Genomic DNA, 72,089 nt, shown 5'->3' on the forward strand with positions numbered 1-72,089 from the left:
AATTTTGAGGGTAAACAAAACTATTTCAAGTCGACTCTCACGGAGTACTAATTATTGAAAACAACTATTACTATTTTCTTATATTTTAAATCACAGCCACACAATACCTCTAAATCCATAAATATTTGCTAGTACCGGAGAACCATTTGTCTGTAGCCTTTCACAGCTAATTTATAATTAAACAATTTTCAAGCAATATCCTAGGTAATTTATAATTTTTGGTCATTTGTATTACAATATTAGCGGAGTCGTGCTAATTAGTTTTTAAAGTGACAAATTTTGGTCGGTAGCAACCAATTCTGAGCGTGAACAATGGAACATGGAGGGAGTCATCAACATTTAATATTATCATTAAGGGTTGTTTGGTTGTGGTATTTGAACAGTTAATATCAACATTAAATCGTGCATAAGCTTATATAATACTCTCTCCGTTCCACTTTATTTGATTTTTTGGCTTTATTTTGTGGTTCATATTATGTGATTTTTTCAGATATCAAGAAAGAATTAACTTTTTTTTCCAAAGTTGCCCTTGAAATAAAGAGCCTAAGAATATTTATTATATTTTCAATAAACAAATTAAGGTTAATATGTTCAATTTTATTATTAATTCATGCTAAAAGTTGAATTCCTTAATATGTGTGAAAATAACTAAACAATCAATTAAAGTGGATCGAAGGGAGTATTTGATTTGTGATATAAAATCGCTTCATAATTAATGCAATGTTCGGTTGGCGGTTTTAAACAATTACCTATATTAAGTTATGGTGAAATTTATGTATTATGCTGGGATTAAACTATTTATTGAAAAAATATCCTTTTAAAATAAGTAGTAATTCATAATAATATTTTGATTATTAATTGCCGCATAATAATTTTATTATTATTAATTATCACATTGTATACCTTAATATGTATGAAAACAACTAAATAATCAATTAAAGTGGACCGAAAGAAGTATTTGATTTGTGATATAAAATCGCTTCATAATTAATGCAATGTTCGGTTGGCTATTTTAAACAATTGCCTTTATTAAGTTATGGTGAAATTTATGTATTACGCTGGGATTAAACTATTTATTGACAAAATATCCTTTTAAAATAAGTAGTAATTCATAATAATATTTTGATTATTAATTGCCGCATAATAATTTTATTATTATTAATTATCACATTGTATACCTTAATATGTGTGAAAACAACTAAAAAAATTAATTAAAGTAGACCGAAGGGAGTATTTGATTTGTGATATAAAATCGATTCATAATTAATGCAATGTTTGGTTGGTTGTTTTAAACAATTACCTATATTAAGTTATGGTGAAATTTATGTATTACGTAGGGATTAAACTATTTATTGACAAAATATCCTTTTAAAATAAGTAGTAATTCATAATAATATATTGATTATTAATTGCCGCATAATAATTTTATTATTATTAATTATCACATTGTATACAAATAAAATCGGGGATAACGCACACCCCGATTTCCCGGTGAATCAAATGAAGTAAGAGCATGAATATATGAGATCGAAATCGAACCTGGGAATTCTTTGTATCGAGGCTAGTGAAAAGTGAACGGAGTGCTCGCCATCAAACTTGATAAAACAACGCACCACGGACATGGGACGGGTTCTGAGACTTCGGAAGGCGCAATGAACGGTTATAGGTGACAAATAGAGGGTCGTGATATCTGCAACCAACCGGATATCACAACGCGGATCTTGCTCGATGACAGTTACAGATCAGTAAATAACGAGAGAGGAAGATGTTTACCTTTTTTAGACTTGTATTAGGAATGAAACTCTCCTACTATATAAAGGGGAAATTTTTCTTTGATAACACACATTGTAACACGCACACCAAGACAATACAAATTTATTTTTCTACTTTCTCGCAATTGAAAAGTTCTTACGTCATTGTTTTGTTCTTCATTCACGGTTGGCATCGAACTAAGGATCCGGTCAAGGGCAAACTACTGTTAAACCTAAGTTCGAGTTGGGCCGTTACATTACCATTGGTTTGATTATCCGTTTTGTCTTTAACTCGTTTATCCAATATTCTTGATTATTTATGTTAAATCAATCCACATATCCTTAAAACCGCATACAAATTCAATCGTTATCCATTTTAAGGGTAAACAGTTTGGCACTCACAGTGGGGCTAAGGATAATAGTGGTGATTTGATACAAATCTCCATAACACACTCTATTTTACGCTTGTTCTTTAAAGTCTTAATTTCAGGTCAGTTTAAAAATGTCAAATTCTCAGTCTGTCCACTTGAACGTTGATGCCGAGTCTGCTCAACTTTGTTGGTGGCGTGTCCGAAGGAATGAGTAGATCACCGAGAGACCGAGTGAAGCTGAGTCCGGGGTCAATCCCGAATTAATGAAAATGCTTGAAGCATTAATGAAGTGAGTGGAATCATGTGAAACAAAAATTGAGGCCAATGACAAGAAGGTAGAAACATACAATTACTGGGTCGATCAAATCCTGGTAGCACCCCCGATATTGAAGGGGCCGGATTCCAAGAAGTTTATCCAAAAACTTTTTCCTCCAAGAGCGGCACTAAAGCCAATCCCTAAGAGGTTTCGTATGCCTGGCATACCAAAATATAATGGAACCATGGATCCGAATGAGTGTGTGACCTCCTATACATGTGCAATAAAAGGGAAATACTTGAAAGATAATGAAATCGAGTTGGTGTTACTGAAGAAGTTTGGGAAACTTTGTCCAAAGAAACAATGATAGGGTATCACAACTTACCCCCAAATTCCATTGACTTTGTTTGGTTTGCTTGTAGATGCTTTCGTGAAGGCCCAAGTCGAGGCCATCAAGGTCGAGACCAGAAAGTCATACCGTTTCAAGGTTAAACAAAGAGTTAACGAGATGCTCAGGGAATTCGTGTCGAGAACTCAAGAACTTAGGCCGTTCAGGCATTTACTCAAGAACTTAATCCCTGAAGCTCCTTGGCTTCACAACATCTAAAACATAATTTGGTAGAGTACCCGACGGTAACTTGGGCCGACGTCCACAACAGGTACCAGTCAAAGATCAGAGTCGAGGATGACCAACTCGGAGCCCCTTCTGGGTCATTTTATCCCATAAGGGCCGACGACAGATCCAAGAGAGCCGTCGATCATGAGCCAAGGCCGGTTCAGGATCGCTACCAACCGTACAACACAGATCGAAATAGAAATGGGTCCGGGCATCAGCCCACAAGGAACAAAAGGAAAGGCGATCGAGGGCCCAGTAGCCGAGGTCTGATGAGCAAAAATGGTTTCGACAGACCACTCGGGGGTGGGGAAGCACCAAGATTATCAGAGTATAACTTCAACGTTGATGCTGCCAGCATCGTATCAGCTATCAGACGCATCAAGGAGACCAAGTGGCCTTGACCATTGCAATCCGACCTTACCCAAAGAGACCTTAATTTGATGTTCAAGTATCACTGCACTCATGGCCACATGATCGAGGATTGCTGACAATTGAGAGAAGAAGTTGCATGGTTGTTCAATAACGGGCACATCCGAGAATTTCTGAGTGATCGAGCCAAAACCCACTTCAAGAACGGGGACGCCAATAAACAGGCTGAACAAGAGGAGCCTCAATACATCATCAACATGATCATTGGAGGGGTCGATGTCCCTCAACGACAATTGATAAAGCACACGGAAGTATCTATCACAAGGCAAAAACACACTCGAGATTATGTCCCGGAGGGAATCATCTTGTTCAGCGACGAGGATGCCAAGGGCATCGTGCAACCATAGAATGATGCTCTGGTAATATACGTGACAATTAATAAATCTCAAGTTAAACATGTGTTGATTGATCCAGGTAGCTCGGCCAACATCATAAGATCGAGGGTCGTAGAACAGTTGGGGTTACAGGACCAAATAGTGCCGGCGGTCCGGGTGTTGAACGAATTTAATATGGAATGTGAAACCACTAAAGGGGAGATAACCCTGCCAGTGAACATCGTCGGGACGATCCAAGAGACAAAGTTCTACGTGATCGAAGGGGACATGAGGTACAACTCCTTATTCGAAAGGCCGTGGGTTCACAACATGAGGACGATACCCTCAACCTTACACCGGGTGTTGAAGTTCCCTATGTCGGGATGAGTCAAGATGGTCTACAGAGAGCAGCCGACCGCAAAGAAAATGTCCGCAATTGACGAGGTAATCCCGGTGCCGGCGATTTCGATAACAAGGAACAAGGAGCCGACCATAAAGGAAGAAATTAAATAGCAATCACTGATGTCGGTCTTGATCGAACCGGAGGAATGAGGAGTAGATGAGGAGGATGATTACGAAGTTCTAAGATCATTCATAGTTCCTAATAATACCGACGCTACTAAATCGACGGTCGAGGAGTTTGAGCAAGTCATATTGATCAAACACCTACCGGATCGAAAGGTATACCTGGGCACGGGGTTAACTCCTGAGCTCAAGGAAAACTTATTAATTTTCTTAAAGTTAACATAGACTATTTCGCTTGGTCCCATCCTGACATGACAGGGATCCCACCAAAAGTAACCACTCATAAGCGAGTTTGCACCTGAAGTTCCATCCGGTTAAGCAGAAGAGGAGACCACAGTCCAAGGTCAAGCATGCATTCATCAAGGACGAGGTATCCAAACTCCTTAAAATAGGGTCTATTCGGGAAGTTAAACACCCGGACTGGTTAGCTAATGTAGTGGTAGTGCCTAAAAAAGGAATAAGCTAATAATGTGTGTATATTACAAAGATTTAAACAACACATATCCCAAAGATTCTTTTCCTTTGCCTAACATCGATCGGATGATCGATGCGACGGTTGGGCACGAGATACTCAGCTTTCTCAATGCCTATTCTGGGTACAACCAAATTCGGATGGACCTGGACGATCAAGAAAAGACTTCTTTTATCACTAAATTCTGCACCTATTGTTATAATGTAATACCGTTCGGATTAATGAACGCTGGTGTCACCTATCAATGCCTAGTAAATCAGATGTTCGAAGAACAGATAGGAAAATCAATGGAAGTTTATATTGACGACATGTTAGTCAAGTCCCTACGAGTAGAGGACCTTTTGAAAAATTTGTAGGAAACCTTCAACATACTGCAAAAATATAATATGAAACTAAACCTGGAGAAGTGCTCAATCGATAGATCGAGATCAATCCCGACAAAATCAAAGCCATAGAGGGCATCACCGTGGTGGACAACGTCACGGCCGTTCAAAGGCTGACCGGGCATATATCTGCCCTGGGCCGGTTCATATCGAGTCCTCGGACAAAAGCCATTGGCTCTTCTCACTATTAAAGAAGAAAAATAATTTTCCTGGACCCCAGAATGCCTGCAAGCTTTGGAAGAACTCAAATGGTACCTTTACTTGGCAGTTCGGTAAGTGGAGTCTTAGGTCGGGAGGAATAAGGTACGCAGTTTCTTATTTACTATGTTAGTAGAACTCTAGGAGAGGCCGAAACAAGGTATCCTCACCTGGAAAAATTGGCGCTCGCTTTGCCAAGCGCCTCCAGGAAGCTAAAGCCATACTTTCAATGCCACCCCATATGTGTCGTAACTTTTTACCCGCTGAGGAACATCATGCACAAAGCCGATCTCTTGGGCTGGTTGGCCAAATAGGTCATCAAAATTAGCCGGTACGATATCGAGTATCGACCCTGAACTTCCATAAAATTCTAGATTAGCTGGTACGGACGATGCTTCAAACACGAAGGGGTTCGGGCTCAGCATCATATTAAAACCGCCTACGAAAAATGTAATTAGGCAATCTATTAGAACTGTAAAATTGATTAATAATGAGGCCGAGCATGAGGCCATGATTTCAGGTTTGGAATTGGCTAAAATCCTTGGTGCCGAGGTGATCGAAGCCAAGTGCGACTCTCTCCTCGTGGTAAACCAGGTTAACGGGATGTTCGAAGTAAAAGAAGAATGGATGCAAAGGTACTTGGATAAATTACACGTAACGCTACATCAATTTAGAGAATGGATCCTGCAGCATGTACCCCGAGATCAGAACAATGAGGCCAATGCTCTAGCTAGCTTGGGGTCGTCGGTCGATGCTGATGAATTCAGTTCGGGAACAGTAGTGCAACTCACGAAGTTGGTGATAGAAGAAGGCCACGCTAAAGTAAACTCAACAAGTCTAACTTGGGACCGGAGGAACAAGTATATGGACTACTTGAAGACCAAAAAATTGCCTTTGAATCCCAAAGAATCAAGAGCCCTGCGTACCAAGGCTGGCAGATTTAGCTTGGTCAAAGGGGCACTGTTCTGGAGAACCTTCGATGGCCCGCAGCTAAATGCTTGGGACCGGGAGAGACCGAATACGCCTTGAGAGAAGTTCACGAAGTCACTTGCGGGAACTATTCATGGGAAGAATCTTTGGTTCAGAGACTGATTAGGGTCGACTATTACTGGACCAAGATGGAGAAATAAGCGAAGGACTTCATACGGAAATGCGACGACTGCAAGAGACATGTCCCGATGATCCATCAACTGGGAGAAATGCTCCACTCGATTTTGTCCCCGTGGCCATTTATGAAGTGGGGAATGGACATTATCGGTCCCCTACCATGGGCACTCGGTGAAGCTCAATTCATATTATTCATGACCGATTATTTTTTCAAATGGGCCGAGGCTCAGGCATTCGAAAAGGTCCAAGAGAAAGAAGTCATTGACTTCATCTGGGATCACATAATATGTCGATTTGGGATACCGGATGAGGTCATTTGCAATAATGGAAAATAATTCATCGGCATGCAAAATCAACAAGACCATACTTCAAAACCTAAAAAAAAGGTTGACTGGTGTGAAAGGGAAATGGAATGAGATCTTTCCCGAAGTCCTATGGGCATACCTTACGACTTCAAAATATAGCATTGGTTTTCATTGGTCTACGGAGCCAAAACTTTAATACCAATCGAGGTGGGAGAACCAAGCCTCAGGTTCCAATATGCGATAGAAGAGCCAAATATCGAAGCCATGATCACGAGCCTGGAACTATTGGATGAAAGGCGGGAGGCCGCCCTGGTCCGACTGGCTGCCTAGAAACAACGAATAGAAAGGTATGACAACTGAAGAGCTAGCCTCCGACACTTTCAAGTCGGGGACTTGGTGCTGAGGAAAGTAATGTTACACACCAGGAACCAAAATGAGGGGAAGCTAAGACCGAACTGGGAAGGACCATATTGAGTTATCGTAATAACCGGCAAAGGCTCATACAAACTCGAAGCGGTAAACGACATACAAATACCGAACAACTGGAATGTGGCACACTTAAAGTGGTACTACTGCTAAGGTATTGTGATGATCCAAAATATCATCTTTAAATTTAATAATTAATTCTATATTCTAAGACCTCAAAAAGCACTATTTATCATTCCTCGACTTGTGTGCACAGTCAGTAAAATTTTCCGAAAAGTTTTTAGGTGAAAAATAGATTAAAATATGAATTAGAGTTTTAAAACTCAATTAAGTTGACTTTGGTCAACATTTTGAGCAAATGGACTCGAATCAGTATTTTGATAGTTCCGGCAGGTCCGTATCGTTATTTGGGACTAGGGCGTATGCCCGGAATTAAATTCCGAGGTCCCTAACCTGAGATATGGAATTTTGATGAAAAATTAAAAATTTAAGTTTAAATAGTGATCGGATGTCGAATTATATGCAAATGACCCCGGAATAGAATTTTGATGATTCCAACAGCTCCGTATGGTGATTTTGGACTTAGTGGCATGATCAGAATTTTATTTGGAAGTCCATAGTGAAATTAGGCTTGAAATGGCTAAAATAGGAATTTAAGTTTGGAAGTTTGACCAAGGAGTTGACTTTTTGATATCGGGGTCGGAAAAATGTTCACATCTCCTTTATGTCATTTATGACTTGTGTACAAAATTTGAGGTCAATCAGACTTAATTTGATAGGTTTCGGCATCGAATGTAGAAGTTGGAAATTCTTGAGTTTCATTAAGCTTGAATTGGGGTGTGATTTGTGATTTTAGCGTTGTTTGATTTGATTTGAGTTTTCAAATAAGTTTGTATGATATTTTAGGACTTATTGGTGTATTGGGTTGAGGTTCCGGGGGCCTCGGGTGAGTTTAGGATGGTTAACGGATCAAAAGTGAGACTTAGCTGCTGCAAAAGTTGCTGCAATGTTTCTGCTGGAAATGCTGTAAAAAAATCGGGCAGCTTGTCAAATCGGGCTCCCTATCAAAATCGGGCTCCCTGCCAAAATCGGGCCGCCTTTCAAAATCGGGTTGCATGTCAAAATCGGGCCGTCTTTCAAAATCGGGCTCCCTGTCAAAAATCGGGCTCCCTATCAAAATCGGGCTCCCTGTCAAAATCGGGCCCCCTGTCAAAATTGGACCCCCTGTCAAAATTGGCTCCCTGTCAAAATCGGACCCCCTGTCAAAATCGGGCTCTATGTCAAAATCGGACTCCCTGTCAAAATCGGGCTCCCTGACAAATCGGGCTCCCTAACAGATCTGTAAGTTATAAAAACAGGGGACTTCGTCCCATATGCCATTTTTGTAATTTCAGATTTTGTTGAAAAAATGTAGTATTTTCTTATTAAATTGATCCCTATAATTTTTGTTGACTGTATTGAATTAATTATGACTAGATACGAGTCGATCAGGTCGGAAAATGGAGGATAAAACATACTACTTGGTTAAATTGGAGCAAGTCGAGGTAAGTGACTTGTCTAACCTTGTGTGGGAGAAATTTTTCTTAGGATTGGTATTGAAGTGATAAATTGTAGTGTATTGAAAGTCGTGTACACGAGGTGATGAGTGTGTACACGGGCTAAATATGAAAGATTATATTTTTAAATTGTGTAAGATCATTGTTGCGCATTAATTAAACTATTTTATTCTGATATATTCTTCATCATTGATTTAATGTTTATATTTTAAAGTTGCTTGATTTTTTCCTGCTAATTGTTTTACCTGTTTAGTTGGAACTTGGTTTCTTTTATTATGTGCATTATTTGAAGGTTGATTTTCTTTAAAATAAATATTAATAATATGAAGTATTTGATATTTTAAATTTGGTATTGAAGCACCGTATTAAAGATTTTGAAATATTATTTTGCTGAATTATTTATTCCTGAATATTTTTGTAATATTTGCGTACTCATTGTGATGGAGCCGTGAGCTCTTATTTGTGAAAAAATATTATTGATGATTTATTTTGGCATGAGCCATGAACTTTTTATTGTAAAAAATATTGTTGTTGAATTATTTTGGCAGGTTAAATTATTTGAGCACTTAAGGTGCAAACTGTGATATATTATGATATTGATATGCATGTGGTGGTATAAGGTCTGGGTATTAAAACGCATGCGGTGAGATAAGGGTGGTTTGATACGCGTGGCTAGTAGGGGAAACTACTAGAAGTCATGCGGTGTGATAAGGATGGCTAAAACGCGGGATGTTATTTCTAAAAAAATATTTTCTTAAAAATAAATTGTTAAGGCTCCCGTGGTAAGATAAGGAAATGAGATATTGTGAATTTACTTATGATTTGGAACTACGAGGCGGTACCTCGGGAGTGCCCTTGTTGATGTTGATTTATGGCCGTAGTTGCCTTTGATTTGTTTGTGATTGTTTTTTCCTAAAGTTGAAAAAAAAATTTGTTTTGTTCCACGAGATATTATTTGCCATTATTTGTGTAATTAAATGGTGACCTACTACTTGATTCATTTCCATTGTCATTTTATTTTATTATATTGTGAAACATTTTACCATGCCATCTATTATTATTTTCCAGTAGGGCCTGACCTAACCTCGTCCCTACTCTACCGAGGTTAGGCTTGGCACTTACTGGGTACCGTTGTGGTGTACTCATACTATGCTTCTGTACATCTTTTTGTGCAGATCCAGGTACACCTTATCAGACCAGGCATTAGTAAACTAGCTGTACGAGGAGACTTCGAGGTATATCTGCCAGCGACCGCAGACTCCGGAGTCCCCTTCTATCTTACTATGTTGTCTTCCTTATTTGTTTTAGACTCTGATATATAGAGACATAGAGAATAAATTCTTAGAAGCTTGTGACTTATTTCTACCAAGTTTTGGGAGTTGAAATTATTTAAAGTTTTAGATTTCTATTTTTATTCCACATGATATGCTTACCTAGTCTTAGAGACTAGGTGCCATCACGACATCCTACGGAGGGAATTTGGGATCGTGACAGGTACGAACTCAATTACTCTTTAATCATGTTATAAATCGAAATAACATTTGAAGGTAAACGATCAAGGATGGATGTGATTATTAGGTCTGAAAGCACGCGTTGCACACTTTTTCCCTCGAACCGGTTTTGTCCCAAAATGGGTTTTTCGGCAAGGTTTTTAATGAGGCAACAGTAATACGTGCTAACTTAGATTCAAATACCGGTTTCAAACTGGAGTCAATGATCGTTCACTTCATATCAACAGTATCCAAGACCTCACGAGTTCGACCTCGAATACTGGGGGCCATTACCCTCAAATTAAGGATTTTAGCAAGGAAAAAAGAAAACTTTGTATGCTAAAAGCTAAGGCTTGGTGGTTAGGATTCATTGTAAGGGTCAAACAGTCGTATGAACCGTGCTCACATAGTCCACTCTCGCCATAATACAAGTTTTTATGCACTTTCAATCATGTACTTTTCACACTGAGAAATGAAAAAAGTCTCGCTATGCTATTATGCATTTTTTGCTTCTTCGATTCTGGATCCTAGAGCCCATGGGTTACCCCTACTCGGGAAATATCGAGCCCAAGGGCTACCCCTACTTAGGGACTATCGAGCCCAAGGGCTACCCCTACTCGGGGACTATTTCCCGAAGCAAATTCGGACGACCCGCACTACCGAATCCCGGAGGCACCGAACCTATTAGGAAGTGCCCGAATACAAAAGGCTATGACCACCTTAAAAATGGCTCGGAGGAGTCCGAAGCCTGTAATCAAAAAGTAAGGCTTTTACAAAAAAATTCAAAACCTACAAAAGGGTTACCCTCGGCAAAAACATCATTTGCAAACACTTAAGCATCTTGGGAACCTACGGTCTCATCGAGGGTCAAAAGTGACGAGCAAACAAAGTTGCATCAAAGTCGGGCTTCGTTCGAACTTTCAAAAAACGAATGCCCCGGAACTACATCTGATTCTACACTAAGGCACCAGAAACAATACACGAATAAAAGATGTTGGAAAAATAAAGTCACGATATTGCTAGAAACGGAAAATTTCATATATATATATATATATATATATATATATATATATATATATATATATATATATATATATATCAAAATATATTTACAAAGGCCCAATAAAACAGCCTCAAAATAAATAAAATAAAAGAAAAACAATATACATACGGAAGAACAAAAAATTTAAAAAGTACTAAGGCATTTACGCCTGGTCTTCACCGAGGCCCGACATGTTGCCAGAGCCCTCGGAGCCTTCGACACCCTCAAACTTGTAGAGATCCTTTGCCTCGGCCTCGAGCTTCTTAGCTTCTTCGATCTCGCCCGATAAGTCGAAACCTCGGGCGTAAATCTCTTCGAGGGTCTTTCTTCGAGACAACTGCTTCATGTATTCAGTCTTTGTCTTTATGCGGGTCTTGGCTGGATCCACACCGGCCTTGTACTGGGCCACCATTTCCTCGGAATCATCAGAGATTGTGTCCAATTTGGACCTCAATGCCGCATATTCTCTTCCGAGGGCATCCCGTTCTGCGATGGCCGAGCTTAGTTGTGCCCTGAGATTATCGTTCAGCTGAGACCGCTTATAAGCTTTGTCCTTCACCACCCAGAGTTGGTTCTCGACCGATGTCATCTGCGCCTTCGCAGTTTCCTTCTCCGAAGCCAACATGTCCATCCTGCCCTTCCTCTCTTCGGTCATGGCCTTGACCTCATCTATCTCGGTCCGGAGCTGGTCGACCATGTCAATCTTCTGTTGGACCTGCGAAGTTGTGTAGTTAGTCGCCATAACTAGCTCCTTATTTTTAGCTTCAAAGACCTTTAACCTTTTCAACCAGGTCGGCATGTTCCCACTTCAGGGTCGAGGCCTCCTTCTGAGCTTTTTCCAGCTCGGCCAGGAGAATGGGGAGGTCTTTAGGGGTCTCGTCCTATTGCTCACTGAGAAGCCTGTACATGTCCTTCTTTTGGACATGCTCTTTAAGCTCGAACTGGAGCTAGCTGATTTCCAAGTGGTACTGAAGGAAGCTTTCATGGTGAAGCACTGAGGCCTGTAAAACAACGAAAGTAGTAATTGACATCAAAACTTAAGTGGGATTCATAAACGGGTACAAAAGTGTTGACGCCTTACCCGTTCAGCGCCTGTTGTGCCTCGTTGAAAAGACTTGATGTGCCTCACCTCGTTCATATTTGCCTGGTCCTCCTTGGTCACCAGGCATCAGAGGTACCTGGTTGCGCCCACCGGAGCAAATAGGACCCGAGCATCCTCCGGGACTGTAAGAAAGACCTTTCTTTTTCTCTCGGGGTCCACGCTCAGCGCGAGAAATTGCTTCACCAGTTTTGGGCTTGAACTCGGCCCCCCATCTCCCGAGGGCATGCCCTTCTTCGAGATCTCCAGGTGACCCAGCCCGGAAAAATCCTCTAATGTGGACATGTCCATGCTGTCGAAAAAGGAGTTAAGAGGATCGTCTGAGCCCTGCACCCCCTCACTTGACTTTTCTTTGCCCGCTTGGGCCTCTTCAAGCATGGACTCAGTATATGAGGGCGTCTCTATGATGTCAATGACATCGGTCGCTTCTTTCGGAACGGGAGCGGCTTCTTGGGAGGTCACAACCTCCATCTCCCCCTCAGGTTCCCGAGCCTGAAGGGGATTGACCTCGTGGTCCCCTTTCTCGAGCGTCGTCTGCTCCTCAGTGTGGGTTGATCCATGGGCGACGAAGATGTCGTCTTCTTCAGGCTCTTCCCTGAGCCGGTAAAGATAGCCAAGGTCCGGTGCCCTGGACTTGGTATTCTTCTTGGGCTTCCGGGTCCGGGTGGCCGCCCTCTTCTTCCTCTCCCCCTCGGGGTCAGGGGATCCTGAGGACTTTCTCTTTTTCTTCTTCTCCTCCTTCGCGGCATCTCCGGTTGTCCCGAGATGGGGGATCGACAGGCAAAGGTGGATCCTCGTCCTCATCAAGAGACCTAAGTTTAGTGGTCTTAGGCAGACATGTAAGAAACAAGGTAAAGTTAGCACTATATAAGTTAAGAGCGTAATGGTAACTATTTCAGAGAAGAACCTTACCATGAGGACGGGCCTCCCATTTGCCCTTCGAAAGTTTGCATCGCTCAGAATAAGGCATCTGCTTACAAATCCCCTCGATCCACTCCTTGAATCGGGGGATTGCAACTGGAACTTGGGCAACAGCTGCACGACCACAAACACAAGCGATGAGAAAAAGAAATAAAAATGAAGAAATACCCAAGAAAGACAATACTTACGGGATGCATTCCACTCCTCAAATAATGGTAGAAACTCGGGGGGAATCAGGTCTTCGATTTTTACTCGAACAAACCTCACATGCCAACCTCGGTCCCGGTCTTCGTCAATGCTCGAGAAAGAAACCTTGCTTGCTCGGCGGGCGAGCTTGATTAGTACCCCTCGAAAGATTCGGGGAATGTACAGGCGGAGTTGGTGGTCGAGGGTGAATCAGGGAGACTCGATGTTGTTTACCCTCCCACTTACAATCCACTCGGACTACGGGTAGGGTTTCTTCGGTGACAGAGCATATGTATCTCGATGCTCCCTCACCTCAGTTTTGTTGGCTAGAGGCCTTCTTGACCTTGAAGTCATCACCGATAGAGCAGCCCCCGGGTATGAAGCTTTTCATGAAGGTCTTTGGAGCCACCTTGACATCTACGGTCGGGTGGGAAGATGAAGGGGCGGTCTGCTGAGGCACTAACTTGAAAGTTTTAGCCATCGTGATCTGGGGAAATATGAAGATTTAAAGGGAGGTATGAAGATTCGAAGGAAATATAAAGATTTAAAGAAAGAGTATGAAGGTTTGAAGGTGGGATACAGATATGGATTGGAAATCCAAGAACAAATATGAATGTTTGAAGATCAGAGATAAAGATATGAAGGCTCAAGAAGCAGGGTATGAGATTTGAAAAGTTAAAAGCAGTTAGAAAATTCGAAGGTAAAAGCTAGGATCAGAAAGTGGAAGAAATGCAAAGGCCGAAGCTTTTATAGGGAAAAACCAGTCGATGCGCGACGTTTCACATTCGAACGTTGCCGGCCGGTGACTGACATGTGTCAGAAGTCAGAACGACGCGATTGACGTGGCGTTTTAGCTTATCCGTCACCTCAGTTGTAACATACGAAGGAAGGAACCGGGTTCATCTATCGTTTCCCATCGTTTCGACAAACCTACTTTGGAAAACGAGAGGACTATCTATAAACGGGTGAAATCGGGGATAACGCACACCCCAATTTCTCGGTGAATCAAATAAAGTAAGAGCATTAATATATGAGATCGAAATCGAAGTTGAGAATTCTTTGTATCCAGGCCAGTGAAGAATGAACGGAGTGCTCATCATCGGACCTGATAAAACGACGCACCCCGAACTCGGGACGAGTTCTGAGACTTCAGAAAGCACAATGAACGGTTATAGGCGACCAAAAGAGGGTCGTGATATCTGCAACCAACTGGATATCACGGCGCAGATCTCACTCGATGACGGTTACAAATCAGTAATTAACAAGATAGGAAGATTTTTACCTTTTTTAGACTTGTACTAGGTATGAAACTCTCATACTATATAAAGGGAAAGTTTTTCTTTGATAACACACATTGTAACATGTATACCAAGGCAATACAAATTCAAAAGTTCTTACTTTATTGTTTTGTTCTTCATTCACGGTTGGCATCGAACAAGGGTCCGATCAAGGGCAAATTACTGTTCCACCTAAGTTCTAGTTGGGTCGTAACATTACAATTGGTTTGATTATTCATTTTGTCTATTACTCGTTTATCCAATATTCTTAATTATTTGTGTTGAATCAATCCATATATCTTTAAAAGTGCGTATAAATTCAATTGTTATCAATTTTAAGGGTAAACACACGTAAACAATCCTTGCATAATTAACAAGTAAACCCACGTAACTGTTAGCTTATATAGCTCTTGGTAAGTTAACTGAGGCAAATGGCAAACATTGTTCTAGAAAGCAATAATTCTTTAAAATAATAATGTGGACCAGATTTAAGTATTGAGCTGTATATTTCAGTGAAGTCTCATATTCGGATTCCATATTAAAGTAATAGTACTAGTGATGAATAACATAAATTTTAAAAATTATTTACTAATATATTAGTGGATATTAATATCTGGTACAACTAGTTATATAATATAATCCTTTATTCATGCTTCAAGATGGAACTCCCCTAGACAAATTATTTAGTATTCATCTTCTTTTCTTTTCTTCCTCTTCTTCATCTTCTCTAGACAAAACCATAAAGTTAAAGAACCTTGGCGCTAACTACTCTCATTAATCGGTGAGATTCCTTTTTAGCTTTTCCATTCTATTTCTCTTTTAATTACTGTCAAACATTCAACTTTTTATGGTTTTTATTACAATATAGTCTATACTGTGATCATAATTTTCTTTTTCTTTACAAAAATCATCGACCAGAGTAGAAGGCTCTCTTGAAATACTTTATATATTTCAGCTAATGAGTCCTTAAAATTATTGGTATATGTTGCTATATTTGAAAAGTTTCTCCGAACTAGTTTTTTTTATTTATTTCTCAACTAGAACTGCGTAATCCCATACAAATCAATTTCAATTGAAGAGGACCATCGAATTTTTAGCTAGATCTAGCAAAGTTACTTTTTGATTTTCCCCAGAATATAAAGAGAAGAGAAAGATAGTAAAAGTAGCCAAATGCCCCCCCCCCCCCCCCCCCCCGAAAAAAAAATTGCTTGACAAATAGTTTGAAGTTTTAATTACATCAACATACTTTTAAAAAATTGCTTTCTCAATGCATCGGAAAAGTATATTCAGGCAAGGACGATTTAGAATTTATACTTGATGAGTTTGATCTTTAAAATGTTGTCATTGAAGTTTGAACATATTGCACTTTGAAATTATAAGTTTAGAATTTAATATTTTTTAAAATTTTGAATACTTTTTACATAAATATATACTCTGTCGAAAATATTGAATCCACTTCAGTATTCAGTGAGAAGAACGCTTGGTGAATTGAAGTAGTAATTGCTAATATGTAATAGTTTCTCAACTCGTGTATATTTTCACAAGTTTATATTTATTTATTATTTTTTTGGGCTTCAACAAAAGTTTATATATGTTCTTTGATTATCTCATTCACCTGTATTTCATTTCTTTTAAAACTTTGCTTTCCTCTCAAAGCTAAGTCCTTTTTGGCTTCATGTCCATTGCTAAATATACTTCGGTTTTGCTCAGTAACTAACTTCGACGTGGAAGAACACGAAGAGAAGATACAGATGATTTTTCAGTGACAAATGTTAATAATTTTACATAAAAATATTTGTCTAAACAACATTTTATATTCCCTTAAATATCTAACTTTTTTTTCAAAATTTCTAACTTAATTAACATTTCACCAAAAGGTTTATTTGAAAACAAAAATATAAATGATTTATTTTTGTTTTTATGAAGTATCAAATATTTGAACAGATATTATGATCTTTAAAGTTTGCCCCTCAAGCCTTATTGGATAACTTGTAAAATATACAATAGGCCAAATCTAGAAAACTTGTGCAAAATCGCGTAAACCCGCAATCCGCCCCGCACCACATCAGTCTTTTAAAAAATAATTTCAATTCGCCCCCCCACCAGGACAGTCCTGCACCGCATAGCTTTAAACCCGCACCACCCCGCATAGCCTTAAACTCGCCTCGCACCCGTCTCGCACCATCAGAGGCGGATCCAGAATTTTTAAATCGTGGGTGCTCAACCGTTTTTAACTGGACTTTTTGCTTTTAAGATTGGGTGCTCAATGTCACGACCCAAAACCACGTGACTGGCACCTGGCACACTACCCGACCCGAGCGAACCAAACCATGTGATGCACCCAAATCATATGCATGAAAATCAATTTAACTGCGAAAGCTTCTTGAAAATCATATACATTTTCAAGTTAAATGACAAAATATTTTCCAATTCAAAAGCACACATGACGTCTTTCATGATAATAACAATGAGACTAAGTAAAAAAAATATATACTTTCATGTATGTCGTGTATAACCCCGTTATTACAACATTTCACAACTATCTATGGAGCCTCTATACCAAGAATAGAACCAACGGTTGGAGTAATTCCAACAAAATAAAATAAGAAAGAACATGATAACTACCATGAGATAAAAATGGTGCTTCATAATCCCTCGAAAAGAGAGTCATCCTAGCCTGACCACATACCACGTATCATACATCATCTTGAAATATGTAAAGTAAGTAGGGCCCTGGAGGGGGGGCCCTAAGGGCTAAGTACACCACAACGGTACTCAATAAGTGTCATAGACTCTCTCTAACTTAAATTTTCGGGACAAACTTTATAAAAACAATGCACCAATATTTGATATAAAACGATAAGAAATTCTATCATTTTATGACCTTTGTTATTTTAAATAATAACCAAGTGAAATATTACCCACAATATAAACTTTTAAAATATTTACATCAATCCAAGATTTTGGATAAAATCATATAAAATTATTCCATTTGCTTTAAGTCATCGAAATCATTTTCGGCTCCTTATGCCTAAACATAAGAAAATCATCATTACATTTCACTGGGAGTACTATACCATCACCGACATAAGAAAGTCAACTAAGTTATGTACCTAGCGGCAAGTATCATATACACTACTTGCTCAGGTTGTCTCATCGTAGTGTCATACGAATCGACTCAATCATACTAATAATAGCACAAAATAGTACCCTCTAGAGGGAGAGCACTCTGTCGTAGTCTATACCACAAAGTGGCCATCTACACCTACACCGGTACGTGTAGTTTCATGACAACGAACATGATATATCCGAAGTCAATCTCGATGAACACAAGTAACTCCCAGAATATTTGATAATTCAAAAATAGATTCATAGCATATTAGTCTCAAAGGATCTATTTTTATCAAATCATAACATTTATAGAAAATCTAAATCATTTGAACAAAATTTAAATAAATAACCTTTTACATGCTAAAGCTTTTAGCAATTTAACATCAATCTTTAAAAGATACCACAAGTGTTATTCTGCTCATAAATTTTCAAAAGAAATACTTTTCATGAAAACTTATCTTTAGCACTCAAATATGTATACTCTTGTCAATACGTAAGTTTTGATAAAAACTTATAATATTTACCTTGAGTGTCATTTTTCCAACAAGATTTAAAATAAAATTTTATAAAACAACATGACAATACATATGCAATATAATATTTTTATACATGGAGACATCCGTACTTGTTTGTTCCCACAAGCATGAAAGCACATTTGCAAACAACTTAAGTATTAACTCGAAACATGATTTTAGAGAAAGTCTCTCAAGAAGAGTAAGTTTTAATCAACTTACCTCGCTTTCACTTTATTAACATTCACAAGCTTTCAATCCTCCTCCATCATTCCAATGTTGATTAAAATGCTCAACATCATCAAGAAGTCGATATCTACAATTAGATATCCTAATTACATCAAAATATGACCTAAGATATTGATCAACATCCATATATGACTCATAAGTTGGCTACAAGCCTCCAACAACTCAAATCGCCAAATAGTTTTACATGCTAGACCATTCAACTTCATTCTTATGTTTTAATATCCATTCGAAGTCATTAATGATACTACATCCATTGTCCATTGCCACCAAGTTACTATTCATCGTCTTCCATAATCAACACTTGCAAAATATACAATTCGGGTGATTACTTAGTTTATCACTTCTATCTTTTGCTAACAAATAATTCCATAGGTTCATTGTATTCATAAATTTCATCGCCAATATTACCATTCATCTTCTCTCTTATTTTCTCAAAAGTACTATTCATGCCATGAACTAGAGTTTTATAATCCAATATTTCAACCATTAAAACTTGTAACAAATTATTCAAATACTTCTAACTACTCATAATAAACGAGTTTGAAGCATTGAAATTACTTGTAGTAGCTCAATCTTGAAAAAATCACAACTTTGGTGATTTTAGTGTTCTTGAGGATTTGATGATGAAATCTAAAATTTGGATGCAAGAATGATGTTATAACTTATGTACATTGAGTAAGAATCAGCCCAAAACAATATTAACAACTTTCCTTGGTTGATTGGACTTGATTTGAGCTTAAAATTGCCCCTTCACCTCAAGAACCCTAACCCCCAATACTCAAAATACTCTCTCCCCCGACTTGGTATTTATAGTCCCAGATTTTTGGGTTTCGCACGCGGCCTTGGATGCTATGGCAGCACTTCACTGCCAGCCAATCTTTCGGACGCGGCCCCGGATGCTTTGCATCCGCCGACTCCTCTGCCAGCCTTTAGTAATTTAGTCATAACGTCTTGTAGGGGTTTCTACATGATGAACGACTTGAAGCGTTAGAAACTAGACTCGAAGATCTTTCATTTGATAGTTTGTCCATCACATAACTACTTATATATATGTAGATATGCTCGTCCAAAGTTTAGTCTTGTGCGTACTCATTTGGAACTTTAGTCTATCATGAAATTTCCAACTTGGCTTAGACTTAGGGCTCTCCTTAGACCCCACATCACTTATAATATACCTCGTACACTTATTATCATATCCAAATTAATATACATCATATTAATGGTTCTCGTCTGCACACGAAATAATATAATTAGTACACATCAACTTTATTAAATGCGCTCAAGTATTTCGAAATTTTTCGGGGTGCTACACTCAATCAATATTCTTGTATATAATTACTAGTTTCCAATATAGATCCGCCATTACGCACCGCCCTGCATAGCCTTAAACCTACCCCGCCTTACACCTGCAATGTCCCATTTGCCATCCCTAGTCACAGAGTGCTGGCGGTTGAACTTCACGGTGAAACTTACCTTAGGGAAATTCCACATCAAAATGGAAGTGAAAAGTTAGGGGCCATATTAACTTTCTTAGCTCATAACGCAATTCATAATGTAGCCCCTCTTGTAATTGCTTGCCAGCGCACTCTTGTTGCTGATGTCTGTATATACTTACTTCTAAGTATTAACAATAAATAAAACAGCTAGGGGTATATTAATTCAAGTTCAGGCTTCAATTGTTGAGATGCCTTTTTGGTTAAAGCCCAACGAGATAAAATCGTGAGCGCAAAAAGCCTTGAGGTGACCTACAATGATCAGGCCAAAGCGGGACAAATCCTTGACAGTTTTGTCCGTGACAGAGGGTAGGGGTCTTCTCATTCATCTTTCAATGTATGTGTGTGCGCGCGCATTAAAATGAAATGTATTTCTTTGAATTGCTAAATGATAGTTGATTGACCTATTCTTGTTTTCATTTCTTTTATGGAGGCTGACAGCGTTATTAATGTCACTGCAGCTTGAGTTTACTTCCAACAATCTTAAAAGAGAGCAAGATAATTGACATGGAGAATGTCGAGAAAACAGCTGCTCATGCAAAGCCTTCCACTGAAGGTAGTTTTCTGTCAAATAATGAGGATTTTGTGGGCTTTGAGGAAGATGTAAATCAGATCATTCAGAAATTGACTGGATTCGGAGGACCAAAACAACGGGACATTATCTCGATTGTTGGAATGCCCGGTCTAGGTAAAACGACTTTGGCTAAAAAGATGTACGACAATCCTCTTATTATTCATCACTTTAATGTTAGAGCATTTTGTACTGTTTCACAAAAGTATGACGAGAGGAAGCTATTGGTTGAGATTCTTAAACAAGTAACAGGTGATAAGCGTGACATCAACGAGGATGTGGACGTGGCTGATGCGGTGAAGAAAGCTCTATTTGGTTGGAGATACCTCATTGTATTAGATGATATATGGAACTATAATGCATGGGAAGATTTGCAATTATGTTTCCCCAGTGAGGAAAAAGGAAGTAGAATTATGATAACAACTCGAGATGAAAAGGTGGCTAAGGAGATTAAGCAGCACAGTGATCCTTATTTACTTCGATTCCTAACAAAGGAGGAGAGTTGGGAATTATTGCAGAAGAAAGTATTTCAATGTGAGAGCTGTCCCCCGGAGCTATGCGAAGCAGGAGAAGAAGTTGCCAAAAACTGTAAGGGACTACCTCTAGTGATTGTCTTGACTGCTCCAATTATTGCGCAAAAGGAAAGGCAAGCCTCTGTGTGGCTTGAGTTTGCAAAGGTTTTGAGTTCCCATGGTTTAGAAGAGCTGAGTACGAAAGCAATACAGTCAAGTTATGACGATTTAAGGGTTCATCTAAAGCATTGCCTTCTTTACATGGGATATTTTCCAGAGGACTTCAAAATTGAAGTGTCTGATTTGTTGAAGTTGTGGATAGCCGAAGAGTTAGTGCAAAACATCGACACAAAGAACCTAGAGAAAGCATCTAAAGATTGTTTGAATGATCTTGTCAATAGAAGCCTTCTAATAGTTTCTAAAAGGAGATCTAATGGTGACATAAAATACTGCATGGTTCATGATCTAGTGCGTGCGTTTTGTTCAAGTAAACTTGAAGAAGAAAAGTTTAAGCAGCAGATCGCGCAATATAATTTATCCCAAACTCCATCTTCGCAGGATCCTCACTTATGCATGTATATCCATGACGTGCTTGTTGAACAAATGGAGCAAAATGGATATTTACTGGACAAGATTCCAATGGTCGACACTGAAGAAAGGGAGTCTATTGAGTTCATCGCTCATCCACAATTCTACGCATCAAACCGTGTAGATCTTTTCCCTGTAATTATTAGCTTAAGACTTATTAGGGTGCTGCATTTGTTGGATGTCAACTTGGAAAATGATCGAGATTTTCAAGTTTCTCCAGCTTCCACTCTGGGATTACTATTTCACTTGAGGTACCTAGCAATTTTTGTCAAAAAGTTTGATTTCAATTGGATTTCACACTTGAGTGATCTACAAACTTTACGGGTCCATTCACATCAGCGCATAAAGACATCACCTGATATTTGGAAAATGACGAAGCTAAGGCATGTCGATATTAGTGAATTTTCCTTTATCTGGGAACACAACGAGCACGAAGAATCTTCACAAACTGTGTTAGAGAACTTAAAATCTTTTGGCAAGTGTCGTGTATCTGTGGCTGATATGAATCGGAAATTCTGGTGGAGGTTTCCGAATCTTGAAGAACTTAAGCTCTCCATTGTTAATCTTCATGATATGCCTAATCATTCTTTGTTTTCTACAGCGGAAACTCATAACCAGCTTCAATCTCTTGATATAAGTTTTCCGATTGGTTTCTCCAAATCAATTGGATGGTTTAAATCAGTCTTCCCTTTGAATCTTAAGGTTTTATCTCTTGCTGGCATTTCATTGACAGAAGCAATAGTTTCAAGTATTATAGCACTGGAAAATCTTGAGACACTCAAATTATTTTTTATACACTTTACATGTGATCCGTTATGGGACGTCACAAGTAAAGTGTTTAAAGCACTGAAATACTTGAAATTAGAGCAAGTGGATATGATTCAATGGCATTCCTCAGACACATCCTTTCCCGTTCTTGAAAAACTTGTTATAAAAGATTGTGGACGGCTTGAGAAGATTCCTTCTAGCTTTGCAGAAATTCTATCACTAAAATCGATTAAAGTGATCAACTGCAGCGACTCAGTTGAGAATTCAGCTTGGGACATTAAAAAAGAAGCAGAAGATACCGAAGGAAGTGACAGAATCCAAGTTCATATCCCGAAGAAAAACTAAAGATGGTAAGTGATTTCATTATTATGAAAAACACAAGAAGAAACTATTTCTTTACTGTGCTATCAATTTCATCTGGTATGAATAACAAGGTGAGAGTATGTTTAACTTATCGTCTTGCAGGCTAAATTACTCATCCTTTTTAATTCATAGCATGTTTAAACAAAATATTGGAATATATAGAAAATTCATGAAGTGGCAAATTATATAGATTAACGTTTATGTTTTGTGGTTGGGCTTTATATTTTTATTTTCACACTACCAGGAATAGATGGAAGGGGAGCTTTCGCGTAACGGGTAAAGTTCTGCCATGTGATCAGAAGGTTACGGGGTCGAGCCGTGGAAATAGCCTCTTGCATAAACGCAGGGTAAGGCTGCGTACAATAGACTCATGTGGTCCGGTTCTTTCCCGGACCCCGCGCATAACGTGAGTTTATGCACCAGACTACTAGGAACAAATGAGGCATAATTTTGCATCATGTGAATTGTGATACATAGAGCATTGCTTCCCCCCCCCCCCCCAAATTTATCTTTTGATATAGCTTTGTCCAATTTCCTTCACTTTCCTTATTATTCTTCAAAAATACTACTTATAAGTCCCTTCATTTTTTTGTAGGGTCCACCTGGAGCTGCTAATGATCTGATCAGAGGCGATATTTATGATAAAAATAGCACGGGCTAGCCAATTTTCGGACTGGTCGTTCAAAAATAGTCGGCATTTACAAAGTCATTGAAAAATAGCCACTATTTTGCTGGAACACGGAAGGTTCCAACATAATATACCGGAGATCGGTGCACCTGTGTATGAACTTCCAGCATATTATGCTGGACCGATATATTATATTGGAGCTCCAATATATTATGCTGGAAGTTCAGTATACTTATGTTGGAACTCCAGTATAATATGATGGAGTTCCAGTATACTTATGTTGGAATTTCAGTAAATTATGCTGGAGTATTTTTCGGATTTTGAACAGTGTTTTCGTTCAAATTTATTTTTACATGAAAAGTGGTTAATTTTTAATTACTTTTGAAAATGTGTCTATTTTTGAATGACCACTTATAAATATGACTATTTTTGAATTTCTCTCGATATTTATGTTCTTCTACATGATTACAGAGACAAAAAGAGTTGTTCTATTTGATTTCAATGTCTTTTTAGTTCTGTAGTTAAATAACTGTTTGAAATGTTTGTCTCAAATCCTTACTCAAAAAAATTCAGATGTTTATAGGTATGATCGCTAGAAATTATACTTTTTATACGATATGAATACCTTATATTCATTTATAGTAAAAACTCATCTACTGCCATGAGATATACCTGTCTCAATACTCATGGCATAGAGAGAAAAGATAACGTGAACCGACTTTGATAAAATCAGGAATGAAAATAGGTATATATTGATTCTATTCTCTGCGTTCTAGAAGGTTGTAGAACTCCTTAATATTAAATAGTTTACAACAACCAAGTAAAAAAAATGAAAAAAAAGAAAAGAAAATGGCCGGCTGGCTTTAAACAAACAAATGACGGCCAAGCTGGAATAAATTATTGGGCCCAGGAGTTCTGAGGCCCAGACTCACGTAACTGAAGCCCAACAGAGGTATTAAACTCCTAACCAAAAGAGAAGGGGCAAAGATCACTTTTAGCACACGGCCAAACTATTCAAATTCGATAGCCACAACAGTGTATAAAATTTATTTATTTTTTGTATATAATATATAAAAATTCATTTATTTTTTGCTCTTTGTGTTCCCATATCCAATGTTGTTATTTTTCCATTCTCCTTCCATGCCTTTGCTACAGAGGCGCGGACCCACGAGTTGAAGATCGCGGGTGCACTTTTGTATTCAACCAAAATCTGCTTTGTATATAGGGTATCCACTGTCCACACACACACACACACACACACACACACACACACACACACACACACACATATATATATATATATATATATATATATATATATATATATATATATATATATATATATATATATATGAAGTTTTTGCTGAAATTTTCGGTTGGTGACCCTTCTCTGTATAGTATAGGTCCGCCTCTACTTTGCTATTATTGTTGTCTTTAATTTGGCTTGTAGAGCCCTTTCTTGTGCGCGTAAAACATTCAACATTTTGCGAAGAAAATGTTTGACATGTCCTTAGCAATTCTCTAAGGGTGGGATTGCACCCTATCTCTCTCGAAAATGAAAACCCAATAATCTTACTTTTTTTTACTACGCTGAGAAGTCTCAAGTTAACTTTAAAATAAAGAATTGTCGTAGATTCTTGGTGGCTTGGGTAAGGGGAGGAAATGGTATTGCTAGAAAGAGAATTATCAGTATTAAAAAAAGATTGCAGACCTTAGAAGTAATGCTAATAATTTTGATTGGAATAAATTTAGGTTGTTAAAAAAGGAATTAAGCCAAGTTTATAAAGAAGAAAGATTTTCTGGAAACAAAATACTTCATATTTGCTTGTTGGAGATAAAAATACTTCCTATTTTCACATGGCAACCTTACAAAGAAGAAGAAGAAATATAATTAGTGGTTTTCAAACATCTGATGGGAGGTGGGTGAGTGATCAAACTGATATATATATATATATATATATATATATATATATATATATATATATATATATATATAGTTCAAGAAGTTGAGGCGTATTATGATAGACTATTCTCTACATCTAACCCGAAGAACTTCGAAAGTATTCTGAACCATGTCAATGTAACAATTAGTGACTCTATAAATCGAGAACTCATTAAATATGTTAGTGAAGAGGAAATAAAGAATGCGGTGTTCTCTATGCATCCTCTTAAAGCGCCAGGCATGGATGGAATGACTCCTTTATTTTTTCAAAGATATTGGAATATTATATCAAAGGATATTTATGAAGCTATTAATAGTTTTTTCACTACAGAATACCTAATTCCTTCGTGGAACCATATTTTAATCACTCTCGTGTCTAAAGTTAAAAGCCCTACTTTGGTATTGCAATTTAGACCCATAAGTTTGTGTTCTACTCTTTATAAAATCAAAAATTCTTGCTACGAGAATGGAATGTTATTTAACTAAGGTTATATCTCCGACTCAAGCAACTTTCGTTGGCCATAGACAAATAACCGATAATGTTATCTTATCCCATGAATTTATGCATCTTCTAAAAAATAAACAAAGAGGTAGGGAGAAATTTATGGCGATGAAATTGGATATGTCAAAAGCTTATGATAGAGTTGAATGGATTTATATTCAAAAAATGCTTTTACGAATGAGTTTTCATGCAAGATTTGTAGAATGGATTATGCAATGTATTTCTACCCCTACCTATAGTTTTAATATTAATGAGGAGATAGTTGAATTAGTTAAGCCGACTAGAGGAATACGACAAGGAGATCCGCTATCACCTTATCTATTTTTAATACGTGCGAAAGGTTTCTCTACTTGGTTGAAGATATCTAAAACTCAAAATGAAATTCAAGGATTAAAGTTGGATAGACATGAGCCGAGCTTAACTCATTTATTATTCGCAGATGACTCTTTTATATTTTGTTAGCTAACGCTCATAATGTAGTTCATATAGCTGATATTATAAGGAAGTATGAACAAAGTTCTGGGCAAGTGATTAATTTAGATAAATCTGCTATTTATTTTAGTAGAAATGTAACGGAGGAGGAGAAAGTGGAGATATTTTCCTTACTTGGACAACAAAGAAATGAAATAAGTATGTATTTAGGATTACCAGCTATCGTGGGACGATCAAAGAAAAAGATGCTGGAGTTTATTAAGGATAGAGTCAAGACGAAAATAAAATGATGGAAGGATAAATTTTTAAGTACATCAGGAAAAGAAGTACTGCTTAAATATGTACTTGTAGGAATTCCTACATATGCCTTGTCTTGATTCCTACTCCCTGATGGTCTGTGTAAGGAGATTACATCTTTTTTTTTCTAACTTTTGGTGGGGATAAAAAGAAGATGCATTTTGAGAAATGGGAAAGATTATGTGATTCTAAATTAAGAGGTGGATTAGGATTCAGGGATTTAAAAGCTTTCGATATGGCTTTGTTAGCTAAACAAGCTTGGCGTATATTTTCGTACCCGGATTCGTTGTTAGCAATAGTACTTAAAAACAAATACTTTCCCAACTCAGCTTTCTTTGACGCTTCTATATCATCTACTGGATCATGGATATGGAGAAGTATGTTGTGGGTAAGAGATCTATTAGTTAATGGATTAAGGTGGAGGATTTGTGATGGAAAAAATATAAATATTTGGACTGATCCTTGGATTCCAAGAAATAATGATTTTACTCCAAAAAGTATTCAAATGCAAAACAATTTAGATCTTAAGGTTGCAGATTTAATTGACGAAGATACGCATACCTGAAAACTTCATGAGATAAGTATAACTTTTGAACCTGGAAATGTAGATGCAATTTTATCTATTCGAATATCCATTAGGTCTTAATAATAGATTAATATGGCATCATTCAAAATCTGGGAACTATGAAGTCAAGTCAGGTTACTATTTAACAAAGGATTTGGCGGGTAAGACTATTAGGAATTCGGAAGCCGAGTTGTCATTCTTTTCCTTATAGCTTCTGGGATTCTTTTGTGGAATTTAGAAACTAAAAATAAACTTAAATATTTTCTAAGGAAATGTGTGATTAACTCTTTGCCCATTAATAGTACCTTAGCTAAAAGATTGTAGAACATGGATATCATGTGTAGGATTTATGATTTTGAAAGTGAAGATATTGAACATATGCTATTTAGATGTCCTCGGTCTTGCTTGTATGGAAATAAATTTCTATTTATTGGCCTGATATTGAAAACATAACTGGCTTTTCTGTTTGGTGGTACAACTTGTTCTTAACTGCTAAGCATTTTCCTAAATCTATAGAATTATTACATTTGAGTGTTAATATTATGTGGAAAATTTGGAATGGTAGGAATGCTTGGTGCTTTAATCAGGAAATGTTAGAGCCAACTGATATTGTTTCTAAAGCTTTTTTTGAGTATGAAGAATATAAAGATCTATTAACTAGTTGCCTCGATGTCCGATCTTCAATTGGAAATGAGCATGTGTCTAAACTAACAAAATTTTCAATATGGAACTTTATTATTTACATATGCATGATTACGGTATGATGATAGACATGCGAGTATTGGTATTGCGGTTTTGAATAGCCTTGAAAAATTACTTCATGCCCATGAATCCCCGATTCAATATGTTGGAAAAATCATGACCGTTGAAGCGATTGCTATAAGAAAGGCACTTGAATGTGCTATTACTCATGGATGAAAAAAAATGTGATGATTTAATCTGATGCTAAGAATGTTGTTAATATGATCCAAAAATAAGTGGCTACTTCATGGGAGATAGAAATGTTGTGTAATGACATTTGGAAGCTATCAGGCATGTTTGATAACATGAAGTTTCTATATATTCCAAGGAGGTTGAACAAAGTAGCTCATAGTTTAGCTAGATTTTCTCTTTCTTTGTTGAAGGATATCTTCTGAGAGAAGTTTTTTCCAAGTTGGGTTGTCCAGAATCCGAAGAGTACATTTGCACTTTGTTATTCGTTGATGCAGTAATATGAAGTCCTTGTTTTGAGGGGAAAAAAGTTTATCTAAATACTCCTTGACGGTGATATACTCATTCATTCTTTTCATTTCAAATTACTTCACAAAATTTAGCAATTTCATATTTGATTCTTTCATTTCCTTTGCGGTAGGTGTTCTTCTAAGAAATTAAGGCCACGTTTGGCCGTAAAAGAATTTTCACTTTTTTCAAATGAATCAGTGTTTGGTCATGAAAATTTCAAATTCCTCTTGAAATTCCTACGAAGTCAGTTTTGGGATAATATCTTCCGCATCAAGTATGTTTCTGTAATGATTCTCTATAAGATTTTCATGTTCAAGATCCTGGTATTTGATGAATTTATGTATTTATGATTTATGCACTAAAGTTTAAGTCTATATATGAAGTATCATCGATCGTCTGGATTATTTGCAAGGGAAACCATGTAAAAATCTCTTGGAACTACATAAGGAAATACGAGTAAGTACGAAACACAAAGAAGGAATATTTGAAAGTGTCCTTGAATAGACCAAAATTAAGAAAGTAATCTTATACAACTATACAAGTAGAGTTGGTAGTATGAGACACATGCTAAAATTTCTCCAAATATTGGTTCTTTTAACAAATTAAATTTGTTTCAAAATATTTGATAATTTAAATGAACATAACGTATTTACTTTGCATTATGGTATGCTGTCAACATCACAATCATGAGGTGCGGCCGTTTCTCGGACCCTACATGAACACGAGATGCCTTGTACATTGGGCGTATTTGCTTTTTCTTTTTTAAAAATTCATCTTCACTTCTCTAATTAGTGGAATGTTAACTAAGCATAACATTTAAAAGAGATAAAAAATAATTTAAAAAAATACTCTTGCATTCAGCTTAATAGGTACTTATCTTTTCAACATTCCTCCCAGTACATGGAGTAGTAAGTAAAAGATGACAATCATATTTGGATTGACAGAGCAATAATTGTTATTTTTATTTTAAATGTGAAGCAGATTTCGTGAAAATGACACAAGACAGCCACTTTAAAGCATATTTTTTAAAAATATATCCACAGTCTACATTGTATTTAAAAATTAGTCAATTCGCTCAAATTTTACGATACGATGTCCTGAAATTTAAACATCAAAGTTCAAATTCAGGACATCGCATCCTAAAGTTCGAAAATTATGTCCAGAAATTCGAATCTTATATACTGTATTTTAAATTAGCGGTTCAGAAATTCAGGTCATTTAATTCTGAATTTCAAATTAGCAGTTCAGAAATTTAGGACATTTAATCCTGAAATTCAAATTAGTAGTTCAGAAATTCAGGATATTTAATCCTGAATTTCAAATTAGCAGTTCAAAAATTTAGTACATTAAGTTATGAATTCCAAATTAGCAGCTAAAAAATTTAGGATATAAATATTCAAGATACTTAGTACTGATGTTTGAGATGAATTGACTAATCTTTAAATATATTATAAATCACGCACATATATTAAACAGCATGCTGAAAATGGCTACTGGTGCACTTGCCCACAGATTTCACTATTGAGATTCCAATTCAAGCAAGATTAGTATAAGTTGACTTATCACAATTTTCTTCAATTTGGAAAGTTCACGATATATTTGCTTTGCTATTATATACTTCCTCTTCATTTCTCTTGCCCGAAATCATAAAGCTAAAGAACCTTTGGAGCAATTTATCTCTCTGTAGCCACTCTCAACACTAAAAGGTTAGATTTCTCTTATAAGTTTTAATTTTCTTTTTCCTTTTGCAATTTCATATTTGATCATTTGTCAAAGATTCATATTTTTATGTCTTGTTTTACATTATATAGTCTATGCTAGATGATATTGAAAGATATTAATCAGGCCTTAAATAATGATAAATTAGGCAAAAAAGGAAAATTATCAAAAAGCCCAGGAATAATGAACAAAGAGTACGTAGAGTAGCTTGATTTCAAAAATTACTTCTGGATCTTTCCCCAAGAAACAAAAGATAATAGAGTAGCTAGATTTCATAGTTGAGGATCCAAATTCTTAATAATAACCAAATTCTTAATATATTCAAATAGTTTATAACCAAATTCTGGTAAATAATTAGTTGATTAGATCTATCCAAGTTACATATGGATCTTTTCCCAAGAACCCCTCCCTAAAGAAAGAATGACACATTTCTATAATTGAAAATAATTTAATTTTAAACTTTTCATTTTATTTATTTTACCTTTAATGAGAAGCTTTTATAACCACACAAATGTTATGACTCTACAAAACTTTTAAGACGACAAGTTTCAAAAAACTTCATCTTTTCTCTTAAACTCTGTACCGAGTCATACTACATCGTCTAAATTGAAACAGAGGGAGTAAGATATAGGGATGACGTGATTTGGCATCTTCACTATTCAAAGAAAGAAATTGGAATTTGGTTGACTCGCCCTTAAAAATGGTTGTAAGCATTTAAATTTTATCGGATTTAAATCCATAAAATAATTTGGACCATATTAAATACAAGACATTAATCAAAACAAATAGTGTGGCTAGTAAATGGGGTTAATTATTTAAATCCAAAATATAAGTGTTGGGTTAGTCCATTTAGTTGGACTACAAATTAAATGATAAGTCCACTTTATTGGCCCAAGGTCCAAATGGCTATTAACCCCATCTTAAAGTCCAGGCTCATGCCACAGATTAAGTGATGTAGCAATTCAAGTCAAAAGAATGAGCCAATAAAATCAAGACACGTGTCAAATGATATGGTGATCCAAGATAAATAAATGAGCCAATGAAATGATACCATGTGTCAAGAGAGGGTGGCATTACCAAGTCAAATCAACAACTTGTGCAAAGTGTTTGGATGGTATTTGTCAGTTCAAATGGACCAATCAAATCGCAGAGTCACACCACTCCCTACAACTATAAATAGAGGTCTTCATAAAGATAGAAGACACCAGTGATAACAAGAAGCAAGCAGAGAGCTCGTGGATCAAACTACAAGTTCAAGCACTCAAGCTACAAGTTCAAGTTCAAGTTCAAGTTCAAGTTTAAGATCAAGAACGAAGGCAAATCAAATACCAAGGCGTTCGAGATCAAATTACTTGTTTGTGACCAAATCCAAATCCAAGTTTAAGAAGGAGATTCAAGACCAAGCTTTACAAGCCCTTGAATCAAAATCAAACTCAAGTTCATCAAGATAGTTTACATTCTTGAAGAATCAGAGGAATACCATAGAGATTGTAACACTCAATATTTATTGAAATCAAATACTACATTTGTTACGCAATTTTCCAGTCTTGATTATTTATTTTCTCGACGGAAAAATTTGTTGTTTCAAATTTCTAGCACGCCCAGTGGGACCAAATCTGCCCTTCATCTCTTCTCTCACGGTGAAAAGAATGTGGTGTCTTCTTTGCTGGTACTTCAAGCCTCGTCTACGGTGATCTTGTAAATCTACACCCCGACAAGCCTTGAAGTAGGGGGCATTTATAGATATTAAAATTTTATCGGATCAAATTCATATGAAATTTGGGCAAAATCCTAAATTTAAGTGTAGAGTCCATCGAGGGTTTCTTGGAGGCTACTCTATCTAAAACCTTAACTTGGAGGCTACTATACCTGAAACCTTAGCTTGGCGGGTAATCTATCCAAAACCCTAGCTACACCTATAAAAATGGATCACATATTCCCTTTGAAAGTATCTCGAAATTCCATAAAAATACATGGAATATTCACAAAGATATCAAAGACATCAAATATTGTCTTTCTCAAAATCGCCGAAGTGATCAACGGATGTTCAAATACATCCTGGGGAAGTTCCCATTATCCTACATTCGAGAAATACTCAGGTTAAGCCCTCGAATTACGGGAACGATCTAGAGAGAAGAATCAAGGGAACAAACAGAATTGTACCCGCATCATTTTATCAATAAAATTATGTTTTTTCATATTTATATTGCGGTTGCAATTTATTTTGTATCACAAATAATTTGTTGCAAACAATGGTGGATGAGCAGAAGCTTCGACAACAATGAAGAAGAAAGATAATTAGCTTAAATTAGGGCTACTTTTATAGTTGGATTGTCTAATCTATTATACCACGCCCTTTTAATTCGTGTATCCCACATATACATGATCATCGATCAAAGGTGTTTATTACAGGGCATTCCCTCAACTAAAGGTATAACATTCGACTTGATGCACTAGTCATACTGTAGTGCAATATCAACTAGTAGTAATACTTGATAGGCTCTAGTGTACTTTTATAGAGAAAAAAATCACTATTTCAAATAAATCGAAATAGTGAATTGTTTAGGAGATTTTCTTACTCCTAAATTAGGGGTTTCTTACAATTATTAATGTTCCGCAAAATGATTTATTATTTCACTTGTTTATATGTACATATATATATTCATGTTTCCATCCTTTTATATGTAGATTTTACTTCCAACAATCATAAAAGAGGCCAAAGCTAACTGATATGGAGGACATTGATATTTGTGAAAGAACTCCTGCTCTTACTTCTGCAGAGCCTTCCACCCGACGTAGTTATGCATCAGCTGATGAAGAGCTAGTGGGTTTCGACGATGATGCGAGAAATGTAATTCAAAAATTGATTGGAGGGCCAACAGAGCTGGACATTATCTCGATCGTTGGAATGGGCGGGATAGGTAAAACAACTTTGGCTAGAATGTTATACAATAATCATTCTACTCACTTTGATGTTCAAGTGTGGTGCACCGTTTCAGAAACATATAATGTGAGAGAGCTGTTGCTTGAGATGCTAAAACAAATTATGGGTGATACGCATGTTACTATAAATGATTATAGCATAGTTGACGTGTTGAGTAAGATTCTAAGAACAAAGAAATATCTCATCGTGTTGGATGATATATGGGAAGTCAAGGTATGGGAGGAATTGCGATTATCTTTCCCTGATGGAGGAAATGGAAGTAGAATAATGCTAACAACTCGATCTGCTGAAGTGGCTATGGAGCTTAAGCACCATAGTGATCCATATTTTCTTTCATGTCTTAGTGATAAACAGAGTTGGGAATTATTGCAGAAGAAAGTATTTCAAGGGGAAAGCTGTCCTCCGGAGCTACAGAGTGTAGGAGCAGAAATTGCCACACTCACTAAGGGATTGCCTCTGGCTGTTACCGTGATTGCTGGAATTCTTTCGCAAATGGAAAGGCAAGCTTCTTTGTGGCTTGAGGTTGCACATAAGTTATGTCCCAGTTCTTTAGAACAGCAGTTGATGGGGGTGATGCAATTAAGTTACGACCATTTAGAGGATCATTTAAAACCTTGCCTTCTGTACATGGGATTGTTTCCTAAACGTTATGAAATTCCAGTATCGGATTTGCTAAAGTGGTGGATAGCTGAGGAGTTTGTGCAGAACATTGACACGTTGAAGCTAGAAGAAACATCAAGGAGTTGCTTGTATGATCTTGTTAGCAGAAGCCTAGTAATGGTTTCTAAAAGAAGAACTAATGGTGAAATAAAATATTGCACAGTTCATGATCAAGTGCGTGAGTTTTGCATGGAAAAAATTACAAAAGAGAAGTTTATGCAGCCCTTAGTGCCTTATAATCCACGTCAAACTTCGGATTCAGATGAACAAAGGTTATGCATGTATATACATGGCACTATGAAAAGTAATATCTCCAAGGAAATGGAGTCTTTTGGACAACGTCAAAGGCCACTGGAGTTCATTGCTCATCCGAAATTCAGTATATCTGAAAGTAAGAGGCGGCTTTTCCCTTTACTCAACAACTTAAGACTTATCCGGGTGTTGCATTTATTGGATATCTACTTGCAAGATTCTTGGGCTGCTGCATTTCAATCACTAACTCACTTGAGGTTCCTTGCAATTTTTGTCAAAGCATTTAATATCAACTGGGTATCGCACCTACTCCAACTACAAACCTTGCGGGTTCGTTCATCTTATATAATGATATCACCTGCTATTTGGAAAATGGCAAAGTTGAGGCATGTGGATATAAACGAATTCTCCATAACATGGGAAGAATCTTCAGAAATTGTGTTACACAACTTGAAGACTCTTGGCATGTGCTATATGTCCGTGTCTGACATGAATCCGAAGTTCTGGGGGAAGTTTCCAAATCTTGAAGAACTCAGTGTCCATATTGATGAATTTGGCAATGTTCCTCATTTATTCTCTGTTTCCCATGCCAGTGTCAATCGGGAAATCAGATAGATACTTTGTCTTCCCCTCAAGTCTTAAGGTATTGTCCCTTAGTGACATTTTCCTAACGGACGAAATAGTTTCAGGAATTGCAGAACTGCCAGATCTTGTGACTCTTAAACTATCCGAGATATACTTTACTGGGGAAAAGCAATGGGACCTCAGTGATCACGAGTTCGAGACACTCAAAGTTTTGAAATTGCATCATGTGTTTATGACTAAGTGGATTTGCTCAGAGGAATCATTTCCCCTGCTTGAAAAACTAGTTATAAAGAGTTGTTCCAAGCTTGAAGAAATCCCGTCTAGCTTAGTGGATATTCAAACACTGCAATTGATTAAAGTGATCGACTGTAGCGACTCAGTTGGAAATTCAGCTGTGGAGATTAAAATAGAAGTAGAAGAATGCACAGGATGTGACAGCCTTCAAGTTCTTATCTTAAAGACCAAAAACGGTAAGTGATTTCATAATTATGAAACCCGTGCAATAAGACAGGTATACTTTTGGATGCTTTTGATCATATCGAAAACAATTTTTAGTAACTTCTGTAATGATCTGAAGTTCAGGTCTCCATCACTTAATATTCGTAGCATTCTTAACCAGCGTTTGGAATGCGTAGAAGTTTCATGAATCTCATCTATCCTTTACAAAAATGCCTTGACCAAGTAGCAATTGATAATTTTGGAGATTACCCTTTATGCTTTTTTCTTTTTTTCTTTTTTTAATTATAAATATTCCTAGATTAATTAATTACATAACCTTCCATTATGCCAATTCTTCTATATATTGCACTGACATACTATACTCCTCAAGAAAGAACTAAGCTAACATCATTCTTTTATTTTTTTTTGGTAATAAATGTGAAATATTACCATTAACAACCGACTTTTGTACAACTCATGAGCGCCTATGTTTGCAACCTCCATCACAAGGTGCTACATCCAGGCCTCCAATCAACTAACAAGAAAATAGTTAACTAACTCTTCACGCTACCCTAGTACATGCTCCTATTTTAATCAAGCTAATAGATTCAGTAAAAAACAGAAACAATAACTAGCTAATTACATAACTTCTTGAACAGACTTTGACACTTTTGTGCTTTCTTTGATGTTTGTATACTCTCTAGTCTAATTTTGACTTCTTTCTGTATCTGTACATTTGCAAACTGTGTACTCACATTGGTGCCTCTAAAAATCCTCCAATTCCTTTCTTGCCATTGCCATGTATGGTATATCATTGCTCCCCATATGGCTCTGGAGCCTCTCTTTTGTGAGCAACTTGTTCTGATTGGCTAACCAAACAATGAACCTGTGCGTTGGTTGCATCGCTTTGGTCCATATTAAGTCAGCCTCCTTTAATCTCTCTAACCCTGTTAGCATTGCATTGTAGCTATTAGCCACTGAGTACTCCCCATTAGTTCTTTTATATACTCCACTTTTTTTGGCATTTTTGAGTTTTCTGTACTAGCTTTCAACCTTTTTTCACCAATTTCTTATTTATAGTTATGGCTGTTGCTATGTCCTATATTTGACTGACATTCTGTGGCCTTTTCTTTTCTAACCACTTCATCTTTGTTTATATAGCATCCACCTAGATGCGACTTCAGAGCTGCACGGTACTCCAGAATATCTGTTGGACTCAGTGACCTTTTGATCAGAGGAGACATCAGTAGAAGCTAAACCATTGCAAAAGTCCTATTTCCCTGATGAGACGACGAAAGGTTCCACTTTGTGGATGGGTTGATTTGCATATCAGATTTGCGATTGAATTATTAATGCCTGGATATTGATTTCGATGTATTTATAGTTTTTGTTATTTGCAACTGCTAGGTCTGAAGAGGGTAGTATGTACGCAGACCTTACCCCTACTTTGTGGAGGTAGATATGTTGTTTCTAATAGACCCTCGGCTCATGAAAGCTCTGATATGTATTGTCACAAATTCTTCTACTGTTGTCTGTGGATGGGTTCATTTGTCTCTTTAGCGTGCCTGTTGTAAATGCATCTCTTCTTCTTATAAAAAAAATAGATTTCTTCTTTTTTTCATGGTTTTACAACATGGATGCCTTTAGCGTTTGATTTTATTTAGTGGTGGATTTTTATTTTTAGTGGGTCTAGTTGGGCATATGGGATGAATTTTTTATGTTTTGTTTGGGTTTAAGTATTTTATTTGGTCCAAAAATATTTTAAAAAGTCCATATGGACTGCCACGTCATAATTTTTCACCAAAAAATTTGATAATTTCAGTTGAGTGACCGTGTGCAGTATGAATAGTTGAGGGACTTTCTTGTTACCAACGAAAGAAAAGTGACTTAAATCCATAATTTTGGATGGTTGGGTGATTAATGGACTCAGAAATATTGGCGTTGAATTGTATTCATTCTTTCTGGCATGCCTCCATTTGCTTTTACTCCAGGAATTTGTTATTTGCTGATGGAAATTAATTAGTTTGGCTTTCTTTAGTTGAAAATTAGCAAGAGAGTAATTATTGGGATTTATTTGCACTATAACTTTAAGAGTTGTTGCACAATTCGATGTCGCTTCTCAAATTACTAGTCCCTGGACATGTGTGTTGAGCGTATCAATGAGTAGAAAACTTTAAAACGTTATATAGAAATTATTAAAAATTGTCTCTTCAGTTGTAAAATAAAAAGTAAAAAAAAATATGATGAACCATGTATTTCAAGATTGTCAAAAAAAGTAGACAAAACGTGTGAATAACCGGGCATAAAATCTGAGAAGTAAAACTAAGAAAAAAAGGAGAATGTAAATGTTAGCTCTAAGAAATTGTTTTATACATGCATGAGAAGTTCAGGAAACTGAGTTTGTATAATCTATAATGTGAAGAATTTAGATACATGTACCTTAATAAATAAATGGCACACAATACACTACTAATAATTTAATTAAAACAACACCTTTGGTCTCTTTAATCATGTAGCAATGGATCAACAGCTAGCTGTTATAGGATGTCTCCTCTGATCAGATGGTTATGGCCTCTTCAGTTCTGGAAATGAAAGCGGATCCTATAGAAAAATGAAGGGACTATAAGTATAAATCTAGAAGAATATAAGGAAAATGAAGGAAATTGAACGAGCCATAATATATACTCCCTCCGTTTCAATTTAGAATTTAGATGAGGTAGTTTGATTCGGCACAAAGTTTAAGAGAAAAGAGGGAGACTTTTGAAACTTGTGGACTGTAGTCTTAAAAGCTTAAGGGGAAAAAGCTTTGTGGGGCCATGACATTTGTGTGTTTATAAAAACTTCTCATTAAAAGTAAAATGGATAAAATGAAAAGTTTAAAGTTGAATTATTTCCAAATATAGAAATGTGTCATTCTTTTTGGAACGGACTAATAAGTAAAGTGTGTCATCTAAATTGAAACGGAGGGAGTATAATATATAGGGAGTATGTATATATATATATATATATATATATATATATCGGAGGGGTAGTTATTCACAGGAATATCCACATCACAATTCACATAATGCAAAATTAGGTCTCACATAATTTAAACATGCTATACAGTTAAAAAGGATGCAAGATGGTAAGTTACTAAATGTTGTTGTTCATATCAAGAGGGACCTGATAGTTTTAAAAAGCAGGTTAATTTCAAAATAATGAAATCACTTACCATCTTTAGTAATTCTTCGGGATAAGAACTTGGAGTCTCTCATATCCTTGGGTATATTCTACATCTTTTTTAATGCTCTGAGCTGAATCCCCAGCTGACTTACTACAGTTGACCATTTTAATCAATCGTAGCGTTTCAATATCTGCAAAGCTAGAAGGAATCTCCTCAAGCTGTTCACAATCTTTTATGACTAGTTTCTCAAGCTCGGGAAAGGACGTCTCTGAGGAATCCCATTGATTCATATCCACTTGCTCTAATTTCAAGTATTTCAGTGCATTGAACTCGTGTTTTGTGACATCCCATTGCGGATTATCAGTAAAATGTATAAAAAATAATTTGAGAGTCTCAAGTTTTTGTAGTGCTGCAATACTTGAAACTATTTCTTCTGTCAGTAAGATGCCGGCAAGAGATAAAACCTTAAGATTCAAAGGGAAGACTGATTTAAACCATCCAATTGATTTGGAGAATCCAATGGGGAAACTTATTTCAAGAGATTGGAGCTGGTTATGAATTTCCGGTGTAGGAAACAGAGAATGATTAGGCATATCATGAAAATTAACAATGGAAAGCCTAAGTTCTTCAAGATTCGGAAACCTCCACCAGAACTTCCGATTCATATCAGCTACAGATATACGGCACTTGCCAAAAGTCTTTAAGTTACCTAACACAGTGTGCGAAGATTCTTCTTGCTCACTGTCATCCCAGATAAAGGAAAATTCACTTATATCCACGTGCCTTAGCTTCATCATTTTCCAAATATCTGGTGATGTCTTTATACGCTGATGTGAATGGACCCGCAAAGTTTGTAGATCGCTCATGTGTGAAACCCACTTGAAATCAAACTTTTTGACAAAAATTGCAAGGTATTTCAAGTGAGTGAGTTTTTCCAGTTTGGAAGCCGGAGAACTTTGAAATTCCCAAGCACTTTCCAAATTGATATCCAACAAATGCAACACCCTAATAAACCTCAAGTTAACAAGTAAAGAGAAGAGATCCATACATCTTGATGCATAGAATCGTGGATGAGCGATGAACTCCAGATACTCCTTTTCTTCGGATTCGACCAATGGAATATTATCCAGTGAATATCCATGCAACTCCAATTGATTAACAAGCTTGTCATGGATATACATGCATAACCGAGGATCCTTCGGATATGAAGGTTGGGATGAGTTGCATGGCACGACGTGCTGCTTAAACTCTTCTTCTTTAAGTGTACTTAAGCAAAACTCACGCACTAGATCATGAACCATGCAGTATTTTACATCACCATTAGATCTCCTTTTAGAAACCATTAGAAGGCTTCTATTGACAAGATCATTCAAGTGATCCTTAGATGCTTTCTCTAAGTTCTCTGTGTCAATGTTCAGTACAAACTCTTCAGCTATCCACAACTTTAGCAAATCAGACACTGGAATGTTATAGTCTTCCGGAAAGTATCCGATGTAAAGAAGGCAATGCTTTAGATGATCCCCTAAATAGTCATAACTTGATTGAACTGCCTTCATACTCTGCTCTTCTAAACCATGGGAACTTAAATCCTTTGCAAAGTCTTCCCACACAGAGACTTGCCTTTCCTTTTGTGCGATAATTCCTGCATTCAAAACAATCACAAGAGGCAGTCCCTTACAGTTTTTGGCAACTTCAAATCCTGCTTCCTGTAGCTCCAAGGGGCAGCTCTCGCATTGAAATACCTTCTTTTGCAATAATTCCCAACTCTCTTTCTCGTCTAGGAACCGAAGAAAATAAGGATCAGTGAGCTCCTTAATCTGTGTAGCAACCTCTTGAAGGCGAGTTGTTACCATTATTCTACTTCCTTTTTCCATTCTAGGGAAAGATAACTGCAGATCTTCCCATGCCTTGTAGTTCCATATATCATCCAATACAATGAGGTATCGCTTTCGAAATAGTGTCTTCTTCAACACAGCAGCGATGTCCTCATCCTCTTTGATGTCACGCTTTCCACCTGTGGCTTGTTTAAAAATCTCAACCAATAGCTTCCTGATGCTATATGTTTGTGAAATAGTACAAAATGCTCGAGCATCAAAGTGATCAGCAATATTATGATTGTGGTACACCTTTCTAGCCAAAGTCGTTTTGCCTAGTCCGGCCATTCCAACAATCGAGATAACATCCCGTTCTTTCGTTCCTCCAGTCAATTTCTGAATTATCTGTTTTATGTCCTCCTTAAAGCCCACAAATTCCTCATTGTTTGATGGAAAACTGCATTGGGTGGAAAGGTTTGCATTGGCAGCAGTTTTCTCTATGTTCTTCATGTGAATTGGCGGTTTTTGGAAGTAAAATCAAACTACATTAGAGGTAATAACTCTGTCAGCCTCCATAGAAGTAGTGAAAACAAGAATATATCGATCAACTATCACTCAACACAGATCTATATACAAGATAGGTAAATTTCATAACAGCTCGTTTGGATGGTTGTTACACATTGTATTGTTACATTAAATACAATGTTTGTTTTGATTGTTACTTAAATTGTATTGTATTATATTGTTAAATCCGTTGTTACATAAAAACCAAAAGAGTCATTTTATGTAACAACCGATTTGATGTCGTCGCGTCGTTTCTTATTTTTCTTTTTCATTTTACACTTACTTATTAGTTAATTCTTAATTTATCCTTTAACCTATTTAACTCTACCATATATCTTACGTTTTCTTCGTAATTAGTAAGTTCTTGTTGATTCAGACGTTGCATTCACAAAATAATATAATACAAATACAAAACGATACATTATGAAACGACGAATACCAACCATCCAAATAAGGTGTAAAAGGTCACACGATTATGTTTTTTTCCACCAGATCCATACAACTTAATTTTGTCACATAAACATTACAAAAGACTCTCAGCAGAGTAACAAAATAGTCACAATGGCTGGGAACACAAAAAAGGACCCGACTCTACAAAACCTATAACCCGTCGGTAGAAATTAAAAAGAAAATCACCATCACTGCATAGACTAGATCTCGTAAAAGAAGACATAAGAAATGATGAAAAGTGAAATAGCAAAAAGCAAAAATTGGAGAAAAAAAATAGAAAATTTTAAGAGAAACTAACCTTCTACTGTTGAGAGTGGCTAGAGAGAGAGAGAGATTACTCCAAAGGTTCTTTAACTTTATGATTTCTGGCTTACAGAAATGAAGGGGAAGATTAGCAAAGAAGATAGTTGACTTTCATCTTGTGAAAGACTGAGATGAGAAAAAAAAAAACAAATAGTCCCTTATATATATATATATAGGAGTAGTACTATTTTTGTCCTACATATATTCCCTTGTACACAAAAGGTCCTTAATGTTTAAAAACATGGACACATTTGGTCCTGAGATACTAAAGGCGTCAAACTTACAGCCGGTTTGGTTTGAGAAGCTCTTTTTGTCATAAGTGTTTTTCTCAAAAGTATTTTTGACGAGAAGTATTTTGTGTTTGACTAATTAATTTAAAAAGAACTTTTGAGCAACAATTAGTATTTAGTCAAACTTTTAAAAACTGCTTTTAAGTGTATTTTTCTCAAAAGTTCTTTTCAAAAAAGTGCTTTTTGAGAGAAGCTACTTTTTTCGATTTCTCCAAAACTGCTTCTGATTCTCCTCAAAAGTAATTTTTTTCTTCCAAAAGCTTGGTCAAATATTTCAACTTTGAAAAAGAGCACTTTTTTTACTAAGATTAGAGACGGAGGATTGTCACTTTACCATTTACCCACCACGAAGACAGCTTTACCTTAGATCCTGTTTGGCTTAGCTGATTTAAGACAACTGATAATCATTAAATGTTGAAACGTATTTTAAGTGTTAAAATTTATTTAATAAATAAGCAATTATATGTTTAAATAAAAATACTGAAACTGATAATAAACAATTAAAGTATTTGGTAAAAATGTTAATAAGCACCTTTTTATATTAAAATGACTTAAATACTCTTAAAGTTATTTGTACGAAATAAGATATCATCGTACAAGATTCTAAATTCAAACACAATACAATATATGTTCGATTTATTTTAATTCAAAATTAATTAGATAAGTTTATTTTATTAAAATTATTTTATAAAAATTAAAATATAATCATAAGTTAAAATAAACTAATAATTTGAATAAAGTTGGTTACATTATTTTGGCTTCAGAAAGCTCAAAGTGTGTTGCATGGAATATTTTAACTTTTCGTTGGTTTACATAAATTTGGTTAAAACTTGAAAAAAAAGAGTTTATGAAGATAAGATGAATTTGTTTTTTTAGAAGTTCAAATTGTATTTAGATATATATTTTATCTGGAAAAAAAATTAAAGTAGTGTGAATAGAAAACTTGAAAAACTAGTCTAAATCACTTTTCGAAACTTAAAAAATTCATCTTAAAAAACTGCCCAAAAACTGATTACTTTTTATGACCAAATAATATTTTCAAAGTATTTTTTAAAAGAGGTGAAAATAACTTATGACCAAATGGGAGCTTGATGTGTCCACCTTTATTAAATACTAAGGACTTACTGTGTAGGAGGACATATATAGAGGCAAAAATGATCCTAGCGGTGTAAGGGACCATTTGGGTTTTTAACCAAAGAAGAAAGATTCACTTTTTTGTTGCACAAAATAATTTGAAAAATATTTTCCTAGATATCATATTTTCCTGAAATTAGAGAAAAATGACTTTTCTAGAAAAAGTTAGAAAAATATTTTACAAAAGCTCCAACTACCCTCATATCTAACCCCACCCTCTAACTTCAATTTTCTATTTTTTTTTTTCCTTTTTTTGCGCCACTCACCTACCCTCTAACTCCCCCACCCACCTACCCCCACGTAATTTTTTTTTTGTATTTTCTATTTTCTATTTTCTGTTTTTTTTTATTTTTCTGCACCACTCACCCACCCATCGCAATTTGTTTTTACTTTTGTTTTTGTATTTTCAATTTTCTGTTTTCTGTTATTTTGTTTTTTTGCACCACCCACCCCGCAATTTTATTTTTTTTGTTTTTTATTTTTTTCGTTTTTCTGCACCACCCACCACCCATCCCACCCCGCGTCCGGCCCCGCAATTTTTTTATTTTTTTAAAAAATATTTTCAGTTCTGGCTTTTTCATTTTTCAGTTTAAAGGCTCGAAATTTTACGAGTTCCAAAGTTATGAGTTCAGAGGTTTATGTGTTTGGAAGTTTGCGGGTTTAGAAATTATACAGTTTATGAGTTCAAAAGTTTAGCGGTTCAGAAGTTTATGAAATTTGTGTGTTCGGAAGGTTGTTGGTTCGAAAGTTTATAGCTTCATGTTTATTGTATATAAATTATTTATGAATACTCTTGAGAAGTTATTTTTCTTAATTTGCGTACCAAACACCGAAAAATGAGTAAGATTACTACTTGTTTTCCAAGAAAATATTTTCTTGAAAAAAAGAATTCACGAAAAATATTTTCTATTATACCAAACACACCCTAACTGAGTAAATTTATGTAAATAATCACTAGTACTATTTTGTTTAACACTTAATTCGAAATTCAGATCTAATAACCCTAAAATGTAAAATTCCCCAAGACAGAATGGCCGTTTGGATAATGTACCGTCAAATGTCTCTACAACAGTTTTGTTTGTTTCGACATTTTTTGATTACTACAGTGAAGTGCTATTATAGAAAACATGTATTAAAATATAACATAAAAAATTAGTTCCAAAGAACTTGGCTGTTATAGTGAAATACTGTTATAAAAGATGACTATTATAAAGAAGTCTCACTGTAATAGTCGGCATATACAAAGTAGGGTCGTTTTAGACAATATTTTAGTGAAATAAAAAAATGAGTATTTAAAGCTGAAGTTGAAGAAGAGTATTTAAACATCATCTAAAATTATTGTGTTTGGACATAAATTATACTTTGAAAATAAAATTAGATGTCTTAAAAAACCGTTATGTCACTTGAAATTCTCTTCAAATTAATTTTTCAACTTCAAATTCTTTATTTCAAATGAAAGGACTACTACATATAACTCAAAAGTCAATGTAAAATACGGTCTACATCATTTTAGAGATTATTGCTCTTTCTGGAGAAATGATTGCTTTCCAAAAGTAAAACTAGCTTGCATAATTTCACTTCTTATTATCTCTCATTTATTGGGCAAATTCTAATTTGGGTCATCGTTATATTTCATTAAAAATGTTTGAACTTGAATTAATTATTGTATGGGTGTTTTGTCCCTTACATAGGAAATATGTTACATTAAGATTATTTTTAAAATTATATTGCCCTTAACTATGGAATAACAAAATATATATTTAACATAATATGAGTAATTGAATGATTTACTAATTAATAAATAGTTAAAATTTATGAAAATTTTCAAACAGAAGGATCAAAAGTACACAGATAGTATTAGCAGAATTTCAGACAATACATATCAGATACAGTTGCAAGTCACAAAACTCTTTAAAAAGAAAAATTGAAATCATCCAGACAAACTAATGGAGTAATTGCTTTTCATATTAGAAGCAACAGAGAGGTGCAAAAGCATTGGAAAGAAGTTGGTTTCTTCTTGCACATGTAACATAATTAAGAAACCACCTAATTACCTTAGTCTTTCTTTGAGATATCAACTTTGAGTATTTCATCATCTCCTGTGAGTTCTTCTACTTCTTTTTGTAACTCCAAAGCTGAATTTCCAACTGAGTCGCTACAGTCAATCACTTTAATCAATTGCAGTGTTTCAATATACACTAAGCTATACGGGATTCCTTCAAGCTTGGAACAACTCTTTATAACTAGTTTTTCAAGCAGGGGAAATGATTCCTCTGAGCAAATCCACTGAGTCATAAACACATGATGCAATTTCAAAACTCTGAGTCTCTCGAACTTGTGATCACTGACACTGAGGTCCCAGTGCTTTTCCCCGGTAAAGTATATCTCGGATAATTTAAGAGTCTCAAGGCTTTTAAGTCTTGCGATATTTGAAACTATTTCTTCCGTTAAGAAAATGTCACTAAGGGATAAAACCTTTAGCCTCGAGGGGAACATGTCAGAACACGTCAATGTGGAGCCTGAATTATTAGGAACATCTCCAAGCTCATCAATGTTGAGCCTGAGTTCTTCGAGATTTGGAAACTTCCCCCAGAATCTCGGAGTCATGTCAGCTACGGACATATAGCACATGCCAAGAGTCTTCATGTTATGTAACACAATATCTGAAGATTCTTCAAAATTCTCTTCCAATGTAATGGAAAATTCGCTTATATCCACATGCCTCAACTTTTCCATTTTCCAAATAGCAGGTGATATCATTATATAAGATGAACGAACACGCAAGGTCTGTAGATGGAGCAGGTGTGACACCCACTTGAAATCAAATGCTTTGACAAAAATTGCAAGGAACCTCAACTGAGTCAGTGATTGAAATGCAGTAGCCCAAGAATTTTCCAAGTAGATATCCAATAAATGCAACACCCGAATAAGTCTTAAGTTATTCAGCAGAGGGAACAGATTCTTACGGCCTGATATACCGAATTTCGGATGAGCAATGAACTCCAGTGGCATTTGACGTTGTTCAAAAGATTCCCTTTCCTTGTAATCAGTTTTCATAGTGTCATGTATATACATGCATAACCTTTGTACATCCGAATCTACAGGTTGACATGAATTATACGGCACTATGGACTCAATGAACTTTTCTTCTTTAATTTTTCTCAAGCAGAACTCACGCACTTGATCAAGAACTATGCAGTATTTCATTTCACCATTAGCTCTTCTTTTAGAAACCATTACTAGGTTTCTTCTAACAAGATCATTCAAGCAACTGTTTGATGTTTCTTCTAGCACAAACTCCTCAGCTATCCACCACTTCAGCAGATCAGACACTGGAATTTCATAACCTTTAGGAAACAATCCCATGTACAGAAGGCAAGGCTTCAAATGGTCCTCTAATTGGTCATAACTTGATTGTATCATCTTCATGCTGTCCTCTACAGAAGCATGAGAACTTATATCATATGCAACCTCAAGCCAGAAAGACGGGTCCTCTTTCTTTCTAGAGAGAATTCCAGCAATCATGATGATCAGAATAGGAAATCCGTTACATTTTTTTGCAACTAGTGGTCCTACATTGAGTAGCTCCAAAGGACAGCTTTCTCCTTGAAATACTTTCTTCTGCAATAATTCCCAACTCTCTTCGTCCTTTAGAAATGGAAGCAAACAAGGATCACTATGGTGCTTAATATGCATAGCCACATGTACATCTCGAGTTGTTACCATTATTCTACTTCCATTTTCTGTATTAGGGAAACATAATCGCAAGTCATCCCATGCCCTGACTTCCCATATGTCATCCAATATGATGAGATATCTCCTTCCATATAGACTTTTGCGCAACATGTCAGCTATGCTATAGTCATCATCTACAGTATCACGCTTATCACCCTTAATTTGTTTTAGAATATCAAGCCACAACTTTCTCCGATTATATATTTTTGAAATGGAGCACCATGCTCGAACATCAAAGTGATCAACAATATAATGATTATTGTATACCTTTCTAGTCAAAGCTGTTTTTCCTTGTCCAGCCATTCCAACAATCGAGATAACGTCCAGGTCTCTAGGCTCGCGCACCAATTGGCGAATCATAACATTTACATATTCACGAAATCCCACTAGTTCTTCAAATTCCATTATCAATTAACTTGGCCTCTTTATGATTGTTGGAAGTATAATCTACATACATCAGAATTAATGATAGCTCTGTCAGCCTCCATAATAGGAAGGAAACAAGAATATAAATTAAACTAATGACACATATAAAGTCTTATGTGTCTACACACCAATAAAGAAAATATAATCAAGTGGGTCAATCGGAAACAAACTCTCTGCCTACACAAGCTAGGGGTAAGATCTGCGACTGCGTACACACCACCCTCCCCAGACCCCACTTGTGGAACCACACTATGTATGTCGTTGTTGTTGTTGACTATGAGGAATAACCCCATACCACTCCCTCCCAAATCCCAATTTGTGAGGACACTAGAGCCTATCAAGTACTAATTGATATTGCAATGTAGTGCGAGTGTATAACCAGTACTGCTTCAAGTCGAATGTCATGCAAGGGCTTCCCATAATAATATTTTCTGTGAAGTTGAAGAGCTACAATCTTCAACATCTAAGATCTGAAAAACAGAGGAATTAACATAAAAGTTTCACACTAATAAGTTTAAAGTTTAATCTTTTTCTTTCAATATTCCACCAAATTTAAAGTTTGATGTTCCAGAAAACTTTCTCCTGCTATTAAATACAGTGATTAATAAGACTGCGTACAGTAGACACATGTGGTCCGGTACTTTCCCGGATCTTAGTGCCCCGGGCTGCCATTTTTATACACTTGATATTTTTTAGCTAGAAAGACTAAGGTGGGTACTGGTGTAACAATTTTCTTACCTAAGCAACTAATCAATATTACTAATTGTTATCAAGGTAAACGTAGTTGATTTATGTACAGTTTGTGCTAAAATTAAAGTACTTTCACTGGAAATTATCTGGAGATTTGTTAAAGAAAAAGAAAATCACCATCACATCGTAGACTGCATCTTGTAAAAGCAGACATAAGAAATGCTCAAAAGTGAAATAACGAAAGAGAAATCTAACCTTCGATTGTTGAGTTGAGTGGTTGCAGAGAGAAAAATTGGTCCAGTGTTTTTTAACTTTATGATTTCAGGCAAGAGAAATGAAGAGGAAGAATAGCAAAGAAGATATATCGTGGACTTCCATCTTGAAGAAGTTTGATTACTATATTAAAAAAAATGGTTGTGTCGGTATCAACTTGTTAATAAATAGTACTAAATAAGTAAACTTATATTAAATTAATCTTACACGTTAAACAGGATTCTCAACTTAAATCCAGATCCGATTCTAAAGTTTAAAATGCCTCATTACAGCTCTATATAGCTTTAAAAGGCTTTCTTGGACCCGCCTAAGAGCTAAAAGGTTTTATAAGTTAAATTAATCTATAGAAATATGAAGATAGAGAGTAACTCAAAATAATGAGTCATAGTACAGTTAAACATTTCTATAATAGTCTCGATTGTTCTAAATTTTTTTGGTTGTTATAGCGAAATTGTGTTATAAAGAACATATATTATAATATAACATGAAAATTAATTCAAAAGAAACTTGACTTTAATAGTGAATGGTTGTTATATAGTAATGTTGTAATAGAGATGTCTAATTATATTGCATATTTATTAATTGAGAACATTGTGAGGATAAATATTATTTGAATATTTTTTCTGAAAATAGTTATAAACCAAAATTTACATCTTCTTTTAATATAGGTCTTCATATCTGAGCTTTATATCTCTCAAAATTATCGAACTTTTATTATGTATTATTTACAAGCAATTTTATATTTTCTGGTCATAAGAAGTAACATTTTAAATTATAGTACTGATGTAGTTTAGTAATTATTAACTTTTAAAGAGTAATTGTAGCTCATAGTAACTTTAACACTATTGCATTGTTCATATTTACAAAAAATGCTACATATTTTATTTTCTTTGGTTATTTTGATCCTTTTAAATTTTCTTAAATTGTTAATGTACTTCATATTACCTTTTGTGGTTATTATGTCATTTTATTAATTTATAAACTAAAAATTTTAAAGATCAATAGAGCTTACCCATCATGTCTGGAGGCTTGTCCACACAAACAACACAATAGTGAAATGTGCTTTCACATTAAGAAGAATTACGCTCTACAAATCCAAAAATGATTGTCATGTTTTACCTGAAGTTTTATATAAGATAATCTTAAAAACTTATTTTCAAACTTTGAACTATGTAGAAATACTTCTTTTATGGTGCAAAAATTTTGGACTTTTTTCACTTTTAACCCGCGCTAGAAACTATTTATATTTGGTAACCGAAAAAGTGTATAAAATTTGTATACAAAATGTGTATATATATATATATATATATATATATATATATATATATATATATATATACACACAAAACATTTTGTGCAGGCTTAAACACTTGTACTAATGTTTACCCCCAAAATCGGATAACAATTGAATTTGTTCGCGGTTTTAAGGATATGTGATCTAATTTGATACAAAGTGAGAAATGAGATTTAATATGGAAGAATAAGTAGAAAAATAAAGGCAAACCGTGCAGATTGAACAACTTAAGCCTTGCAAGGTTAATTTCCTTCGAATTTAGATGTGATAATATTGAAGCCAGAATAATATGAACAAAGCTGAAAAATAGTATCTTGTTCTCTTAAGTATGTTACAATGTGTGCCCATGAATTATCAAGTCCCCCTTATATATTGGGGAGATCTTCCTTTTAAGATATTATTTAATAAAAAACATAAGTCCTTGATTTCGTAAACCATTGGTCCCTTTTTTGACTTAATCCCGTGATTTCTACCATAATAATTTGGTTAATGGCGAAAATGATGAATCCTTGTCGGATGAGTTGGTGAAACGTTTCCTCAAGGCCGTTAGAAGCAGGATCGGTGGTGCCTTCGGTAAACTCGAGGGCAAATATGATAGTCTTGTCGAGCTTCGAACCTCGATATTGAGCTCGGTTTCACGGTGCTTCGATCTCTAATAGATGATTCGAGCCTGGTCTATTGTTCCAGATGCTCGATCAAGCATCGAGCTCGATTTTACCCGTATACAGTTAGTCCCCTCATTTTTTGGAGAGTAAACGATGAAAAACTATATGAACCCCTGGTCCTCACTTCGATAAATCATGACGATGAAATCATGACGTAAGTGATAAGAATAGTGGAAACATCCTGTCAGTCCAGTTTTCGAGGCATTAAATATGTGTCAGTCAATGGCCGACTATCTCGGGATGTGCACCACCGTATTTTGAACTGCCATTTGGGAACACTATAAATACCCTTCAATCCATTCATAAGAACCTTTTCCATTCCCGCTCTTGCTTATGCGTTTTAAGAGAAACTTCATCATTTTCATCTTCTGATTTTCTGATTTAAGCTTAAGAACTCCCTTCCTTGTGAGTCCTTCAAATTTTCTTCATAAGCTACCTATTAGTTACAACCCTTCTCTCACCATCGTCTTCTTCTCTTCTCAATTTAGAAAAAAATGGTAAAGACTTCAAAAATTGTTCCACAAAAAGAAAACCCTTCTTCCTCGAAGCCGTCGGGAGATGTCACAGCTGTTGCTACTGAAGAGCCAACACCAGAACCCCCTCCACAATCGTTTGTACCTTCGGGGTGCCCAACCGGAGCCAACTTCAAGATTGAGAACTCCCCCTTGGTACCGGGTCGGTGTGAGCCGGTCTTGAGGTACATATATACCATTACCGTTATCGTCCTCGATAAGGTCAAAGAGGACTGCCACTGGAAAAATAAACTTGTTGTGATCCCAACCTCCGAGGAATCAATCACCACATACGTGGAGGAGTTTCTAAGTGTTTACACTTACCCTTTCACGCTGGGTCCTTTAGACCCAGTCATTATATACTTTTGCAAAAGGTATAAGGTGACTCTCGGGCAGATTCACCCCTCGTTTTGGAAGATTATAATTCTTTTACGTTTCTTCGTAAGCAAATTTGAGGGATGTCCATTTACTATCGACCATCTCATGCGCCTGTATAGCCCTCTACTTTATTGGGGGGATTAATCAAGCTCGCACGTCGTGCCACTAAGGCCACATTCTCGAGCATCGATGAGGATCGGGACCGGAGCTGGTTGGGCTGGTTCGTTCGAGTAAAGACCTCGGACTTGATCCTGGCTGCGGATATGCCATTTCCTGAGAAATGGAATATGAATCATAAGTATAACTTCGTCTTTAAGATTTCTCTTATTGCTTTTCCTTTTTTGTCCCTTATCATCGATGTTATTTGATGATGCAGCTATTGCCCAGATGTCGGATCCCGTTCCTTGACTCAAAGTGTGGGTCGAGGACATTGTGACACAAAGACCTTATTCTGAGCGCTTATGGCGTGAGCTCTCGAAGGGCCGGTGGGAGGCCCGTAATCATGGTGAGAATTTCTTCTTTATATTCGATCTTATTTTCCCATCAACGATCTCTGAATTTTTCAATGTTCTCTTTGTAGGTCTACTAAAAGACGTCGAGATGAGGCCTCCATCAGTCGATGATGATAGTTTCATCAATCCCTCTACTCCAAAGTAGGATAAAGAAAAGAAAAGAAGAAAAACTCTGAGTTCCTCAGTCCCTGAAAAGAAAAGACCTAGGAAACGGTTGGCGCATAAACCTAAGAAAGACAGCGCCCAAGAACTCTCATGACTCACTCCTTCGGTTGAGGGATGAGTCCGAAGAAGAAGAAGATTCTGAGTTAGTGGCCCGCGTGAGAAGCGGCTCCGAAATGCCTCAAGCTATGGAGGTCGTAGAAGAAGCAGTGGTCGAAGTCTCCGGGAGGGTCGAGAACAATTTGCCCCGATCAAGCGAGGTCGAAAAAGAAAATGTTAGTCGGTATATCTCGATCAGAAGATAATGTCCCCAAGGAGGCGCTTGGGGTGATTAACCTTTCTGGGTCGTCTTCGTTTACAAATTCTATGATAAACGAGGCCCAAGTATTGAAAGGTAACCTCGGCAAAGGGGCCCAAGGAGAAACCAATTCTTTCAATAATTTCTTTGACGACTTGGATTTTGCTGCTTCTAAGGATGTTGCCGGTTTGGGCGATTTACCGGTACCAAGGAAGATACCATCCTCGTGAGCTAGCGGGTCTTCTTCGAGCCCAAAATTAATGAACCAGTTCCCCGCTCCGAGTGTCGATCCTACTCGAAGATGTACAATCTTCATGTCCGTTCTGGAGGACGCCCGGGTTCTCTCTGCCCTGGTGGGGATTGCTAGTTACCTTTTGGTATTTGGTGACCGAAGAGGATCAAGCAAAAATGAACGAGGTGGAAGCGCCTTGCCTGTTCAACGAAGCTCAACAGGCGCAGAATAGGGTAACTTCGAATATCCTTTTATTATATACTTATATTTAATAATGAATAATCCTAACATCTTCCTTTGTATTTGCAGGCCTCGGTGCTTCATCACGAGGCCTTTTTCCGATATCGGGAGGAGTTCAAGCGTCACGAGGCCGAGATTCGAGAGCTTGCTGAAAATAAGGTCATTTACAAGCTTATTAGTGAGAAGATTCAGGCCGAGTTAGAAACGACTCGGAAGGAGCATACCAGTTTGGTCGAGCAAGTAATACAAATATTTAATCTTAGTGATGATGATTCAAGCATGCTAGCTAAAGACCCAAAACTATAGGTTCAAAAGAGACTTGACCAGATCGGGTAGCTCCAGGTGGAGGTGGATATGGTGAAGGCTGAGGCCGGTGAATGGAAGAAGAGTATGGACCGCATGGTCTCGAAAAAAGAGATTGTCCGGGCGCAGTTAGCTTCGGCTGAGGTTCAGCTTCGGGCTATGAAGGAAAATATGCGATGCAGGCAAACACGATCGAGGGACTCTATTCTCAGTTATCTTCGGTTGTTTCTGGTCAAGAGGCCTTGGCCAAAGAGCTTGAGGCGACCAAGTTAGAGGTCGTTGTGGCCAAAATCGAGGCTGATGAAAAGTGGGTCATTTCAAGGCCGATGTCAAGGCCATTCAGGAACAAGCGAGAAACATGGTGAAGCATGCGAGGTGGCAATCCCGAAGGGAGACCCTCGAGGGAGTCCATGCTCAGAGTTTCGACGTATTAGCTGAAATCAAGAATGCTAAGATATACGAAGCCAAGGCCCAGAAGTTGGCTTATCCCGAGGAGGATTCCGAGGGGTCTGCAGAGTCGGGTGGGTCTGATGGTGGTGAAGACCCTACAGGCGATGATGTAGCCCCCGATGAATATAAGGCCATTTAGGGCCTTTCCATCTTTTGTAATGTCTTTTGTTTCGTTCGGCCTTTTGTAAAATGTATTCATCGGGGCTATTCAGCCCGTGTAAAGAAATTTTCGATATATATAATATAAGGCTTTTCCTTTTCATAGTTTTTTGAATCTTTCCTTTTCTTTATTTGTATTCGCAAAGGTCGAAATACCTTAGAATGAAATGATTAGGTTACGTTCGAAGGTTCAAACAAACGTTGCCTTTGCTTTGTGTTAAGGCATTGTAGGGATTCGGTGTTACCGAAAACTTTTCCCCAATAATAACTTAGGTTTATAGCTTGTCAAGGATAGCTTTATAAAAGGCCTTGTTTTCGTTACGAGTCTCAGACGTCTCCGAGTCGTATTAGTATGGTCGTATCCTTTTTTGTTTGGGCGCTGCCAAATAAACTTTTATACCCTCGAGTATTTTTAACTCAGAATGGCCTTAGCCTTTTAATTTGGGCATGCTTCCCTCGAGTGTTATTAACTCGGAATAGCCTTAGCCTTTAGATTCGGGCAATGCCAAATAAGCTTCATGCCCTCGAGTGTTATTAACTCGGAATTGCCTTAGCCGTTAGGTTCGGGCATGCCAAATAAGATTCATGCCCTCGAGTGTTATTAACTCAAAATGGCCTTAGTCGTTAATTTCGGGCAATGCCAAATAAGCTTCATGCCCTCTAGTGTTATTAGCTTGGAATGGCCTTAGCCGTTAAGTTCGGGCAATTCCAAATAAGCTTCATGACCTCGAGTGTTATTAACTCAGAATGGCCTTAGCCTTTTAATTCGGGCATGCCAGATAAGTTTTATGCCCTCGAGTGTTATTAACTTGGAATGGCCTTAGCCTTTAGATTTGGGCAATGCCAAATAAGCTTCATGCTCTCGAGTGTTATTAACTCGGAATGACCTTAGCCGTTAGGTTTGGGCATTCCAAATAAGCTCCATGCCCTCGAGTGTTATTAACTCATAATGGCCTTAGCTGTTAAGTTCGGGCAATGCCCATAACCCTCGAGTGTAGTGAATGTTCGAACTCGGATTAAGGTAGCCTTTGTGCTTGATATCTTTAGGGGATCATGTGTATGAAATTCCTTGAAAATGCAAGTGATGTTTTTGAAGACGAGATGTTTATATGTAAAGAAGAGTCTCATTTTTATTCCTATGCATAATAGTTGTACATGTATACACGTTTTGTGCCAAGGCTCTAGTAATTTGAGCGGGAATGATTCATTTGACCGTTTGGCCCTTACAATAAATCCCGTTGATCGAGGCCCTTCAACCATGAAGTCGAAATGCCTTGTAAAATCCGATACCCGAGGATATTGCCCCCAGTGTTCGAGGTTGACCGATAAGAGGCCTCGAATGTTGTCATGATCATTGGCATCGGTTCGTAGCCTGCCTTTGATTCTAATTTAGCATGATTACTTATTACCTCATTAAAAACCTTGCCGGAAAATCCATTTGGGATAAAATCGGTTCAAGAGAAAAAGAGTGCAACGCGTGCTTTCAAACCTAGGATCTCGTATCATCCTTTGCAAGTTGCATGCAAGTGTCAATTTAAAATGTAAAAAAGAAAAATAGCAGAAAGGATTGGTGTCGTACCTGAGCAATAATATCGTTTTAAGTGAGATATATTCCAGTTGTTCGATAATTGCTCATCGTTCATTGTTCCGAGCTTGTAGGATCATTTTCTGGTGATCCCGTAAATTTGGTACGGTCCTTCCCAGTTCGGCCCCAATTTCCCTTCGTTCGGGTTTCGGGTGTTCAGTGTAACCTTTCTTAATACTAAGTCCCCAGTATTGAAATATCGAAGGTTAGCCCTTCAATTATAATATCTCTCGATCCTCTATTTTTTGGGCGGCCAAACGGACAAGAGTGACTTCGTGCCTTTCATCTAATAGTTCCAGGCTCGTACTCATAGCCTCGTCATTCGATTCCCTTGTTGCATGTCGGAATCTGATGCTTGGTTCTCCTACCTCGACCGTTATTAAAGCTTCGATGTCGTAAGACAAAGAGAATGATGTGGATCCAGTACTGGACTTCGAGGTTGTACGATGCGCCCATAGGACCTCAGGTAGCATTTCTTTCCATTTTTCTTTGACGTCGATCAACCTGTTTCTGAGGTTTTGGATTATGGTTTTGTTGGTGGATTATGCTTGTCCGTTCCCACTGGTGTGTTAATGAGTGGATAAGATCCTTTTGATCTTATGGTCTTCAAGAAACTTGCTTACTTTGCTGCCAATAAACTATTTTACGTTGTCGCACACAATTTTGGCTGGTATTCTGAATCGACATATAATGTGATCCCAGATAAAATAGATGAGTTCTTTTTCTATGACCTTTTCATATGCACGTGCTTCCACCCATATAGAAAAATATTCAGTCATAAATAAAATAAATTGGGCCTTACCGGGCGCCCGTGGAAGGAGGCCGACAATGTCCATCCCCCATTTAATGAACGGCCATGGTGACAAAACCGAATGTAACAGCTCTCCTGCTCGATGAATCATCGGAGCATGCCTTTGGCATCCATCGCATTTTCGAACGAACTCATTCGCGTCTTTTTCCATGTCGATCTAGTAGTAACCGACTCTGATTATATTTTGAACCAATGATTCGGCGCCCGAGTGATTTCTACCTTCGTGGATTTCCCTCAAAATGTATTCGGTATCCCCTGGTCCTAAACATATCACCATCGGGACATTGAACGTTCTTCTAACTAATGTTCCATCCTCGGATAAGCTAAATCGGGTTGCCTTGGTACGTAGGGCCCTCGATTATTTTGGTTCCAAGGGTAGTTTTCCAGTCCTGATATATTCCATGTACCTATTCCTCCAGTCACAAGTTAGGCTCATTGAATTGATCTTGGCGTGGCCTTTTTCCACCACTGATCTCATAAGCTGCACGACTACTCCTGAATTGAACTCGTTATCTTCGACCGTCGACCCCAAGTTAACGAGGGCATCGACTTCGCTGTTTTGATCTCAAGGTACATGTTTTAAAGTCCATTCTTTGAACTGATATAATGTCACATGTAACTTGTCTATGTATCTCTGCATTCGTTCTTCCCTGACCTCGAATGTTCTATTAACTTGGTTTACAACAAGGAGGGAGTCGCACTTGGCATCGATCACCTCTGCTCCTAAGCTTTTGGCTAATTCAAGGCCTGCAATCATGGCCTCATATTCGGCCTTGCTGTTAGTCAATTTCATAGTTTTAATAGATTGTCTAATTATATTACCTGTTGGTGGCTCTAGTACGATACCAAGTCCGGACCCTTTGGCGTCTGAGGCCCCATTTGTAAAGAGGGCCCAGATTTTTGAAGATGCCCCTGAGTTAACTAGTAACTCTCTTTCGACCTTAGGTATCATGATCGGTGTAAAGCCGGCCACGAAGTCCGCCAATATTTGAGACTTAATCGCGGTCCGAGGTCGATATTTAATATCGTACCTACTTACTTCTATGGCCCATTTGACCAAGCGGCTCGAGAGTTCGGGTTTATGCATAACGTTCCTTAACGGGTAAGTAGTCACGACACATATGGGGTGACATTGAAAGTATGGTTTTAGCTTTCTAGAGGCACTTAGCAAAGCGAGCGCCACTTTCTCTAAGTGGGGGTATCTAGTTTCGGTCTCACCCAAGGTCCGACTAACATAATAAATCGGAAATTGTGTACCTTGTTCTTCCCGAACTAGGACTCCACTTATCGATATTTCCGATACTACCAAATACAGGTATAGTGGTTCGTCTGCCCTCGGTGTGGGAAGTAATGGCAGGCTCGATAAATACCGCTTAAGTTCTTACAAGGCATGTTTGCATTCCGGGGTCCATGTGAAGTTGTTTTTCTTTTTCAGCAACGAGAAAAATCGATGACTTTTATAGGAGGACCTCGAGATGAATCGCCCTAGGGCGTCAATGCGCCCGGTTAGCCTTTGCATGGCTTTCACATTGTCCACTACCATGATATCTTCGATAGCTTTGATCTTGTCAGGGTTGATCTCCATTCCTCGGTTGGATACCATGAACCCGAGAAATTTACCTGACCCGACGCTGAACGCGCATTTTTCTGGATTCAGCTTCATGTTGTACTTCTTTAATATACTGAAGGTTTCGTGCAAATGCTTTAAATGGTCCTCTTCTCGTAGGGATTTAACCAACATATCGTCAACGTAAACTTCCATCGATTTTCCTATTTGTTCTTCGAACATCCGATTTACTAGGCGTTGGTGTGTGGCACCGGTATTTTTTAATCCGAATGGCATTATGCCATTTTTAGTGATGAAAGAGGTTTTTTCCTCATCACCTGGGTCCATCCGTATTTGGTTGTACCCGGAATAGGCATCTAGAAAACTAGGGATCTCGTGGCCGGTCGTGGAATCGATCATACGATCGATATTGGGCAAAGGAAAAGAGTCTTTAGGGGCATGTCTTATTCAAATCTTTATAATCTACACACATTCTTCATTTCTTTCCTTTTTAGGGACTACCAGTATGTTTTCTAACCAATCCGGGTATTTAGCCTCTCGAATGGACCCTATTTTTAGGAGTTTAGATACCTTGTCCTTGATGAAAGCATGTTCGACCTCGGACTGGGGCATCCTCTTCTGCTTGACCGGATTAATTTTTGGGTACATGCTTAGTCTATGAATTGTTATTTCTTGTGGGATCCCCGTCATATCGAGATGGGACCAAGCAAAACAATCTATGTTAACTATAAGAAATTGAATAAATTTTTTCCTGAGCTCGGGAGTTAATCTCGTGCCCAGGTATACCTTCTGATCGGGCAAATGCTGGATTAATACAACCTGTTTCAGGCTTTCAGCTCTTCGACCATCGATTTGGTTGCGTCGGAGTCATCGAGGATTATAAAAGATCGGGGAAACCCGTAACCATCGTCTTTGTAAGTCTTTTGCTTATCTGATCGGATCGTTACCGAAATAGTTAATTGCTATTTGGCTTCTGGGTCGGCGCCAGAATTCGGTTCCTTCGGTGTTGTGAGCGTTAATATCGGAACCACTTTTTCGATGGCAAACATCTCTTTTGCGGCTGGTTGTTCCCCATAGATTGTCTTGATCCCCCCTGGACTGGGAATTTTAACACTTGGTGAAGAGTTGAGGGTACTGCTCTCATGTGGTGGATCCATGGCCTTCCGAGAAGGGTGTTGTACCTCATATCCCCATCGATTACATAAAACTTGGCCTCTCGTATGATTCCGGTGGTATTGACCGGTAACATTATCTCCCATTTGGTGGTTTCACATGCAATGTTGAACCCATTTAAGACTCGGACTGCTGGCACAATCTCATCTTGTAGACCGAGCTATTCTACGACCTTCGATCGAATAATATTGGTCGAGCTACCTAGATCAATTAACACACGTTTGATTCTAGTTTTATTTACGAGTACAAATATTACCAGTGCATCATTGTGAGGTTATATGATCCATTTTGCGTCCTCGTCGCTGAAGGATAAGGCTCCTTCAGGTATGTAGTCTCGAATTCATTTCTCCCTGGTGATGGAGATTCTGGTGCGTTTTAACATTGGCCCTTGTGGGATGTCGACTCCACCGATGATCATATTTATGACGTGTTGAGGTTAGGTACCTTCTTGTCCTGTCTGTTTGTTAGAATCCATGTTTCTAAAGTGGTTCTTGGCTCGGTCACTCAAGAATTCTCGAAGGTGCCCATTGTTGAATAGACGGGCTACTTCTTCTCTCAACTGTCGACAATCTTCCGTTCTATGAACGTGAGTGCCATGATATTTTCACATCTGGTTAGGGTCCCTTTGAGCTAGATTAGATTGTAGAGGTCGGGGCCATTTGGTATCACTGATGCGCCCGATAGCAGATACGATGGCGGCAACATTGATATTAAAGTTGTATTCCGATATCCTCGGTGCTTCTTTAGGCCCGAGGGACCTGTCGAAGCCATTTTTGGTCATGAGCCCCTGGTTGTTTCGACCTCGATCACTTCTCCTATCATTTCTTACGGGGTTCCCCGACCCACTGCTCATTTGATCTCCATTATAGGGCCGATATCGATCCCCGTTTGATCCTGGTTCACGATCGATGTCCCTCTTGGATCTATCGAGAGTCTTGGCGGGATATATAGACTTCGAAGGTGCCCCGAGTTGATCATCTTCGACTCTGAATTTTGACTGATACCAATTGTGTACATCGATCCAGGTAGAATAGGGTATTCTATCAGGAGTTTCTTTAATTGTTGTGAAGCCAGCGAGCTTCGAATATTGAGTCCTTGAGTGAAAGCCCGAACAACCCAATCATCAGCGACCAGCGGCAGATCCATTTGTTCCATTTGAAAATGGGACACGAACTCCCTGAGCATCTCGTTCTCCTTCTGTTTGACTTTGAAAAGATCTGATTTCCTGGTTTCGACCTTGATGGCACCGGCATGTGCCTTTACTAAAGAGTCTGCAAGCATAGCAAATGAGTCAATACAATTAGGAGGTAAGTTGTGATACCATATCATGGCTCCCTTTGACATGGTCTCCTCAAATATTTTCAGTAAAACAGACTCGATTTCGTCGTCTTCTAAGTCGTTCCCTTTGATGGCACATGTATAAGAGGTTACATGCTCGTTTGGATTAGGCGTTTTGTTGTACTTAGGTATTTCGGGCATACGAAACTTCTTGGGGACCGGTTTGGGGCCAGGCTTGGAGGAAAATATTTTTGCACGAACTTTTTGGAATCCAGTCTATTCAATATCGGGGGTGCTCATGGGATTTGATCTACCGTGGAATTATAGGTTTCAATCTTTTTATCGTTTGCTTCGATCTTCTTTTCCCCTGACTCTATCCACTTTATCAGCTCCTCGGGCATTTTTATAATTTTGGGATTAGTCCCCGACTCTTACTCATTCGACCTTACCACGACCAGTTCCGTTCTGTGGGTGATTTCTTGGGGTGGATCGGGTTCAACCCTGCTCGGTGCCTGGGTTTGGCTCTGCAACTGAGCTATCGCTACCTGTTGAGCTTGCAGCATTTTAAAGATTATGTGTAGGCTAATCCCGTCTTCTTCAATGTTCTGTGTGTTTCAAGCTGCAGATCGGGCTCCACCACAGACGCTATTTTCAGGGTCGGTAAGCAAGTTCGCGTCGATGGTCACATGTGAATTTAATCAATTGGATCCGCACTCTAAATTCCAACGACATCAACGGGTGGCCCCGCATAAACGGGCATCATGTTGTTATTCTCACCTTGATGACCGACCTCGTTGTCGATATGTACAGGTACTATTTGAGAGTTTGTCATTTTTGGCCTGAAATCAAAGATACTTCAAAGAGCAAGTGTAAAGTAGTGTATGTTATAAAGATTTGTATCAAATAACTACTATTATCCTTGGCCCCACGGTGGGCGCCAAACTGTTTACCCCCAAAATCGGATAACAATTAAATTTGTTCGCAATTTTAAGGATATGTGATCTAATTTGATACAAAGTGAGAAATTAGATTTAATATGGAAGAATAAGTAAAAAAATAAAGGCAAACCGTGCAGATTGAACAACTTAAGCATTGCAAGGTTAATTTTCTTCGAATTTAGATGTGATATTATTGAAGACGGAATAATATGAACAAAGCTGGAAAAAATAGTATCTTGTTCTCTTAAGTATGTTACAATGTGTGCCCATGAATTATCAAGTCCCCCTTATATGTTGGGGAGATCTTCCTTTTAAGACATTATTTGATAAAAAACATAAGTCCTTGATTTCGTAAACCATTGGCCCATTTTTTGACTTAATTCCGTAATTTCTGTCATAATTATTTGGTTAATGGCAAAAATCATGGATCCTTGTTGGATGAGTTGGCGAAACGTTTCCTCAAGGCCGTTAGAAGCAGGATCGGTGGTGCCTTCGGTAAACTCGAGAGCAAATATGATGGTCTTGTCGAGCTTCGAACCTCGTTATTGAACTCGGTTTCACGATGCCTTTGATCTCTAATAGATGATTCGAGCCTGGTCTATTGTTCCAGATGCTCGATCAAACATCGAGCTTGATTTTGCCCGTATACCACTAACCTCTATGTTGTTCCTAGCTTTAGAAATAAAATTTGAAGACTACAAACAAGAGAAAAGCAGATCAAGCTTATCTTCAAATGCAAAATGAAAAAAGGAATTAAGATAATTGAAACCTTAATTAGTTAATTATTCACTAAGCACGGGGATTACAAACTTGTAAAACGATTCAATAACCATTCTTTTAATTTGACAGGATTTTGGAATTGTTCTACTCGTGCAAATTTTGATGCGTAATTGGATTATGAATCTTCTTTATTTTGCTTATAACTATGTGGGCGTAATTTAACACCCCAATTAGTGTGTATTGGCTTTCCCAATTAGTGTCAATTGGCTTTCTTACACATTTGACGGCTCGACAAAAATATTACAGTTCCCAGCTAACATATATATAATATATGTATGAAATATACATTCCCGATTTACTTTTTTAGACAGATGGCTATTTAAGGGCCCGTATGGCCATAAAAAAGATTTTCTTTTTTTAAATTTTTTTTTTCGAAATCAGTGTTTGATCATGAAATTTTCGATTTTCACTTGAACATGAATTTCGAAATTTTTCGAAAATTTTAAAAACTCCAAAAATCTATTTTTCAAAAGTTTCACTTCACATCACTCAAAAAAATTCAAAAACAACCCAAAATTATATTCATATCCAAACACAACTCTAATTTTCAAATACTATTTTCACTTGAATTTTTTTTCACTTTTTTATAAAATTTTATAATTTCTATGTCCAAACACCCACGAAAACAATTTCTCAAAAATAAGACAAAGAATGATTCTTCTTATTCCCCTTCCCTTTGATAATCTTTTATAACTTGCACGTGAAAAAAACCTAAAAACGATTATAGAATGTCCTTGGGAGAATAACAGGGAATGGTCTATTTTTCAAATAGTATTCTTAAAAAGGAGAAAATCGAAGATGTTAAAGTAAAAGTAAATGGAAAGAAAGACTATTGATTTTTTATATTGTTGTTTACTTGAGAGAAAGAAAAGCACATCAAGATGGGATAAATATCGTTGTTCAGCTAATGCCATACAATTGAATTTAGTAACAAACATTTCAACGCTTTTTATTATTTTTATTTCGATAATACCTTTAGATAGCTTCTTCATTTGCGACATTAGACAATGATCCACAATTGTTAAAATTTTGAGGGAAGTGTACCGTTAACCACTAATTAGAGATGTCTTCATTTTTTTGTCACTGTTTAAAATGTATTTATTTTTTAGTTAGTGCTTAATAATTTTTTTATCGCCTGGACGAAAATACCTTTGTGCTAATATTAAAGACATGGTGTTCTTAACTTCATGAATGTTGTGTAAATATTAAGGACAAAGTGTCCTTAACTTCATCTTTGTAGTGTAAATGTTAAGGACATAATGTCCTTAACTTGTATTTGCACCTTCTGTTGTTAAACTTTAGGACCTCATGTCTTTAACTTCATATGTGCAGTGTAAATGTTAAGGACATGGCGTCCTTAACTTCATGTGTGTAGTGTAAATGTTAAGGACATAATGCCCTTAACTTTATAAGTGTTGTGTAAATATTAAGGACAAAGTGTCTTGTATTTGCACCTTTCGTTGTTAAACTTTAGGACATCATGTCCTTAGCTTCATATGTTCAATGTAAATGTTAAGGACATGACGCCCTTAACTTCATGTGTGCAGTGTAAATGTTAAAGATACCATGTTCTTAATATTTACACGTCACTCATGAAGAAAGGGTAAAAACGTCTTTTCATATTAATTTTAATAGAGTAGTGGCTATTTTTGCTCAGCATTAAAAATACTGGATAAAACTAAATATCATATTAAAAAGTGGCTATCCCACGCCATTTCTACTGAAGGGGGATTTGCAGCCATACCCTATATTTGTGCCACCTTTTAACTTGTACCCTATTTTTAAAAATTATTGATTTGGTACCCGGTTGACAAAACATCCGTAATAATATGACCATTATACCCCTGACAAAATATATAAAAGATGCATCACGCATAAATCACTTTACGGTTCTCCTCCATCACTTCGTCCTTCCTCAGATCTTCTCTAGCATCTGCCATAATCACGAAGCCAGAAAGTTGAACCGTAAAGTGCTTTAGGTGCAATAGGGACTGAAGGAGATTTGCGTATTCTACGTGCTTTAGGTGTTTTAGGATCTTTAGGTGCTTTAGGATTCGTAGATGCCATATGTTCAAAAAAAATAAAAGATAGGAAAAATAACGTCAGAACATTATCAAAAATATCAGTTAAAACTTCAGGTCTAAGAAGGCTGAAGTTCAACAAATATAAAACAAAAACTTCAGCTCCTAATGCTGAAGTTCAGCAAATACAAAATAAAACTTCAGCTCCTAGAATGCTGAAAGTTCACCAATTACAAAACAAAAATTTCAGCATAAACTCGAAGTTCAGCAAACACAAAAACAAAAAATTCATGACTATAATGCTGAAGTTCAATAGTTACAAAATAAAAACTTCAGCAAAAATTATAACAGTCTTGCATGGCTCCTAGAATGCTGAAGTTCAGCAAATACAAAACAAAACTTCAGCTCCTAGAATGCTGAAAGTTCACCAATTACAAAACAAAAAGTTCAGCAAAAACTCGAAGTTCAGCAAACACAAAAATAAAACTTCAGCAAAAACTCGAAGTTCAACAAACACAAAATAAAACTTCAGCTCCTAGATGCTGAAGTTATAAATACAGAACACAAATGCAATTCCAAATAATGCTGAAGTTCATAAAATAATATAACAAAAATATAAAACACAAAATAAAACTTCAGCTCCTAGAATTAAGTTATCATTGAAGTATTATAAACTTCACACTTTAATAGCATCATCTATTTTACTCTCAAAATTGTTAAAAATATCAAAGTATCCAAAAATCATTGAAGAATTTATAAAATTTTCATAAAAAAAACAAACACACGTTCAAAAAACTTAAAAACACAATCGTAAAAGTAAAACCTAGAAAATTAATGCACTAATCAAAGTAAAACCTAGGAAACTATTTTATCATAAATAAAAAAAAAGGGAAATGATTCAGCTAAGATATAAATAAAAAAAAACCAGAAATTAAATCGTAAAACAATACTAAAATAAAACCCAGAAAGTTAATGCAATGTACCTGTGATTAAACGTAATGTTATTGGGGAACAAACAGTTAAAAAATCAAGAAGAATCGAAAACCGTTTGATTTCAGAGAGAAACAAATAAAAAAATGCGAAGAACGGGAGAAGAGAGACAAAGACAGTAGAATAGCGTATATTTGGAGAGAAAGTAGTTTTTTAATAAAGAAGGGCAAAATCATCTTTTTAAAAGGCTTTTAACAAAAAAAAATGGGTACGAATACAAATAGAAAAACAAAGCAGGTACAGGTTAAAAAGGGGCGACCAAATAGTGCGTCCCATGCAATTTCTTCCTGACTATGCAGGTCATCCATCTTGGGAAATGGGTTGTTGTCCAACTGGGCCTGAAAAAATTTAGACTAGTCTCTTTTCCCATTTGTCTAGATTTGGGCCAAATCCATTTTGATAATAACCATTCGTAAGAGAATTTGACCCAAACTATTCGTAAAAGTATTTGGCCCAATCCCTTCTTTGATTTCAGCAAATTAAATTAGATGAAGCCAATATCTCTCTTAAATGTAATGATTGAAGATATTAAATGATGAAGAGATAGACTAAGGCTACATGGAAAGAAATCGTCTCAAAAGATTTAAAATATCTCAGAATCCATAGATCTAGCAAAAGATAGAAGAAAAAAAAAAGTTGAAAACTTTGTAAAGATGATACCAACTCGAAGCCTAGTGCTTACAATAAGATATTTAGTACATTAGAGATATAATCACTACAGTATATTAGAGAATCTATCGTGTTAGATGATTTTTAGTACGGATTAATGAAATATTATGAACCCAAACAGAACATTTACGATATTTAGAACTCATACGGGCATAGGCGGATCCAGAATTTTAATCTTATGGGTTCCTACAACAATCTGAGGTTAATTTACATGATAACTGAACCAACAAACTGGGTTCCAAGCCAAATATTTTTATACTTTTAATATATTTTTTAGTACAAATATAGAGTTTATGCAAAAATTACTGGGTTCACGGAAACCTGTAATATTTAATCTAGATCCTCCCCTGCATACGGGCGATCCCAACCAGCTTGGGTTGAGGCGTAGTTATTACTGTTATTTAATGAAGCCAATATCACAAAAGTGGTATAAACTATATATGTGAAATCCAATTTAAATTAGATGAAAGAAAATTAGAATTAGAATTGGTTAACGGAAAAAGCAGTCATGCATAGAAAATCCAAAGACTGAATTAACCACATCTGGTTGTAGCCAAATCAATTTAAATCATACACATTACTTATGATCTCACTCTATTTAATTTTTAGCCATTTAAAAAAAAAATAGAGAGTTGAGTTTAATGCTGATTCAGAAGTAACGTCTTTTCCAAATAATATTTGCAGCTAATAATATGTGAGTATCTTTTTTGGGTATAAAATTCCAAGTTTTGGCTAATGGATTACGGATTAGCATCCTAATTAATATTGCACATAATGGACAAAAAAAAAAGATTCATTTTTCATAGCCTTAAATCCGAATTCCAACAAGTTTCTGGCATACGTCTGAAAACCTTCTCTGTAAATAACTATGGATATGACTAACCTCTGGCCAAAAACAAGCATTTTGTAGGTTCAGTCAAGTCTATCAAAAAACGAATTAAAGGCATCATAATATATTTACAGTTCCCATGCATATTGTACGTACTAAAAGAAGTTAAAAAGTTGAGGTTAAATATAGGTAGAGAGCTTTCTGCTGGTGTAAATTTTAGTCAGAGTTTTCTACTACTTACAAAGCCGTCAAATCAACTTGTGATTTTTTATGAAAGGCTATCCATCTAGTTGAATAAAGGCTTCTTTGATGCTGTTTACATTTGTGCATGTAATGCCTCTTTGTGATGACTTCACGTTTTGCATTGTTACATCTCCCCCGGTATAGGGTTTAAGTTCTGTGTATTCATAGTGAAAAAATATTTATACAATCACGTCGTTTTAGTCCGGTGCACTAAGCTCCCGTTATGCGCTGGGTTAAGGGAAGGGGCGGACCACAAGAGTTTATCGTACGCAGCCTTAACCTGCATTTCTGCAAGAGGTTGTTTTCACGACTCGAACCCGTGACTTTCTGATCACATGACATCAACTTTATCAGTTACGCCAAGACTCCCCTTCATATACAAGCATGTCGTTTATTTGATGTAAAGAATATTTTTATATTATTATTGAATTTTAATAGTCAGTGCATATCATTTAAATTCATTTGTATGTGAGTTTAACTTTCTAAATACCTATAGTGCAAAAGAATTTTCAACTATCAAATCAATAAAAGATAACTATAAGTAACTTGACATAATAAATGGAATTAGTAAACTAAAAAGGATAATAACTTATTACAATTGGTCCTTCTAAATTGATGCAAGGAAAATGGTCATATTACCCCTCTACTGTTGAAAATAAGTTATATTTACGCCCATTTCAACTTCTTAATAGATCTACCTCTAACGTTATACTTTAGGTTTTATTTTAGCCCTCATCCAAGGGAGGATCTAGTGCAAAGGTTACGGGTTCCTGTAAACGTAATAACTTTTGTGTAGATCTTGTATTCATATAAAAAAAATATTTAGCTTGAAACTCAGTTCGTCGGTTCAGTTATCATGTATATTAACTTGAGATTGTTGTAAGAACTCATATGACTTTTCTTTTATCAAATCGCGATTCTCTGCAAAAGAAGCATTATTTGTTGTGGAGTGAATTTTGCACAATTTTCATTTTTTCACTTTCAAATGTACAAGGAAATAAAATAAGGGCAAAGGTCCAAATAGGCCCTTGTACTATGTGAAATTGAGCACATTTGCTCTTCGTTAATACTTTAGCTCAAATATGCCTTTACCGTCACATAATTGGTCCATATATGCCCTTAGAGTTACACAGTTGACCCATATATGCCCTTTTCGAAACGGAATTCACCCAAACTAATTAACTATTTCGTTAATTATATTAAAGTGTATTACAAATACTATTTTTTTTTTATTAGTATTTTTTTCTTTACCTTTCTCTTTTCTTTCTTCCTTTTTTTTTTCCTTTTTCTTTCTCCCTTATCCGTTTCTCCTATTACCGATGTCTTCTCCATTTTCGTCACCAATTTCACTTGACAAAACTCATGAATTCCAATTACTAAGAAAATTCTCCCGTAAGATAATCAAATTTCAATTTTACTGGCCCTCAAAATAAACAAAATTAATTTTTTCCAAAAATTATGCTTTAAACTTTAAAATAATAAAAATATCTCAACCTTTAACAATATTCAAAAGACCAAAATATTTAAATTATTTCCAGAAAAATAATTTAATGATTAAAAGCATAGAGTTCAAGTTGTAGTGTTATAAATTTACGTTGTTAGCCTTTTTTCATCTTTTTTCAACTGAACATTTTCTATTTTTTTATTAACTATGTAAATTAGGGGTGTACATAGAACGGGTTGGTTCATTTTTTATCAAAACCAAACCAAACCAATTATATCGGTTTGGATTGTTCAATTTTGTTAGATTTTTCGGATTTTTTTGTTACATAAATATTATTTCAATCTACTTTATTAAATTTTTTAGAACTAAATATATGTTCAGTAAAAATTAAAAAAATTGAAAAACATATGATCTATAAAAATATTCTTATGGGAGAATTTTTTTAGTAATTGGAATTCATGAGTTTTGTCAAGTGAAATTGGTGACGAAAATGGAGAAGACATCAGTAATGGAGGAAATCGGATAAGGGAGAAAGAAAAAGTAAAAAAAAAAAAAAGAGAAGAAAAGAAAAAAGAAGAAAGAAAAGATAAAGGTAAAGAAAAAAAGTATTAATAAAAAGGAAATAGTGTTTGTAATACACTTTAATACAATTAACGAAAGAGCTAATTAGTTTGAGTGGATTCCGTTTCGAAAAGGGCATATATGGGCCAACTGTGTAACTCTAAAGGCATATATGGACCAACTATGTGACGATAAGGGTATATTTGAGCTAAAGTATTAACGAAGGGCAAATGTGCTCAATTTCGTATAGTACAAGGGCATATTTGGACCTTTTCCGATAAAATAATACTTATTTTTCTTAAATTCCATCCATCTTCAAAAATCAATTTTTTTTATTCTTTGGCACATAGAGACAAGACAAAGGTACCGGGGTTATTGCGGGGGTGGGGGGAGGGGGTGGGGGGTGTTTGCAATGTTGCATGATACAACCTTTCATAGGAGAGCATATAGATATGGAGAGAGAAAGGGGAGGAGGAAGCAGCTAGAGATATGAAATGACAAGGCCCAAAGAATTTGAGAATTGAGCATCTTATTTGGTGCACTATTTCTTTTTCTTTTTTTAAAAAGAAATATACTCCCTCTATTTCACTTTAATTGATTTTTTTTGGTTATTTTTACATATAATAAGAAATTCACTTTTTAGCATTAATTAACAATAAAATTAAGCATATTAACCTTAATTTATTAAATAAAAATCTAACAAACAACTCTTTACTCCAAGGGCAACTTTGAAAAAAAGAAGTTAATTCCTTCTTTATATCTGAAAAAATTAAATATTGTGGACCACAAAAAAAGACAAAAAAATCAATTAAAATGGACCGGAGGGGAATATATTTTTAGTTGCTTCCAAAAATAATATCCAACATTATATATATATATATATACACATACATATACAACTTTTACTATATTGAATACTGTATGATCCGTTCTTGAAAGGGACAACACCTTAAGCGTCGTTTGGTTAAGCATTATAATGCAACAATTATTACGCGATGGTTAGTAATATAACAATTAGGTAACGAATAATAATGTATGAATTATCATATAGTGAATAACAATGCACAGATTGCTTTTAGGGACTGCCGATTTTATGTATTTTTGTCTTTCTACCTCACACATAAAAGAATAAATTACGCGAATATTAGCATTGTATAACCTATGATATATTTTGAGGAAAAAGGTAATAGAAGAGAAGCAATAAATAAGTACATACCGAGAATCATGGTGCATAGTTTATACTAAAAACCAAGCATTATATTAATTATGTGGAAAAAAACATTAATGCAATAATTTTATATATTGCAAACTAAATACTGTACGGCATAGTATGCACACATTTATGTTAGAATTGTCTTTCCTTTTGTGGCCAACCTAACAACACCTTAGTGCATACATTTAAAATGTTGTGTAGTATTGTTTTTAGGTTAAATCATTCGGTATATATCCGAAATCGACTAAAGAAATAAAATGTTAATTCACAGGAAGTTCTTCATTTTCTGAGCTCGAATTCTAAATATTTAATTAAGGTGAAACAATACTAATCATCCTACCAACACTCTTGGGATGTAAAATGTTGTGTAATAGACAGACACGAAAAACCTAGCATCTTTGGCCCTCTCTCCCCTTCTCCATTTGGCCAAAAGAAAACAAAATTCTAGCATAAAGTCCCCAACCCAAGACCACCTATTTTTTCTATTACCCTTTGGTCAATAACTCTTAAAACTTGTTATTTATAGCTTGTCTTCTTCTCCCTAACTTTCTTCCTCATAATCATAGACTAGACTTTTCCCCCCTTCACCAAAAAAAACCCTAAAATTATCACTATTATTACCATGCAAACTCATTCTATCACATACTTATTTTCTAGTGAAAGTGCCTGTTTAGAAACTGAAGCAGAAGATGAACTTTCTACTGTTCTTTCTCTTGGTCCTCCTGGTCAAATAAACCTTCAAAAAAATACTACAAAATTCCATTTTCAGAGTTATTATAATCAGTACTCTAGTTGTGGAGAAGGTGTGACTGTGGCTCTTCATACTGATTCATCAGGTACAAGTTCAAACAACAATAACCCTAGTAAAAACAAAGGGGATAATATTATTTCAGTAGCAAATAATGGACAATATTGGATTCCAACACCAGCTCAAATTCTTGTTGGACCTACTCAATTCTCTTGTGCTGTTTGCAACAAAACATTCAACAGATTCAACAACATGCAGGTTTAATTTCCTATATATACTTTTATTCATGTTAAAGATCTTGTATATGCAATTTTATTCATCATTTTCATTTTTTTATTTTAAAATGTGAATATTAGGGTTGTCACTTATATATAATATGTTGTGACTGCTCACGGAAGCAGAGCTAGAAGCCCGGATACGGGTTTGGTCGAACGCAGTAGCTTTTGCTCAAACAATATTTCTATTAAGAAACTCATTAAATATATACGAATATTAAACTTTAAATTGTCATTCTAAAATCTAGAACATATAAAGTTGAAATCTTGGTTCCGCCTCTCACTGTTCATATGTACATGAAAATTCTTGAACTTTGTCTTGTTATTGTCTCATCTATGTATGAATTGATTCAGAAGCTTGTACTTCTAATCAAGTTTCTAGTGATCTAAATTCCCAACTTACCAGAAATAGGTAACAAATTTTATGTTTGGTTAAAAAAAGTTTTGTTTGGTCCAACTTGATATATTACATTTTATGTTCTTTAATTATTGACCAAATTTTTGTTTTAGCAGATGCATATGTGGGGGCATGGATCACAATATAGAAAGGGACCAGATTCACTAAAAGGGACAAAACCAGCTTCTTCAATGTTAAGGTTGCCTTGTTATTGTTGTGCTGAAGGTTGCAAGAACAACATAGACCATCCAAGATCAAAGCCATTGAAAGACTTTAGAACTCTTCAAACACATTACAAAAGAAAACATGGAGCAAAACCATTTACTTGTAGGAAATGTGGGAAGAATTTTGCTGTAAGAGGAGATTGGAGGACTCATGAGAAGAATTGTGGTAAGCTTTGGTTTTGTATTTGTGGTTCAGATTTTAAGCACAAGAGGTCACTCAAAGATCATGTTAGAGCTTTTGGAGATGGACATGCACCACATAGTGAGAATTCTTATTATAATGTTGAAGGAGAAGATGAAAATGAAGATGAAGAAGAAGATGTAGAAGCAGGGGAAGAGCTAGAGTTTTAGATAATGGTTCGGATGAATTCAATAGTTTTTTCTTAGACCTTGTACTTGTACTAAGAAATTCGTTAAATATGTATAAATATATAACTTCGAATCCAGTAAGTAAGACGAACTATGAGTTTGATGGTAAGTTCAAAACCTATAAATTTCAAATCCCGACTCCGCTTTTATATAGAAGGAAATCTTGATGATGAATTATATGGAAATGGAACTTAGCTATAATGAAGGTAACTTTTTTGGGCTTTTTTTACTTTTATCCCGTGCCAGAAATTATTTATATTCTTCCTTTGTGAGTCTCATTAGACTGCTGTGTGTGTGTGTGTGTGTGTGTGTGTGTGTGTGTGTGTATATATATATATATATATATATATATATATATATATATATATATATATATATATATATATATATATATATATATATATATATATTTATACATACACACAATTATTACTAGTTTAAGTGATTGTGTGAGCGGCTATTTGGAGATCTTTACACAAATAGTCAGTCAGATTCACTGTTTACTTTTGTTAGACAATATACATATATTAAATTCTAATTATACACGGTTATATTATACGCATACTTATCATACATATTTTATTATACATTCGTTGACTATTTTTAATTTCAGCGATTGGATGACCGGCTATTTAGGTTAACTTTTTATTTTCTTTGTGAGTCTTCTCAGACTACTGAGAGTGAGTCTTTTTCTAAGGTGTACTGAATCTATCTCTGTGAGCTTCGACTAACACTACTAACACTTTGATAGAGAGCTTTTGTCAGTATGGTAAAGAATGGACCACTGGAAGTTGCTGTTTTTGGGGTTTCACCCAAAGTATTACTCTACCTTTTTCCTTTTCATAACA

At 36.3% G+C, this 72,089-nt stretch overlaps 5 protein-coding genes across 8 annotated transcripts; 3 read left to right on the forward strand and 2 right to left on the reverse strand.

The window, feature by feature from the left end:
• The first annotated feature begins 15,391 nt into the window (after window positions 1-15,391).
• LOC107773538 (putative late blight resistance protein homolog R1B-12) lies at window positions 15,392-24,015 on the forward strand. Of its 4 annotated transcripts, none has more exons than XR_012706863.1 (4): window positions 15,392-15,505; window positions 20,551-22,878; window positions 23,136-23,297; window positions 23,487-24,015. XR_012706863.1 is itself a non-coding variant. In XM_075248446.1 (3 exons), exon 2 carries the CDS (start codon window positions 20,597-20,599, stop codon window positions 22,871-22,873), a length of 2,277 nt encoding a protein of 758 aa, XP_075104547.1. In that variant the 5' UTR covers window positions 15,392-15,505; window positions 20,551-20,596; the 3' UTR covers window positions 22,874-22,878; window positions 23,487-24,015. The 4 variants fall into 4 exon arrangements, 1 of the variants encoding a protein (XP_075104547.1); XR_012706865.1 differs by having other exon boundaries at window positions 23,136-23,238; XR_012706864.1 differs by lacking the exon at window positions 15,392-15,505 and adding an exon at window positions 19,743-20,398.
• A 5,968-nt stretch (window positions 24,016-29,983) lies between these two features.
• LOC107794972 (late blight resistance protein R1-A-like) lies at window positions 29,984-36,697 on the forward strand. The gene is made up of 3 exons (XM_016617531.2): window positions 29,984-30,184; window positions 32,886-35,108; window positions 36,238-36,697. The coding sequence occupies exon 2, from the start codon at window positions 32,929-32,931 to the stop codon at window positions 34,666-34,668; it is 1,740 nt and encodes a 579-aa protein (XP_016473017.1). The 5' UTR covers window positions 29,984-30,184; window positions 32,886-32,928; the 3' UTR covers window positions 34,669-35,108; window positions 36,238-36,697.
• A 704-nt stretch (window positions 36,698-37,401) lies between these two features.
• LOC107794982 (putative late blight resistance protein homolog R1A-10) lies at window positions 37,402-41,520 on the reverse strand. Its single transcript, XM_016617541.2, has 3 exons — window positions 41,369-41,520; window positions 38,291-40,598; window positions 37,402-37,677 (listed from the first exon to the last, which is right to left on the reverse strand). Exon 2 carries the CDS (start codon window positions 40,564-40,566, stop codon window positions 38,296-38,298), a length of 2,271 nt encoding a protein of 756 aa, XP_016473027.1. The 5' UTR covers window positions 40,567-40,598; window positions 41,369-41,520; the 3' UTR covers window positions 37,402-37,677; window positions 38,291-38,295.
• Window positions 41,521-44,575: 3,055 nt separating this feature from the next.
• LOC107812541 (putative late blight resistance protein homolog R1B-16) lies at window positions 44,576-48,042 on the reverse strand. Its single transcript, XM_016637679.2, has 2 exons — window positions 47,904-48,042; window positions 44,576-46,979 (listed from the first exon to the last, which is right to left on the reverse strand). The coding sequence occupies exon 2, from the start codon at window positions 46,935-46,937 to the stop codon at window positions 44,853-44,855; it is 2,085 nt and encodes a 694-aa protein (XP_016493165.2). The 5' UTR covers window positions 46,938-46,979; window positions 47,904-48,042; the 3' UTR covers window positions 44,576-44,852.
• Window positions 48,043-69,713: 21,671 nt separating this feature from the next.
• LOC107812542 (zinc finger protein WIP6-like) lies at window positions 69,714-71,391 on the forward strand. The gene is made up of 2 exons (XM_016637680.2): window positions 69,714-70,234; window positions 70,765-71,391. The coding sequence occupies exons 1-2, from the start codon at window positions 69,851-69,853 to the stop codon at window positions 71,221-71,223; spliced, it is 843 nt and encodes a 280-aa protein (XP_016493166.1). The 5' UTR covers window positions 69,714-69,850; the 3' UTR covers window positions 71,224-71,391.
• Window positions 71,392-72,089: the final 698 nt, after the last annotated feature.

Source organism: Nicotiana tabacum, chromosome 24, assembly GCF_000715075.1.
Source record: "Nicotiana tabacum cultivar K326 chromosome 24, ASM71507v2, whole genome shotgun sequence".
Lineage (NCBI taxonomy): Eukaryota > Viridiplantae > Streptophyta > Magnoliopsida > Solanales > Solanaceae > Nicotiana > Nicotiana tabacum.

Coding starts and splice junctions, on each gene's coding strand:
- LOC107794982 (XM_016617541.2), bottom strand. CDS start 40,566: ATGAAGAACATAGAGAAAACTGCTGCCAATGCAAACCTTTCCACCCAA.
- LOC107812542 (XM_016637680.2), top strand. CDS start 69,851: ATGCAAACTCATTCTATCACATACTTATTTTCTAGTGAAAGTGCCTGT. Junction 70,235..70,764: donor ACAGATTCAACAACATGCAG/GTTTAATTTCCT, acceptor TTGTTTTAGCAG/ATGCATATGTGGGGGCATGG.
- LOC107794972 (XM_016617531.2), top strand. CDS start 32,929: ATGGAGGACATTGATATTTGTGAAAGAACTCCTGCTCTTACTTCTGCA.
- LOC107773538 (XM_075248446.1), top strand. CDS start 20,597: ATGGAGAATGTCGAGAAAACAGCTGCTCATGCAAAGCCTTCCACTGAA.
- LOC107812541 (XM_016637679.2), bottom strand. CDS start 46,937: ATGGAATTTGAAGAACTAGTGGGATTTCGTGAATATGTAAATGTTATG.